The sequence below is a fragment of the Hevea brasiliensis genome, chromosome 16, assembly GCF_030052815.1.
Source record: "Hevea brasiliensis isolate MT/VB/25A 57/8 chromosome 16, ASM3005281v1, whole genome shotgun sequence".
Lineage (NCBI taxonomy): Eukaryota > Viridiplantae > Streptophyta > Magnoliopsida > Malpighiales > Euphorbiaceae > Hevea > Hevea brasiliensis.
The window spans coordinates 33,938,348-34,010,436 of record NC_079508.1 but is presented as its reverse complement, the minus strand read 5'-3'; positions in this window follow the sequence as shown (position 1 = coordinate 34,010,436).

Sequence of the window (72,089 nt, the reverse complement as noted above, 5' to 3'; positions counted from 1 at the left end):
GTGGCTCTTCTCACGGCAGTAGTAGTATTTTTTCTCTTTAAGGTCTACCTGTGATCTCGAGCTCGATCTACTATTCCTTCTTTAATTGTTTTCCATGTGGATTGTTTCTACCATGACTAGAACTAGCAATAAAAGCTCCACCTTTATTACTTCTATCTATCTTCTTAAACTTCTCATCATCCAAGATAACTGCGGTAACTTCCTCCACTTTTAAAATCTCCTTCCCAACTATTAGGACTGTCACTAAACTTTTATAAGATTATGGCAGAGAGGTTAAAAGTGTTTGCTGGTTTTTCAACCCTGTAAGTGCACAAATCGCTAACAAGTAATAAAGTACTGAGTGAAGTATTGTCCCATGAGAAATTTAGTTAGTAAGTACCAGACTACACAGTAGTTCTAACTATTTAGGCTACCGAGTATGAATGAATGAAGAGTATATTGAACTTTTTTTGGATGCTGAAAATAAACTTTGAATAAAACTTATCTATTGAAACAATTCCAGAATTAAGATTTCACACTGTAATCTTATTATGGATTTTAATCTCATTTATTCATTGAATTGAGGATCGTTACTTTGATGGAAATTAATCCTAGGATATCCTAGGTCCTCTTTCAAGGCACCTAAGGTGTGGTCCGATTAGAACCAAACTCTACTTTCATTGGTGATTAGTCTTAATAAAATCCTTTAAGATTTATGATTAATTTTGAAACTGTAACACCTCTCTCCTATCTATAGTGTAGCCGAGTAAGGCGTGCTACATTTGGTGCCGGAGCACCCTATCCTGTCTTATCTTGTACAATATTAATTTAATGTCTATTTAATTTTATTATCTCACTTGTAGAAAATTTTTTTTATCCCATTTCATTTTTATGGAGACCCAGACAAAGTCTCCTCTGTTCTATTAGGGCATGGTGGATTTTACTGTTGCTTGTTAAAACAATTTGTATTCCTTTTATAGATTCATTCATCATATCATTTCTCATGCTCATATAAATTTCAAGAAAATAAATAATATTTCATACATATAAAGTTTACATATACAATAATTTACAATTTATATACAATCTAAAATTATTTACATCATTTAATTACATACAATACCAAAATGTAAAATCTAATATGTACATGAGCCCTACCAAAATAACTGATGAGGTGACAACCCACACTATAGCAGATCTGATCCAAGTCCGGTTTAGGCACTACTACTGCTGCTGCTCTCTAGTACTTATGCGTGATAAGAACCAACGCGCTAAGCATATTGCTTAGTAGTGCATAAATTGAAATAAAAATATCGAAATAATTGAAATAATTATCCTCCGTATAACATTATAAAGAAATATACAATTATATGAATTTATAGTCTTTTACATTTTTATAAAGCTTTGGAAGCAATTAAGTTAATCAGGATCTTTTTATTCATGTATATTATATTCGGTCTTATATAATTTATATTAATGGTTCTCTCATGTACTTGTTTGAATTTAAAATTTTATTTCTCATAACTATGCCTATGTAACCTATGATAGACTATAAAGACTGGATATACGGGAGTATACTAGTTAGACATTCGCATGTCTACCCAGTATACAATGGTCATGTCAGGCACAAGGCTAGTGGGCAGGCATAAACTAGTAATAATGAAAATTGCCACTATGGCCATCGGGCAGGCATAAAGCTAGTAGAATAATCATCTTAGACGTATGTTGTCTGTCAATAATTATTCCTGTGGGAAGTACTGTAATATGTAGTCCCTAATTAGTATACCCATCGATCCAAGCTATATATGTCACACCTTATCCCTCTGTAAGGTATAACATGATCCCCTAGTGTACCTAATAAATTACTGACTCTGTCTACTGATACCCCATTAAATACACTACAAGGGATTTTAAAATAATTTTTTTACTTTTTGAAAGTGGTGAGCTTTTATAGCAAGTATTAAAAACATTTACTTAAAGTTTAAAGACCATTTAAAATTTTTGTCCATTTTTATTTTCACGTACATTTTGAAAAATTTTCGGCAGAGTGCCGTCTATATTTGGAAAAAATAGTTCTTCAAACACTCGTAAAAAAAACACTTTCAATAATTTATTTTATCAAAATCAACCACTACCACAACACAAATCAACATTATTTCTCCCAACTCCATAATTAAAAACAATTCTCAATTCAATTTTCTTCAAAAATAATATTAAATAACTTCATTCATATTCCACTAAAGAAAAATTAATTTACATTCATTACAAAACTCAAAAATAAGTTTTAACATTACAATAATTTGCATTTCATTACATACCAAAATAATATTATAAGAGTTTTTGTACAACTACTCAAATAATTTACATACATATAATTACATGCATACATCAAAATCTAATGTACAAGGGTATACTTGTAATATATCCTAAGTTAATCCCAATGAGTCTTCAAGGCTCAGCTACCGGCAATCTCACTCGGCTGCTCTATCATTACTTTCACTGGTGACAGCATACAAAGTTATCGCTGAGTGGTGAACTCAGTGGTGCACAACCATAATTTAAAACATGATATACAATACCTTACTAAAATTTTAGCAAAGAATTTGAAAATCTTGAAATTCAATCAAAATTTCAAAAATCAAAATATTCGTTACCAATAAAATAAATCATTTGTTAAAATGACTGTGCTCAAGAATTTCAATTTATCAAATCATAACAGAACATTTAAAGTAATTTCAGTAAATTTATGGAAACAAATCTTAATTCCAATAAAATCAATTATGCTTAAATCCCATTTGAAATCACAATTCTTACTATTCAAAACTCATTCTTGATCTCACTAACTATGCAAGACTAATCCCTAAGGGCCATCTTCGGGGCGATTTTAACTCCCTATGGTCGGGGAGGTCGAATCAGGATTCTAACTCCCTATAGTCAGCGAGGTCAAATCATCATGCACAGTATACAACACAATAATGAAACTTCCAAAAGGGCTAACAAAAAACTTAGATCTAACCTTTAATAAGAGGAGAATCTAAGCCTGTGCACATACCATGGTATTCAAAACAAAACAAAGCTAACTCAATTGTCTCCTTAACAAATGAGGGAGACGGGTAATAACATAGTCAAGCATCTATAGTGAGATATAAAACAATATCATAAATTTCTTTGTCCTTTTTGCTAGCATAAATCACAACACAAATCAATTCAAAGTCAATTCCGATATCCAATAATTTTTATGCTCATCACAATTCAAAACATAAATTTATAATTTTCCATGCAAATCCCATTTCATTAATAAATTTCTAAAACTGAACTCATTCAATTCATATCTAAAATAAAATCATAACTTAATCATTTTCCCATAACTAAACTCATTTATACTATAACACATTTTAATAATCATTGAAATAAATTTAATAATTGGTAAATATAATAAATAAAGAACATAAAATCATTTACTCTAATTAGATATGTAAAACATTAGCAATTTAAAACTAGTTGTGCACAAACCTCTTTTGTCAACTCAATTTATTCAAACTTTCGTTTCTCCATCGAAGACCCCTTTCCAACTGAAACACATAAATTTAAAGTGCTTCAGTAACCATTTCTAATACTTAAATTCCAACAATCACTTTGCAGACTTATCCTACCTATTACGGTTTATAAATTTTGGGTCTTTGATATTTTTGTGTATGGTGGCATTATTCATGGTACTATTCAAGTCAAATGTTGACTTTTCTATACTTAATAGGTTTATTAGTTCTAATTGTACCCATATACTACATTTTGGGTGTCAATTTTGTTGGCATTAATTTCCAATTCAATTTCTAAGTCTCCTAAGAGAAATTACAATTTTTTAGTTTTGGTCTCCTGTTTTCTACTGTTCCATTGGTCTGGTTACTGTAAGAATTTGGCTACATGTCATTCATCAAAGTTGTTCCTTATTGTCTTAGCTTTAATTCCCTTTTTGAATCACTCCATTTGGAGTTTTGTAGCCCAAGTTATGCCTATTTTTCTAAGGCTGGCCAGATTTGATGTTACCCAGAATTCTGGACATTTTCTGGATACTGGCAGTTTTAGTATGCTGACTGCAGGTGACATTTTTGATATGTTATGGTCAGAATTTGGGTTTATGCTCTTCATAAAAGTTGTAGTGCTATGTCTCAGTTTTCCAACGGTATAAAATTCAGGTCATTTGGACCTTCTTAGACCAAGTTATGACCATTAGAATAAGTACTGTTCATATGATCAGTTTTGTACAGTGGCAATGTGCTTAATCCGAGTTTGACCTAATTTTACACCACTTTGTGTTCAGTTTTAGGTCAAAGTTTCTTCACCAAAAATATTGCATTATGTGTCTAATTTCACCTTCAATTGGCCTTATACCAATTGAAGCAACAGAATATTAACCTAGCTGGACTCATTTGTCTAAAATTCAACACAATGACTCACTACAATTCCATAAATTTCTTTCATCCATTTGGCATCAATTCTTATCAATTGCACTTCATGTGACCTTAATTTACCATCACCATATCAATTGAGTAACCTATCATGAAAACCCTAACTTCACCCAAACCCTAATCTCTACTTTATAATTCACACAATTTCAAGCTATCTCACTTCAAAATTCATGCTTACTACATCACCACACCTTACAATTCATGTTCAATTCAAATAAACACCATCAAACCCTAATTCATCACATGTCGGCTGAATTCTATATAGTCCCTTAACTTATCATTTGTTTTACTTTTCAATAATTTCTTACTCAATTCAATTACCTAAGCATGAATATAAAGAAAAATTTGAGAACTATCACTAACCTTTTCTTGAATTTCCAATCTTCTATTTCTTTCACTTTCTTCCTTTCTTTCTTGTTCCAAGCTTCTCACCAAGGTCTAGTTAAGGGTGTTTAGTGGATAATTTATGAAATTTTAGGGTGAGGTTAGGAGTTTGAAAGCTTGAGTAAGCTTAGTTATGGAGGATTGTTGAGAGAGAGAGCCAAGAGAGAGAGAGACTACTACTTGGTGTTGAAGAAGACAATTACAATTTTTTTTCTTTTATTTATGAGTATTAATCCCTTAATTTGACTTAGTCAAATAATTAATTAAATTGATAATTATTTAGGAAATCATGCTTATGTCATGGGGGTGATGTCATAATTCTTATTTTAATTTCTTTTCTTTTCCTTTGTTTTTCCATAACTTCTTCAATTTAAATCTATACTTCAAAATTTTAATTTGTCACATTTTATTGGACAGTTAGGTCATGAGTCACCTCTAGGAGTGAATTGACCAATTTGCCCCTCGCCAGTCTGATCCGGTTTGCAAATAATTCGATATTTCTTCCGGATCCTTGACCTAATTATTTGACCTACTTAAAAATTCTTTTTCATGATTTTCTCTTTTTCACTGTGTTCGCAATAGTCCTAAGGACCGCGGCATCACATTTTCTGGTTTAGAATTCGGGTTACGATTGACCTCGTAGTCATTTCCCTAGAAGGTCACCCATCTCTATGACTCCTGGCTCATTTAACTTTTTATGCTTTGTTTTTCTTCTTTATACTTAACTATTTGGAAATTAGTAATTATTTGCGTTCAGGGCTTATCAATTTGTCTTAGATGTGATTTTAATCCTCTTAATTGTCCGGACCGATACTGGTCACTGGAACAGTAAAATATACCAAGCTATGCAAATAGGGGTGTTACAATTCTCTCCCCCTTAAAATAAATTTTGTCTCGAAATTTTACCTGATACCAGTCTCTGAACAGTTGTGGGTTCTGTCTCCTCATGTCCTCCTCTAGTTTCCAAGTAGCCTCCTGGCCCGAATGATAGTTCCACAGTACTTTAACCAATACTATTTACCAAATCATTGGTCCTCTGACCATTCTAGTCAATAATCTTGCTGATATTCGTAACATTTCTTTATTACATCTGAACTAACTATTCGAATTTTTAGTTCCACAACTCTTTTCTTTTATCTATCAATATTATATAACTTATTTTGCACTGATGTGCAATCATTACTTCCTTTTGTACTGTACTATAACCTTTCGGTATTCTAATTTTAGAGTTTTAAATCCCGAGTTAGGATTTTCAAACTCCTTTCCAATAAAAAAAACTTTATCTTATCATAACTATACCAAAATATATGCCGTTGGCAACTATTCTTATCTTGGTACACTATTTGATAGTACATAGCTCTACACAATAATCCTAAGTTGGTACTGTAATCTACAGCTTACAATACAAACATCAAGAACATTGCATAGTTACTACGATACAACCCAATAGATCAAACTTTCCTATATCTTTTCCTTTTCGAATTCACTGATATCCAGAACTTATTCTGATTACAATATTTATTGACAATTACTAATAGCAACATCTTTGCCCTCATCTATAGCAATTATATTACTATAATTTACTTTTAGGTCCTCTTTAAATAGGCTCACTAATTAACTTATAATTTATTGTATACTAATAATTACTTTTCGCTGACAAACTCATCCAAAACTAATGTCAATCACACTTATTATCGTAGTTTATATCCTAAAGGACTAGTTACTAATGCATCAAAATTTATTCCCATTCAAAAGAATAACAGCAGAACATATAATTCTAACACTAACATACAAATAAGTAGTGCTGGGGTTAAATAATAACTAATTATTTCCTCTAAAAATTAAAAACTTACCAGCAGCTACATCTGAAGTTTCTGCTATTTCTCTCTGGAGCATAATGGACACTTTGACTGAGGCGCTACTATGATTGGGTGGATTCGTTGTGCTTGGATTGCGAGGAGTACCAACTCTATTTCTAGCTTGGCCCTGATCAACTGTCTGTGAACTCTAGAGAGCATATCGAGGTGCTCTAGTACAATCTCTAACAAAGTGTCCATATTCACCACAATTGTAGCAGGCTCCAGTGGCCTTACGACACATACCCCCGTGTAACTTGCCACATACCTCACAAACACGGATAGGGTAGGAACTTCTAATTCTTTGCCATTGGGTTCTTAACTACTTTTGCCCTGAAGATCCGCCTCTGTCAGATCCATAACTACTAGGCTCTCCAGTGTTCTGCCTTTTTCCCAAATTACTATTAGAACTTTGGCCAGTCCATTCCCCACTTTTTCCTTTTTCATATAGCTCTTGCGGGGGTTGGGTTTGTGCTTGGGCTTGGGCTGACAGATGATCAGCCATTTGTTGAAAGAAAGTGGCTATTTGCTGGGCCATTTGTGCCGTAATTTATACCAGTGGAACTGGTACAGTCGGATTTTCAACACTTTGAGGAGCTGAGGCCTCCCCTTGTGCCTCAACTGTAACTGGTTGTTCTACTGGTTTATCTCCTTCCTCCATTTCTATTCACAAAATCTTCTTTTCTGGGATAACCTACACAAGGAGATTCTTTCTGTCAGTTAATATTTATGATGTAAATGTACTATATGTATCAAACATTTGACCAGTTGTAATTTTTGACAAAATATTTCAATTTCACAGTTCAAAATTTACTTTAAAACCATTGCTCTGATACCACTAAAACATGTCACACCTTACCCCTTTGTAAGGCATAACATGATCCTGTAGTATACCTAATGAATTATCGACTCCGTCTACCGATAACCCATTAAATACATTATAAGGGATTTTAAAACAATTTTCTCACTTTCTGAAAGTGGTGAGCTTTTATAGTAGGTATTAAAACCATTTACTTAAAGTTTAAAGACTAGTTAAAATTTTTGTCAATTTTTATTTTTACGCAAATTTTGGAAAACTTTCGGCAGAGTGCCATCTATATTTGGGAAAAACAGTTCTTCAAATACCTGTAAAAAAAATACTTCCAATAATTCATTTCATCAAAACCAACTATTACCACAACACAAATCAACCTCATTTCTCCCAACTCCATAATTTAAAACAATTCTCAATTCAATTGTCTTCAAAAATAATATTAAATAACTTCATTTATATTCCACTAAAGAAAAATTAATTTACATTCATTACAAAACTCAAAAATAAGTTTAAACTTTACAATAATTTGCATTTCATTACATACCAAAATAATATTATAAGAGTTTTTGTACAACTGCTCAAATAATTTACATACATATAATTACATGCATACATCAAAATCTAATGTACAAGGGTATACCTCTAATATACCCGAAGTTAATCCCAATGAGTCTTCAAGGCGCAGCTACCAGCAATCTCACTTGGCTGCTTTATCTTTACTTTCACCTGCGACAGCATACAAAGCTATCGCTGAGTGGTGAACTCAGCAGTGCATAACCATGATTTAAAACATGATATACAATACCTTACCAACATTTTAGCAAAGAATTTGAAAATATTGAAATTCAATCAAAATTTCAAAAATCAAAATATTCGTTGCCAATAAAATAAATCATTTGTTAAAATGACTGCACTCAAGAATTTCAATTTATCAAATCATACTGAATCTTTACAGTAATTTTAGTAAATTTATGGAAACAAATCTTAATTCCAATAAAATCAATTATGCATAAATCTCATTTGAAATCACAATTCTTACTATTTAAAACTCATTTTTTATCTCACTAACTATGCAAGACTAATCCGTAAGGGCCATCTTCGAGGCGATTCTAACTCCCTATGGTCGGGGAGATCGAATTATCGTGCACAGTACACAACACAATAATGAAACTTCCAAAAGGGGCAATAAAAAACTTAGATCTAACCTCTAATAAGAGGAGAATCTAAGCTTGTGCACATACCATGGTATTCAAAACAAAATAAAGCTAACTCCATTGTCTCCTCAATAAATAAGAGAGACAGGTAATAACCTAGTCAAGCATCTATAGTGAGATATAAAACAATATCATAAATTTCTTTGTCCTTTTTGCGAGCATAAATCACAACAGAATTCAATTCAAAGTCAATTCTAATATCTAATAATTTTTATGCTCACCACAATTCAAAGTATAAATTTGTATTTTTCCATGCAAATTCCATTTCATTAATAAATTTCTAAAACTGAACTCATTCAATTAATATCTAAAATAAAATCATAACTTATTTATTTTCCCACGACTAAACTCATTTATACTATAACGCATTTCAATAATCATTGAAATAAATTTAAGAATTGGTAAACATAATAAATAAAGAACATAAAATCATTTACTCTAATTAGATATGCAAAACATTAGCAATTTAAAACTAGTTGTGCACAAACCTCTTTTGTCAACTCAATTTACTGAAACTTTTATTTCTCCTTTGAAGACCCCTTTCCAACTGAAACACAGAAATTTAAAGTGCTTCAGTATCTATTTCTAATACTTAAATTCCAACAATCTCTTTGCAGACTTATCCTATCTATTACGGTTTATAAATTTCAGGTGTTTCACATTTTTGTGTACGGTGGCACTATTCATAGCACTATTCAAGTCAAAATGTTGACTTTTTTATACTTAATAGGTTTATTAGTTCTAATTGTACCCATATACTACATTTTGAGTGTCAATTTTGTTGGCATTGATTGCCAATTCAATTTCTAAGTCTCCTAAGAGAAATTACAATTTTTTAGTTTTGGTCCCCTATTTTCTATTATTCCATTGGTCTAGTTACTATAAAAATTTGGCTATGTTCCTTCGTCAAAGTTGTTCCTTATTGTCTTAGCTTTAATTTCCTTTTTGAATCACTCCATTTGGAGTTTTGTAGCCCAAGTTATGCCTATTTTTCTAAGGCTGGCCAGATTTGGTGTTACTCAGAATTTTGGGCATTTTCTGGATACTGGCAGTTTTGGTGTGCTGATTGTAGGTGACATTTTTGATATGTTATGGTCAGAATTTGGGTTTGTATTCTTCATAAAAGTTGTAGTGCTATGTCTCAGCTTTCTATCTGTATGAAATTCAGATCATTTGGACCTTCCTAGACCAAGTTATGACCATTAGAACAAGTACTGTTCATATGGTCAGTTTTGCACAGTGGCAATGTGCTTAATTTGGGTTTGACCTAATTTTACACCACTTTGTGTTCAGTTTTAGGTCAAAGTTTCTTCACCAAAAATGTTGCATTATGTGTTTAATTTCACCTCCAATTAGCCTTATACCAGTTGGAGCAACATAATTCACTTTATGGCCTATTAACCTAGCTGGACTCATTAGTCTAGAATTCAACACAATGACTCACTACAATTCCATAAATTTCTTTCATCCATTTGGCATCAATTCTTATCAATTGCACTTCACGTGACCTTAATTTACCATCACCATATCAATTGAGTAACCTATCATGAAAACCCTAACTTCACCCAAACCCTAATCTCTGCTTTATAATTCATACAATTTCAAGCTATCTCTCTTCACAATTCATGCTTACTACATCACCACACCTTACAATTAATGTTCAATTCAAATAAACACCATCAAACCCTAATTCATCACATGTCGGCTGAATTCTATATAGTCCCTTAACTTATCATTTGTTTTACTTTTTAATAATTTCTTACTCAATTCAATTACCTAAGCATGAATATAAAGAAAAATTTGAAGAACTATCACTAACCTTTTCTTGAATTTCTAATCTTCTATTCCTTTCACTTTCTCCCTTTCTTTCTTGTTCCAAGCTTCTCACCAAGGTCTAGTTAAGGGTGTTTAGTGGATAATTTATGAAATTTTAGGGTGACGTTAGGAGTTTGAAAGCTTGAGCAAGCTTGGTTATGGAGGATTGTTGAGAGAGAGGGATGGCTACTTGGTGTTGAAGAAGACAATTACAATTTTTTTTCTTTTATTTATGAGTATTTATCCCTTAATTTGACTTAGTCAAATAATTAATTAAATTGATAATTATTTAGGAAATCATGCTTATGTCGTGGGAGTGATGTCATAATTCTTATTTTAATTTCTTTTCTTTTCCTTTATTTTTCCATAACTTCTTCAATTTAAATCTATACTTCAAAATTTTAATTTCTCACATTTTATTGGACAGTTAGGTCATTAGTCACCTCTAGGGGTGAATTGACCAATTTGCCCCTCGCCGGTCTGATCCGGTTTGCAAATAATTTGATATTTCTTCCGGATCCCTGACCTAATTATTTGACCTACTTAAAAATTCTTTTTCTTGATTTTCTCTTTTCCACTGTATTCGCAATAGTCCTAAGGGCTGCAGCGTCACATTTTCCGGTTCAGAATTTGGGTTATGATTGACCTCGCAGTCATTTCCCGGGAAGGTCACCCATTGCTATAACTCCCGGCTCATTTAACTTTTTATGCTTTGTTTTTCTTCTTTATACTTAACAATTTGGTAATTACTAATTATTTACGTTCAGGGCTTATCTATTTGTCTTAGATGTGATTCTATTCCCCTTAATTTTCCGGACCAATACCGATCACCGGAACAGTAAAATATACCAGGCTATGCAAATAGGGGTGTTACAATATAAATGAGTCTAGGTGTACTCTGGGCAAAATAATATTATTTAATATTCATAGTTTCATTGATTCATGTCATTTTCATGCTTAGCAAGTTATTGTAATTTATTTCATCTCATATGCCAAATCATATTAGGAACCTTTCTCAAGGTCCAAGTTTAGTATCTTAGGTTCACCTAGCAAGTTGGCCAAGATGTGGCCCTTATTTGGCTACGCTTCCTTCATGGAAGTTGTTCCTCTATGTCTTATCTTTGTTTTTCCTTTTGAATCATATTATTTGAAGTCTTATAACTCAAGTTATGGTCAAATAACCATAACTGGTTTACTGTCTCTTTCAGGGTCCAGAATTAAGCAGATTCTAGAGTCTATCTTGGTCTAATTAATTGGACCTGTTACAGTCATTTTTATTCTTAAGGTTCTTCATAAAAGTTGTTACCCTATGTCTTATAGTCACTTATAAATTTTAATTACAATTTTTCAAGGTTTTTAGAATTAATTATAGCCAAATCACTGGCCTGGACTCATGTGCCCTGTGTCTTCAGGGTCCATGTTTAGGTCAGTAGCTTTGACTTTCATTTTAGGGTTCTTACATTCAAAATTTGAGAGAAGTCTCTAAATCAAAGTTGGAGCCCTGTTCCTTAGATTTCCAAAACAATTTGGCTCTTCCTAATTAGAGTTTCCTAGTGGGAGATATGACTTAAAGTATGTTCTGGGGTCAAGTATAGTTTGGTCAAACTCCAGGTTTTGATGTGCTAAACTTTTCTAACCATTTGACCTAGTTCCTTTGGGTTATGGGTTTTTATCAAAAGATCAATATTATATACCTATGTCCTATAAAAATTTTGCCATTGGTTTCATTACATTTGGATTTTTATAGACCAAGTTATGGCCATTTTTCCAAAACTGATCGGGTGGTCTATGTCCAAGAAATTCTGGGTAGAATTGATTCTGGTTAGTTTGGTGACCTAACTTAGGTCAATAATTTCATTTGGTTAGAGGCATTCTGGGCTTGGTGCTCTCAATGAAAGTTGTAGTCCTATGTCTAATCTTTCCAATGGTATAAAATTCAGGTCATTTGGACCTGTTTAGAGAGAGTTATGACCAAATACTGTTCATTTGGTCAATTTTCTGGACTCACGATTTGGTAGGCCGGATTGGGATAGTAATTAGGTCAAGATTTGGACAGAATTTAGGCATGGTTTCTCCATGAAAAATGGGGTAGTTTGAGTCTAGTTTCACCTCTAATTGGCCTCATGCCAATTGGAGCCACACAACTTCAGTTATAACTCAAAGAGTATACTGGACTCATAGGTTTGAATTTCCTGCATAAGAGAAGCACTCCCAATATTCATTCCTCCTTACTCCCAAACTACAATTTATCATTTATAACACTTCAAATGACAAACAAACAGTCTCAAAAATATCAATCTCTAGCCATAACACTAAGGTACCAAAATTAATTCAAACCTTAACTCAAAATTTCTCAACTCAAGAAATTTCTAGCTAATTTGATGTCTATCATCACCAACCACTTCAATAACACTTACAAACCAATTCAATTCATCAAAAATCAGCAAAACCATACTCAATTTAGGGCTGCCGAAATTTTAATTTCAAGTAAGTTCAAATATTATTTTGATTTCATGTCAATTTAACCTAAGTTAGCATGCTTATCTTGCTTAGAAAGGAAAAAGTATAGTTTAGTGCACTAACCTCTTTGAGATCAATTTAAGCTCCCCAAAACTTCAATGTTTCTTCTCTTTGTTACTCCCAATAGCTTTCCCAAGACTAAAAATGAAGTTTTTGTGAAGGGAGTATGAAGATTTATGGAGGAAATGAAGAGAAATAAAGCTTAAAAAAAAGAAACTATGGAGGTTGCTTTAGGGAAGTGGTTCGGCCACTATGGTTTAAAGAAGAAGATGATAGTTTTTTTTTTTATTTTAGTTCATTTTCCACTTATATAAATGTAATCTTATCCGTTCTTGTGTGTTTGTTTAATTCTTATTGGTCACTAATTTTTAATGATGTCATATGACATCATAAATATAAAGTAATTATTTTTATCCCTTTTCTTTTCTTTTCTTTTCCCATTTTTCCATTACATAATTCATAATTTAATTCATTTTATGTATTTTAATCTCTCTCATTTTAATTGACTTTTAGGTCAAAATTCAACTCTGGGTTGAAATGACCACAATGCCCTCAATTAGGCTCACCGGGTTATTTTTGGTTTGTACTGATAAATAAATTTTCCTGAATTTTTTTGGGCATTTCTAATGTCATTTAAACCTCAATAACTATTCATTGGAGTCCCAAAAATTATTTCCTTAGGGTTCCTCATGGGTCAGCAACTGTCTTCACAGTTGCTTCCCCGTATGGTCACCCATTGCTGTGACCCTGACTCGTTTAACTCATTTGCAATTCATTTCTTTTATTTTTTTCTTAATTTTTCTTGGTCTTTATTCAATCAATTTATGCCTCCTCACTCTAGTTTGACTGTAGTTCTAGACATCCTAACTGTCCGAACAGACGTTAGTCACTAGAATAGTAGAATGTACGAACTACCTAAAATGAGGGCGTTACAAAAACTCCACAAAGGTCATCAGCCTATCTAGGTCAGATTTCCTATGTTCAAAATCCTAATTTTCTAATATTAATCTTCACCTTTCAATCCTTCAATTAATAGTTATAATTAATACTAAGTGGGTACCAACACATAGTATGCATTAAGATCACAAGAAATTAAATCAAATAGCAAAACTCAAATCCAATAAATAAAACTCAGTATTCGTCCATAATAATACAAGCGTTACTCTCCCAATTCCAGAATCAATGATTTACTCACTCATGGTGAGTTTAACAAACATAATAGAAATAAAATAATAGAACATGAACGGTCTTAAAGAAATAGAACAAAAGAACCGATGAGGATTTTCAGCAGCCTTGAACTTGTGGAACTTCGGCTAGAGGCTTCCCTCTTGTACTGATGATTTACTCTCCAAGATGTCTGTGAAGGATGTGAATATGAAGGTGAGATTAGGTCTGGAATTAAGATTTCTCTCCTAAAACTTTAAAACTAAAAAAAACTAAAAACTTCAATAAATTTTCTAGTACAAGTAACTTCATCAATCAACATATAGCCCACATATACCTATTCATCAACACCATTAATCAACATTTACATACATGAAATTATCAATCTCCTAAATTCCTCAAGGCTGCCGAATTGAATAATTACACAAAGTCTTCAATAATTTGTTCAAACCCTAATTCAAATTGCCAACCTCAAACATACACATGCAATTAAATTCTAGTACATGTAATTACTTTAATCAACATCACTATTCATCATTTACATGTAAGAATTAATCAAATTTCCATACTTCTCAAGGCTGTCGAAACTTAACACTTCTCCTAACTTACCATTTCTTTTGATTTCAAGCATAATTCACTTCATCTTAACTTCAAATCAATTTTTAATGAAGGAAGGAAAAGGGTATAAGCACTAACCTCTTTGTTCACTTTCTTGAGCTTGTTAAAACTTCAAAATTTCTCCTTTTTTTTGCTGCCTATATACTTTCCAAGGTGTGAGGATCAACTTTAATGAAGTGAACCTTTGATTTTATGTTGAAAATAGAGAGATTGAGAGCTTGCATGAAAAATTTCCATAGAGGAAATATGAAAGGAGAATTCGGCCATGAATGAGAGAAAATGAAGATGATGAAGTTGTGAGTCAATGCATTTGTCTTCCAATGCATTTATATACCCCCACTATCAATTGTTTAATTATTATTATAATCAAAGTTTTAATATTTCAAATAATACCCCTCATTTTTCCTTTAATTACATTACATATAATTTCATGTTTTCATGGGATTTTCAGAATTTTAATATCACTTATTTTAATGGACGTTTAGATCAAAAGTCAACTCTAAGTACCAAATGACCAAAATACCCCTCTTCGGGTTATAGTCACACTTTTTTGGTAATACCGACTAAATCCATGATCTGATGGTTCCTTTAATTTTCATTTTCATCTGTACCGATTAACTAAATTTTCTTTGACATTTTTAATGTCATTTGTACCTCAGCAAACCTTTAATTAGATCCCGAAAATTATTTCGTAGGGTTCCTCATGGGTCTAGGGTCGTCAACTGTCTACGCAGTGACTTCCCGGTACGGTCACCCATTACTACAGCTCATTCAACCTAATTGTATTTCATGTCTTTTATTTTTCCTTAATTTTTCTTATATTTTCTTATCATGTATTCCATCATTTTATGTCTTTTCACTATCATTTAAGTGTAGTTTCAGGCATTCTAACTATCTGAACAGATGTTAGTCATCGGAATAGTAAAACATACGGACTACCTACGGTGAGGGCATTACAGTGAGAGGCTTAGGGCCACCAAATCCCTTAGCAAGCCTGAATTTACCTCTTTAACTATTTATAATGTCATTAATAAACATAAAACATTATGTGCATCTATGGTTATCACATTCTATCATTAAGATTCCATTTCACATATCACAGGTTTTGCCAAAGTCCTGTCGAATTTCAATAAACCATAATATAACATAAACATATTATCCATAGTGGGTCGAGCCCTCTTTTCCTTATCACGCATTATACATGTAAGTCCTTAAAGGACTTTTGCAGCTTATACAAAATGATAAGCACAGTTTGTCTATGGATTCCAAAATATATATGTTATCAAAATAATATCCACATATTACATATATCCAACCGAAATTGTTACCTCATGCTTTGTTAGACTCATTACCTTACTTTCTTGCTCTTCACTTAATCCTTCTCCTAAAGTGGTTAGACAAAAATAAGGAATAAGTAATAATATTTAGTGAGTAGAGAAACTACAAGGAGAATAGTAAAGAATGCATGATAAATACAATTATATATATGCATCATCCATAAGAGGTTTAACAACATGAACAATTCATAGTTATGTCATCAAAAGTCCCTCTCTGTACATTTCATAATCACATTCCAATATGACTGGCCCATTAAACGAGCTCCTCAAGACTTTCTCTTAAAATTCACATAACGGATAGCAGGGACTGTAATACCCTCCCTGTAGCAACTCCGTACATTCTACTGTCCCGGTGACCAGTGTCGATCCGGACAGCTAGAACATCTGGAAAAATATTTAAACTAAAGTGAGGAACCATAATTAACTCAAATATTAATAAGAAAAATTTAGGAAAAATTTTAGAAATAAAATATAACCAAGTTAAATGAGCCGGTGCCCTAGCGATGGGTAACCTAGTGAGAAGTTACGGTTCTCGCAACTAGGAGCCCTAGACCCAGGAAAAAATTCATAAAATAATTTTTGGGACTCCAGAGAAGGGTCATTGAGGTTCCTATGGCATTAGAATGCCAAGAAAATATTTAGAAAATTTTTTCAATCGGTACAGACAATTTTGACCCGTTAAGCCAAACGGAGGGCATTTTGGTCATTTCGGTCATTTCGCCTTCAGAGGCGATTTTTGGCCGACTTGTCCAGTTAAGTAAATAATTATTATAACATAAAATATGAATAAATATTGCTAAAAATTGAATTGAAAATGAGTAGAAAAGAAAAAGAAAAGAAAATGGAATAAATGAGAATTTTGACATCATTATGATGTCATTAAAACCCCAATGACCTATCATATTGTGACACATGTTCTTAACCCATTTAAAATCAATAAAATGGGCAGAAAATGAAAGAAAAACCCAGCTTCTTCTTCTTCCCAATTTCCATACGTGAACCATTTTTCTCCTCCATTAAAATTCCTTTCATTTTCTCTCTTCCAAACCTTGAATTCTCACCACTAAACCTTAAGTCACTTCATTAAAAATTATCCTTTCCTCTTGGGAAGGTTTTTGGCTGCCAAGAAAGCCAAAGAAAGTGAAGGAAAAATCTAAGTTGGGTCAAGAGAAAATTCTGCTCCATTCAAGGTTAGTGCCCTAAACCTTAAATTTCACTTCAAATTCATGTTTAAGAACTATATAGGTGATTAAATGACAAAGAAATTTGATGAAAGACATTGGTATGCTAACCCTAAATTTTGGCAGCCATGGTTAAGGTAATATGGTGAAAATTTTTGGGAAGCTAATGTGCAAGTATGGCTGCCCTTAAAGTGTAACTTATGAGTGAATTGATAAATGCAATGATTATGCATGGTTTTGAATTGTTGAGTTAGGGTTTGGGTTGAAGAATGAGATTTGATCTTGTGATAATGGAAGTAGGTTTTAATGGTCAATTAGTGACCATTTGGTTTGGTTTGAATAAAAAATGAAGTGAATTGGGTTGTGGGATTTGAGGTTGATGTGGCTGCCTTGTGTGACCTGCAAGTGTGGCTGTGAGTCCAGCCTGTTTGGACAGCCATAACTTGAATTGTAGAGGTTCAATTAGTATTTGGCCAATTGGACATGAAACTAGACACATAATTGCACAATTTTGGTGAAGAAACCATGCCCATAAGACCAAACCAAGTAGACCAAAAACTTGCCCCAATCCGGGTGTCCTGCAACCAGTTTCTGCAGAATGACCAAATGAACAGTGATTGTTCATTTGGTCATAACTCAGTGTAGAATGGTCCAATTGACCTGAAATTTTATCAGCAACTAGCTAAGATATAGATCAACAACTTTCATGAAGAAACCTACCCCAAATTATGACCATAACCTATCCAAAAAGGGAATTACAGTCACTGTTCACTGTACTGTAGATATGGTCAGCCCTGAAAATTTCCAATCCGGCCAGTTGTGGTTTTTGGACCATAACTTGAGCTACAAAACACTAAATGGAGTGATTGAAAAAAAAATTCAAGTAGATAAAATAAGGAACAACTTTCATGTTTATCAATTTCCGAAATTCCCACTGCAACAGCAACTAATGGAACAGTAAAGATAGGGTATGAAAACTGAAAATTCTTCTCCATTAATGTTAAGCTTAGAAATGGTATTGTTAACCAATACCAACAAATTTTGAATGTAAAATGTGGTATGTTGGGAGTGTTAAAACCAATGTACCTATTTTCTATGCAAAAGTCAACATTTTTGTTGACTAATGAAGGGAATAGTAACACCAAAACTTAAAATTCAAAAATTGAAAAATTCAAAAGTATCAAATGCCCTAGTATACCTAACAAGATTGGTTTGGATAGTTTGGCATGCCAATAGGGTTCAGTTAGCAGTATTGCACATGGCATTATTCCATTCTGTGATTTCATGGCTTTTAGGCCATTCTGACATTGTGTTGATATTTGGCCTTGTGCCTATTGTTATTATAGCTTATTAGCTGTTCTGTTGCACACCGGGAGATGCATATGTGACCGATGGTGTGACAGCCCGAGGTACTAGATACCCAGTGCCAGTTTACCCGTTTATCCAGTCCAGTCGTCCAGTATAGGTTACTTGGGCAACCAAAAATGAAAGTGGATAAATTTAACAAAATAATGAATATAACAAGTACAAAACAAGTAAGACATCGATACATTCACTGCATATTTATTTTCTGTTATTTCTTTTTATTTTATTATTGGCACCACTAAGCATTATTGCTTAGCGTATTGCTTTTGCCACGCGTAGGTTTTGGAGATACTGACCGAGAGCCCAGTAGACCACAGACTGGGTGAGACCTCCTGCAGCTCTGCATAGTATCCGTGTCACCTCACCATCTTCAGTGCATTGGTAGGACACTAGGTTTCATTTTGGTATTTTGTAACTAACTTTTATTTCCTTTTGTGTAATTGAAACTTATGTAATGTATTTTGATGTTCATGTAAATAATGAAAATTGTGGTTATGAATGGAAAATTTGAGTATTTATTTATTGCATATATATGAGTACCATGAGAAATGAATGATTGAGAAATGGAGATGTTGTTGAAAAAAGAAAATATTGAGATTTTGATATTGGAGTTTGAGAATGATGAATATGATTATTGGAAGTGTTTTTCACAGATTCTGAAGAACTGTTTTCTCTATTTTTAGCCGGTACTCTGCCGGATTTTCTATAAAATTTTCAGAACCTCAAATAAATTATAATTTCAATAAATGACTTAAATGAATTATATTTCACAAGTTATATTCAAAACTATGACAAAAATTAATTAAGATAAAATAGAGTGTTCCAAATTTTAGTGTGACATAGCTTACTCGGATATACTGTAGACGGGTAAGGGGTGTCACATTTAGTGGTATCAAAGCACGGTTTAGGCGTTTCTGGGCCTAGATTGAGTCCATACCATGCATTGCATTTGTAAGAGTCGAGGTGACACTAATGCAGATTTGTTTGTCTTTCTTATTTTGAATAGGATATGGACCCTACATCTCAGAGGGCAGTTGAGGAGGAAGTGGAGAGTCATGCTCCACCTGCAGCAGCTGAGACTGGGGGTAGGGGAGAACCTGCTCCGCTAGCTCAAGCAGAGCCTGCTCAGCCTCCACAGGCCGTGTTCCAACAAATGGCCGAATTCTTCAAACAAATAGCTGGAGTAATGCCGCCACCACCACCACCTCCACAACCGAAATCACATCTGGAAAAATTGAGAAAATTTAGAGCAGTGGACTTCTTTGGTAAGAGAGAAGATGATTCTGTTGCAGCCGAAAATTGGTTGAACAGAACAGGTAGAGTTTTAAAACAACTCCACTGCACTCCAGAGCAAAACCTAGAAGCTGCCATATCTCTGTTACAAGACGATGCATATGAATGGTTGGATACGGTGTCCAGTGAAGTACAGCCAGAAGTAATAACTTGTGACTTCTTCCTCTCAGAATTCAAGAAGAAATATGTGGGTATTGTATACCTGGAAGAGAGAAGAAAAGAGTTCATTAACTCGAGGCGAGACGGTGACATGGTAGAGTATGAAAAGGAATTTGTCAGATTAATCCGCTGTGGAAGGGAGATAGTCCCTAATGAGGCCGAAAGGTGTAAGAGATTTGAAGAGGGATTAAATGACAACATAAAGATCATGATCACTGCCTTGGGAATCACCGACATCACCAAGTTAGTTGAAGCTATAATAAAGGTTGAAAAGGTTATAATAAGTGAGCAGACCAGAAGAGAGAGACAGCAGAAGAGGGGCCCGGGTCAGTCTAGTTCATCTCCTGCACTTGGGAAGAAGTTCAAAGGTCCACCTGCACAGAGTTCAGGTCAACCACAAGGTCAGGGTCAGTCTCAGGGGCCTAGGCCACAGTTCATCCCTAGGAGAGGTCAGTCCACACCATCAGTGGGCAGCTCTCCAGGGATGGGGTTCAGGGGACCAGCCCCAGCATCTTCTGCATGTCCACATTGCCTGAGTGGCATAAGGGGGAGTGTTGGAGAGTGACTGGTGCCTGCTTAAGGTGTGGGTCGACAGAGCATCAGCTGAGGAACTGTCCATGCAGAACTACTACGGCTGCTCCAACACAAGCAGATAGACCTGCTCCTACACCACAAAGGGGTAGGAAATCTAGCAAATCTGACGCAGTGGGATCATCACAGAGGCCTGCATCTGAGCTAGTAGAGAGGCCTGAGGGCAGACCACCTGCCAGAGCCTATGCCATGAGAGCTCAGGAGGAGCAAGATGCCCCAGACGTCATCAGGGGTACGTTCTCCCTCTACAATACATCTGTTCATGCATTGGTGGATCCAGGATCCACTCATTCATACATCTACATCAACTTACCTATAGAAAGGGGGATACTAGTGGGGGAGAGTGACCAAGACATTCTGGTCACTAATCCATTGGGCCACAGTATAGTGGTGAACAAAGTGTACAAGGGTTGCCCGTGAAGGATTCAGGGGTATGAATTCTTGGCAAACTTGATTGAGTTGCCTTTCCATGAGTTTGACGTGATTTTGGGAATGGATTGGTTGTCACGTCATCAGGCAATGGTTGATTGTAAACTTAAGAGGATTTCTTTGAAAACTCCTGAGGGTAATGAGATTACAGTTATGGGGGAAAGGACAAATTTCTTCTCCAATGTAATCTCAGCCACAGTTGCAAGAAAACTGATGAGAAAAGGCTGTGAAGCCTACCTAGCACATGTGGTGGATACTAGGCAGGCTAAGCCAGATCTGTGTGACATACCCACAGTAAAAGACTTCCTACATGTGTTCCCTGAAGAATTGCCTGGTTTGCCACCAGAAAGGGAAGTTGAATTCGCTATTGAGATACTGCCGGGTACAGCACCAATCTCTATTGCTCCTTATAGGATGGCACCCACAGAATTGAAGGAACTGAAAATCCAGTTACAGGAGTTACTTGATAAGGGATTCATACGTCCCAGTGTGTCACCATGGGGAGCTCCAATGCTATTTGTGAAAAAGAAGGATGGGACTTTGAGGTTATGCATCGATTATCGGCAATTGAATAAAGTGACTGTGAAGAACAAATATCTATTGCCTAGAATTGATGATCTGTTTGATCAGTTGAAGGGAGCAGGAATATTTTCTAAAATTGATCTTAGATTAGGGTATCATCAGTTGAGGGTGAAGGATGCAGATGTTCCAAAGACTGCATTCAGGACCCGATATGGGCATTATGAGTTCCTAGTGATGCCCTTTGGCCTAACAAATGCACCAGCAGCATTCATGGACCTTATGAACCGTATCTCCCATCCATACCTAGATCAGTTTGTAGTGGTCTTTATTGATGATATTTTGGTGTATTCCAAGACCAGGGAAGAACATGATAAGCATTTAAGGATTGTTCTGCAAACCCTGAGAGAAAAGAAGCTGTATGCTAAGTTGTCCAAGTGTGACTTTTTGTAACACCCCCATTTGCATAGCCTCATATATTTCACTATCCCGGTGACTGGTGTTTGTCCGGACAATTAAGGGGATTATAACCATACTTAAGACAACTAAATAAGCCATAAACACAAATAATTAGTAATTGCCAATCAGTTAAGTATAAATAAGAAAAACAGAACATAAGAAGTTAAACGAGCTAAGAGTCACAACGATGGGTGACCGTCTCGGGAACGACTGCGAAGTCATTTTAAACTCAAATTTTGAACCGTAAAAAGTGACGCTGCGGTCCTTAGGACCCTCATAAACACAGTGGAAAAGAGAAAATCACGAAAAAGAACTGCTAAGCCAGTCAAATAATTAGGTCAGGGAGCCGGAAGAAATATTAGATTATTTGCAAACCGGGATGAACAGGCGAGGGGCAATTTGGTCAATTGACCCTGAGAGCTGACTCCTGACCTAACTGTCAAATAAAATTGGGAAAAAGAAAATTTCAGAATCGAGAATTAAATTGAAGAACTAATAGAAAAATATGAAAAAAAAGAAGAGAAAAATGAGAAAAGTAAATGGGTGATGACATCATGCATGACCTCATGCATGATGTCATAAAAGAATTAATTAAATTATTTATTAAATTAAATTTTGTGGTCTTCCATAAGCCAAGTTTATAAAATAAAAGAAAAGAAAAAAATAATTAAAAGTCATCTTTTTCATAAAAAAAAACGTGACTCTCTCTTTCCCTCTCCCAAAGCTCACTCTCAAACCTCCATTAGAGCTCTTAGCTCAAGCTTTATACACCCTAAATTAACCATTAGTTCCCCTAAAATTCTCCACTAAACCTCATCCTTGCATCTTGAAGAGTATAGAAAAGCAAGAAAAAGAAAGAAAATTGGTGAAAAGGGGAGTTAGAAATTGCTACACAAAGGTTGGTATTCTAACTCTTAATTTTCTGTTTTAAGTGCATGTTTAGTGACTTAAATAAATTTAGAAACTAAGGAAATGAAGAGAAATCAATTGTTGAAGGACTAAACTGAATTTCGGCCTGTTGAAGGGGAGTATGATTTTGTATGGTTTGATGGAGTTAAATGAGTTTAGAAGCTTTATTTAGTTGATTGATTAGGATTAAAACCATTAAATGTAGTTAAATACAATAATTTAGTAAGTTAGGGTTTTGGGACTTAGGGTTTAAGGAAATGAAGAGAAATCAATTGTTGAAGGACTAAACTGAATTTCGGCCTGTTGAAGGGGAGTATGATTTTGTATGGTTTGATGGAGTTAAATGAGTTTAGAAGCTTTATTTAGTTGATTGATTAGGATTAAAACCATTAAATGTAGTTAAATACAATAATTTAGTAAGTTAGGGTTTTGGGACTTAGGGTTTGTGAACCAAAAATGTAAGAAATGAGTAAATGGCATGTTTGACCTATTGTGAAATGAAAAATGGTCAATTGTGACCAAATGAGTTGTGTTTGAATTATTAGAAGTGAAGTCAAATTCGTAGGGTAAATGGTTATGCTGCTGGCAGCATGACCAAGCCAACTCTGAAGGACCAAAACGAAAATTTTACAAGTCCAATTGATATGCCACCAATTGGGGATGAAAATAGACATAAAATGACACAATTTTCATTAAGGAACCATGCCCAAAAACTGACCAAAACCTAGTGAACAAATTGACCAAAGTTGAGTAAGAGCAGTCTGCCACTGCACAAACTGACCAAATGAACAGTAACTGTTCATTTGGTCATAACTCGAGCTAGGCAGGTCAAAATGAGCTGAAATTTTACCAGTAATTAGATAAGATATAAATCTAAAACTTTCATGAAGAACACCAACCCAAATTATGCCATTAACCTAATCAAATTATTGAGCAAAATTGAGTTACTAAACCTGCAAAACTGCAGATTTCCATTTGAACAGTAAAGTTCCAATGGCTATAACTCTCTCTAGAAAACTCCGAATTAGGCGATTCTTGAACCGATGGAAACCTAAGACATAGTAGAACATTTCGTATGAAGGAAATTAGACCAAATTATGGACTTAACTTGATCAAATTACTGAACGAAGTTGGATCAAAAATCTGCCAGAACCAAAATAGCAGTATGAACAGTGCACGTGAACAGTAACTGTATTTTGGCCATAACTTGAGCTACAAAACTCCAATTGGGGTGATCCAAAAATGAGAATACACTTAAGACAATAAGGAACATTTTCTATGAAGGAAGGTTTGCCAAATTCTAACAGTAAAAGGACCAATGAAACAGTGCAACTTAGGACTCCAAAACCGAAAATTGGCAATTTTGCCTAAAAGACCTAAGCTTTGAGAAAATGACCAAAACCAACAAAGTTAATGACCAAAATATGGTATGTGGGTGAAGTTGGAGTTCCCATACCTATTAAGCCTTAAAAAGTCAATAATTTGACTTGAATAGTGTAGTGAATAGTAACCAAAAACAGAAAATTTCAAGAACATCGAATTTAGCATGTTAGAGCTAGGTAAAAGTGAAGTTAAATTTATTATTGGATTTATGCTAAGTTATGGTACTGAAACACTGCGAAATTATGTGTTTCAGTGGAAAAGAATACCAAGACAGAACCCGAGGAGTCGAGTCAAGGCCAATAGGCGACTCGTTTGAGGTTTGTGCACAACTAACACTTTTGTTACTTTTCAATTCCAAATTGATTTGAAATAAATTTATTGTATGATTTATGATTTTGTTGTGTTGAGAATTTTAACTTATTGAATGAAATTGTATAATTTGAATATAAATTTTCTTATGCATTTAAGGATTTATTGCATTGTTTTGAGGATTGTAAATTTTAGGTTTGATGTGTTGCCAACCTTGAGCATGAATTTATGATGATTAAATATGTTGATTTGTAAATACTTTGTTTGAAACCACAGTTGACATGACAAAATATGTTGTGAATTCTCATTAGCTTGTCTAGTGAGATAACTCCTCCATTTGATGGGGCGAGTTTCTTCCTCTCTGGCTTGCCAGTTGGGAAATGATGTGAATGAGTACTCATATATACTAGCTAGTCTTTGCTTCTCCCTTTTAGCCTCGGTTATTGAGAGTATGTGAAATGTCGTGGTGTACAACACGGCATCTATTCGAATTTTGGGTCATGGGTTCGACTGTGTGTATTGTTGTCAACGCCCTTTAAATTATGCATAATTTGATAAATTGTGATTAAAATAAATAATTTGTTAATGATTCAAAAATTTTTGCATTGTCTCGGAATTTAAAAGAAATGTAAATAAATAGTTACTATTTGATCAAAATGTTATTCGAATGAATAATTTACATGAATGAAAATATTAATTTCTGAAGGTTATGGATTTTGAAGAATTTAGAAATTTTAAAATTCTATTTGTTATGAATTGTCAAGCATAAATTGTATTAAGTTTTAAATTATTAGTTTGTGCACCACTGAGTTCACCACTCAGCGATAGCTTGTTATCTTTGTCATGCAGATATAGAAACTAGAGGAACAATGATTGAGTCACGAGGATAGGGGAGTTACCTGCTAGAAGTTATCGGGTATAATTTATACCCTGACTGTAAATATTTATTTTGGTGTATGTATTGCACGTAATTATATGGACATGTAAAATCAGTCTGGAGCAGCTTGTACAAAGTTTGTATAAAGTTGTAATATTTATTGTAGCTTGAAATTCTCTTAATGTAAATTTTGTAATGATGTATCTAAATTGTTTTGTTTCTAATGAAATATGAATGATATTGATTGACAGTATTTTGAGAATTATTGAACTTGTGAATTTGAGAAATTGATTGAGATTGAGTATGAAATTGAAGCAGTTGTTGAGAAAAATTTTTAGAAGTACTTTTTACAGGTATTTGAAGAACTGTTTTCTCAAAATACAAAGGGAACTCTGTCAAAATTTTTATAAAATTTGCGGAAAAAGAAAATGGGCTAAAATTTCAACTAGATTTAATTTAACTAAATGTTTTAAGTACTTATTAGAAAATGCTCACCACTGGTCAAAAAATAAGAAAATTATTTTAAAATCCCTTGTAAGGTACTTAATGAGTTATCGGTAGGTGAAGTTCGGTAGTTCATTAGGTATTCTACGGGATCATGTTATACCTTACAGAGGGGTAAGGTGTGACATGTTTTAGTGGTATCAGAGCAAAATTTTTGAGGTATGTTTGAACCTATGAATTTGTGTCTTTTCTTTGTTAAGTACAACTGCTCAATGTCCTTATTTGTTATATACAGTGCATTTACATCATAAATATGAACTAACGGGGAGAAATCTCCTTGTGTTGAGTGTACAGGAAAAAAAAATCTGTGAATAGATATGGACAAGAGCAATAAAATGGTAGAGCAATCTGATATAGCTAACGTACAAAGAGAAGCCCTAGTTTCACAGAGCGTTGGAGGTCCAACTGTACCAGTCCCTCCTATACAAATTACTGCACAAACGGCCCAGCAGACGGCCATGTTTTTTCAGCAAATGGCTGATAATCTGTCAGCCCAGGCCCAAGTACAAACCCAACCCCCTCAAGAGCAGAATGAAAAAGAGAAAAGTGAGAAACCCATCGGTCAAAGTTCGAGTAGTAATTTGGGAAAGAGAAAAGATTTTGAGGGACCCCGAGGTCCTAAGTATGATAGAGGTGGATCTTCAGGGCAGAAGCAATCAAGAACCATTCGTCAAAGAACCAGAAGTTCCTACCCTACCCGTTTCTGTGATGTTTGTGGGAAATTACACGGAGGTATATGCCATAGGGTCACTGGAGCCTGCTTCAATTGTGGTGGAATTGGACATTTCGCCCGAGATTGTACTAGCGCACGTCGAGTTATGCCACATACTACACCAAAGGAATCAGTCCAAGGTTCTGATTTTAGAGGCTCATTAATAGTCAGTAGGGGCAGAGGCAGAAGTAGAGACAACACTTCAGGTAATCCTCGCACAATGGACCAACTCGAGCAGAGGAATACACTAGAAAGAGGGAACGCCATGTATCGAGGGGAAGAAGCAGAGACTTCAGATGTAGTTGTCGGTATGTTCTTAACTTGTGAAAGGAATAATTATGTACTACTTGATTCCGGCTCTACTTGTTTATAGGCTAATGCTAAAATTATATGTTCTACTGTTATTCCCTTGCATGGAGATAAATTTTAATGTGTTAGTAATTAGTCTTTTAGGATAAGAATTGCGATAATAAGCATGATTGGAATTAATTTTGGAAAAGTTTCTAGTGAGGGACATCTCCTAGACCATAAATTATAAAGTTAATTAGTAAGCCTAATTAGGTAAGGCAAGAGGACCTAAAAGTAAATTGTAGTAATATATCTGCCCTAGATGGAAGTAAAGGTATTACTGTTGATAGATGTCAATAAGTACCATAATCAAAATAAATTTAAGATATTAGTGGATTTGAAAGAAATAAGACATAGGGAAGTTTGCTCTATTGGGATGTATCGTAGTAACTATGCAATATTCTTGATGTTTGTGCTGTAAGCTGCAGATTACAGTATTGACTTGAGATTTATTGTGTAGAGCTACGTACTACCCAATAGTACATAAGGATAAGAATAGTTATAAATAATTTTCGCTCTGGTACAAATATACCAGAATAGAGTTTTATTACTATAACTAAGTTTGAAAATCCTAATTCGGGATTTAAAACTCTATAATTAGAATATCAAAATATCATGGTTGCAAGGTAGTGAGAGTTAAAGACTCTGTTACCCTAGCATGAATTACAGTACATCAGGAATTGTTATGGGACTAGAGATTTTAGCATGATAAAAATTTAAAAATAACACCTATAGGACTAAGTCATCCAGTCTCCGATATGGGGTTTATAGTTGTTCTGGTATTGCAATGGATCTTTTGCTCAAAGTTTAGTAAGGAACAGTATTCTATTTGTGTAACGGTAAGACACAAAATATCATTTTGTTTCCCTAGAAGAGACAGGATGCTATGGATGACAATTATAACTTATAAAACAATTAAGAAATGATATTCTACTGATAACAGTAATTCGATAGGAACTAGTTGGTCAGGTATTCTTTAGGAAGAGCACAATTTTATTGTGCAGATTATAAGGATTAGATTAGAATTCAAGTGGAACTTTTGAATAGCATGGGAAATAGGAGAGTCCGATAGACTTCCTTTTTAAGATTAAAGAATTATTTATGGTTAAAAAGTAAAAAGTAATGATCACAGACCAGCGGAAAATAAGCTATAAAATATTGATAGATAAAAGAGTTATGGAAGTAAAAATTAGAATAGTTAGTGCGAATGTAATAAAGAAACATTATGAATATTAGTTAAAGTGTTGACTAGAATGGTCAGAGGACCAAATTAAGTAATATTGAAGTATAGTGGATTTATTAGGGACGATAAGAGGTACTAAATTATGACTCGACAGCCAAGTTAAGGAAGAAGATAAGATTGAGGAATAAAATAATTAAAGTTAAGTTGTGGAATGAAAAGAAACAAATAGAACAGTAAGAAATGAGAAAAACACTAGATGAGAATTTGCCACCAGGGCAAACAACTTACTTAAGACGCATAATGATATCCCGAACTATTTTATCAAGGAGGAAATAAGTTAAACAAAAGCAAACAAGATAGTGCAAAATGACACATAGGCCGTGGTCATAAATGGAGATGGTAAGATAATGGTTATGGACCTATGGCTAAGAAAGAGAAAAGCAGTTCATATATGACTAACAAGGTCATTTAAAAAAAAAAAACTACAAAAGAAAATAATTGCTAAAATAACAACAAGAAAAGATTAAAATATTCTAAACTAAACTAAAAGATACATCAAATGATCAAGAGATTTGATAAGAAAAGAGTAAAATTTAGTTCTCACCTATAGGATCGTACGAGGTCCTAAAAAGAGTGGATCCACTAGCACACAGATTTGTTTACCTCTAAAATTGAAATGAATTTGAATCTAACTTATGATAGAAGCTCATAAGAAATTTGGCACACGAGGTGAACAATCGATGAGTAAATAGTATTGGTTAAAGTGCTAAGGAACCATCATTCAGGCCAGGAAGCTATTTGAAAGCATGAATAAGATATGAGGAGACAGCACCCACAACTGTTTAGAGACTGATACCCGGTAAAATTTCGAGGACGAAATTATTTTAAGGGGGGGGGGGAGAATTGTAACACCCCCATTTGCATAGCCTGGTATATTTTACTATTTCGGTGACCGGTGTCGGTCTGGACAATTAAGGGGATTAGAACCATACTTAAGACAACTAAATAAGCCATAAACACAAATAATTAGTAATTGCCAATTAGTTAAGTATAAGTAAGAAAAACAGAACATAAGAAGTTAAATGAGCCGAGAGTCACAATGATGGGTGACCGTCTCGGGAACGACTGCGAAGTCGTTTTAAACTCAAATTTCGAACCGTAAAAAGTGACGCTGCGGTCCTTAGAACCCTTATGAACACAGTGGAAAAGAGAAAATCATGAAAAAGAACTGTTAAGCCAGTCAAATAATTAGGTCAGGGAGCCGGAAGAAATATTGGATTATTTACAAACCGGGATGAACCGGCGAGGGGCAATTTGGTCAATTGACCCTGAGAGCTGACTCCTGACCTAACTGTCAAATAAAATCGGGGAAAAGAAAATTTCAGAATCGAGAATTAAATTGAAGAACTAATAGAAAAATATGAAAAAAAAAAGAAGAGAAAAATGAGAAAAGTAAATGGGTGATGACATCATGCATGACCTCATGCATGATGTCATAAAAGAATTAATTAAATTATTTATTAAATTACATTTTGTGGTCTTCCATAAGCCAAGTTTATAAAATAAAAGAAAAGAAAAAAATAATTAAAAGTCATCTTTTTCATCAAAAAAAACGTGACTCTCTCTTTCACTCTCCCAAAGCTCACTCTCAAACCTCCATTAGAGCTCTTAGCTCAAGCTTTATACACCCTAAATTAACCATAAGTTCCCCTAAAATTCTCCACTAAACCTCATCCTTGCATCTTGAAGAGTATAGAGGAGTAAGAAAAAGAAAGAAAATTGGTGAAAAGGGGAGTTAGAAATTGCTACACAAAGGTTGGTATTCTAACTCTTAATTTTCTGTTTTAAGTGCATGTTTAGTGACTTAAATGAACTTAGAAACTAAGGAAATGAAGAGAAATCAATTGTTGAAGGACTAAACTGAATTTCGGCTGTGCAGGAGAGTATGATTTTGTATGGTTTGATGGAGTTAAATGAGTTTAGAAGCTTTATTTAGTTGATTGATTAGGATTAAAACCATTAAATGTAGTTAAATACAATAATTTAGTAAGTTAGGGTTTTGGGACTTAGGGTTTGTGAATAAAAAATGTAAGAAATGAGTAAATGGCATGTTTGACCTATTGTGAAGTGAAAAATGGTCAATTGTGACCAAATGAGTTGTGTTTGAATTATTAGAAGTGAAGTCAAATTCGTAGGGTAAATGGTCATGCTGCTGGCAGCATGACCAAGCTAACTTTGAAGGACCAAAATGGAAATTTTACAAGTCCAATTGATATGCCAACAATTGGGCATGAAAATAGACATAAAATGACACAATTTTCATTAAGGAACCATGCCCAAAAACTGACCAAAACCTAGTGAACAAATTGACCAAAATTGAGTAAGAGCAGTCTGCCACTACACAAGCTAACCAAAGGTCATACCTCGAGCTAGGCAGGTCAAAATGAGCTGAAATTTTACCAGTAATTAGATAAGATATAGATCTAAAACTTTCATGAAGAACACCAACCCAAATTATTCCATTAACCTAATCAAATTATTGAGCAAAGTTGAGTTACTGAACCTGCAAAACTGCAGATTTCCATTTGAACAGTAAAGTTACAATGGCTATAACTCTCTCTAGAAAACTCCGATTTAGGTGATTCTTGAACCAATGGAAACCTAAGACATAGTAGAACATTTCGTATGAAGGAAATTAGACCAAATTATGGACTTAACTTGATCCAATCACTGAACGAAGTTGGATCAAAAATCTGCCAGAACCAAAATAGCGGATGAGCGATTGCGTGAACAAGAATCGTATTTTGGCCATAACTTGAGCTACGAAACTCCAATTGGGGTGATCCAAAAATGAGAATATACTTAAGACAATAAGGAACATTTTCTATGAAGGAAGGTTTGCCAAATTCTAACAGTAAAAGGACCAATAAAACAGTGCAACTTAGGACTTCAAAACCAAAAATTGGCAATTTTGCCTAAAAGACCTAAGCTTTGAGAAAATGACCAAAACCAACAAAGTTAATGACCAAAATATGGTATGTGGGTGAAGTTGGAGTTCCCATGCCTATTAAGCCTTAAAAAGTCAATAATTTGACTTGAATAGTGTAGTGAATAGTAACCCGAAACACAAAATTTTAAGAACATCGAATTTAGCACATTAGAGCTAGGTAAAAGTGAAGTTAAATTTATTATTGGATTTATGCTAAGTTATGGTACTGAAACATTGTGAAATTGTGTGTTTCAGTGGAAAAGAATACCGACGTAACTCATGAGTCGAGTCAAGGCCAACAGGCGACTCGTTTGAGGTTTGTGCACAACTAACACTTTTGTTACTTTACAATTCCAGATTGATTTGAAATAAATTTATTGTATGATTTATGATTTTTTTGTATTGAGAATTTTAACTTATTGAATGAAATTGTATAATTTGAATATAAATTTTCTTATGCATTTAAGGATTTATTGCATTGTTTTGAAGATTGTAAATTTTAAGTTTGATGTGTTGCCAACCTTGAGCATGAATTTATGATGATTAAATATGTTGATTTGTAAATACTTTGTAAATAGAAATTGTTTTGAATATGATTTGAAACCACAGTTGACATGACAAAATATGTTGTGAATTCTCATTAGCTTGTCTAGTGAGATAACTCCTCAACTTGATGGGGCGAGTTTCTTCCTCTCTGGCTTGCCAGTTGGGGAATGATGTGAATGAGTACTCATATATACTAGCTAGTCTTTGTTTCTCCCTTTTAGCCTTGATTATTGGGAGTATGTGAAATGTCGTGGTGTACAACACGGCATCTATTCGAATTTTGGGTCATGGGTTCGACTGTGTGTATTGTTGGCAACGCCCTTTAAATTATGCATAATTTGATAAATTGTGATTAAAATAAATAATTTGTTAATGATTCAAAAATTTTTGCATTGTCTCAGAATTTAAAAGAAATGTAAATAAATAGTTACTATTAGATCAAAATGTTATTCGAATGAATAATTTGCATGAATGAAAATGTTGATTTCTGAAGGTCATGGATTTTGAAGAATTTAGAAATTTTAAAATTCTATTTGTTATGAATTGTCAAGCATAAATTATATTAAGTTTTAAATTATTAGTTTGTGCACCACTGAGTTCACCACTCAGCGATAGCTTGTTATGCTGTCGCAGATATAGAGACTAGAGGAACAACAGATTGAGCTGCTGAGGATAGGGGAGTTACCTGCTAGAAGTTATCGGGTATAATTTATACCCTGACTGTAAATATTCATTTTGATGTATGTATTGCACGTAATTGTATGGACATGTAAAATCAGTCTTGAGCAGCTTGTACAAAGTTTGTATAAAGTTGTAATATTTATTATAGCTTGAAATTCTCTTAATGTAAATTTTGTAATGATGTATCTAAATTGTTTTGTTTCTAATGAAATATGAATGATATTGATTGATAGTATTTTGAGAATTATTGAACTTGTGAATTTGAGAAATTGATTGAGATTGAGTACAAAATTGAAGCAGTTGTTGAGAAAAATTTTTAGAAGTGCTTTTTACAGGTATTTGAAGAACTGTTTTCTCAAAATACAGAGGGAACTCTGTCAAAATTTTTATAAAATTTGTGGAAAAAGAAAATGGGCTAAAATTTCCAACTAGATTTAATTTAACTAAATGTTTTAAGTACTTATTAGAAAATGCTCACCACTGGTCAAAAAATAAGAAAATTGTTTTAAAATCCCTTGTAGGGTACTTAATGAGTTATCGGTAGGTGAAGTTCGGTAGTTCATTAGGTATTCTACGGGATCATGTTATACCTTACAGAGGGATAAGGTGTGACACTTTTGGTTGAATGAGATTGCATTCCTTGGACACATAGTGTCAGCTGATGGGATTAGGGTGGATCCCAAGAAAATAGAAGCAGTGATGGAATGGAAGCCTCCCAGGAATACAACTGAGGTCAGAAGTTTCTTGGGGCTAGCTGGGTATTACATAAGATTTGTGAAGGGATTTTCCTTAATAGCTACTCCAATGACCAAGTTGTTACACAAGAATGTTAGATTTGACTGGAATGATAAGTGTCAGACCAGTTTTGAGATGTTGAAGGCTATGTTGACAGAGGCACCAGCAGTTAACACAAAGGTCGTGAAAGGACTTTATGGTCTACAGTGATGCCTCTCATAATGGGTTAGGGTGTGTATTGATGCAAGAGGGGAAGGTGGTCGCTTATACTTCTAGGCAGCTAAGGCCACATGAACAAAATTACCCTACCCATGATCTAGAGCTTGCAGCAATTATCTTCGCACTGAAGATATGGAGGCATTACTTGTATGGTGAAAAGTGCTACATTTACATAGACCACAAAAGCCTGAAATACTTGCCAACCCAGAAGGAGCTCAACCTTAGACAGAGACGATGGATTGAGTTCCTGAAGGACTATGATTGTGTAATTGACTACCATCCTGGGAAAGCATATGTAGTTGCTGATGCTCTGAGCAGAAAATCCATCACAGCTTTGAGATCATTGAATGCCCGTCTATCTTTGGTTCGAGATGGAGCTATTTTGGCTGAGTTACAAGTGAAGCCAAACCTGCTACAGTAGATTTTAGATGGGCAAAAGGCAGATGAAAAGTTAATGGCTATTATGAGCAAAATCTCAGAGGGAAAAGCAACTGACTATGAGGTGAAAGCAGATGGGTGTCTCTACTACAAAGGAAGAGTATGTGTACCAGATAATGGGGAATTGAAAGCCAGTATTCTGAAAGAGGCACATGCCAGTGTTTATGCTATGCACCTAGGAAGTACAAAGATGTATCATGATCTAAAGCTTCAGTATTGATGGCCTGGTATGAAGAAGGACATAGCTGACTATATGACTAAATGCTTGACATGTCAGCAGGTCAAGGTAAAACATCAAGTTCCATCAGGTTTGCTACAGCCTATACACATACCTGAATGGAAATGGGATCGGGTCACCATGGATTTTGTAAGTGGTCTACCTCTTACCCTGAAGAAACATGATGCAGTATGGGTGATAGTGGATAGATTGACGAAGTCAGCACACTTTCTGCCAGTTAGGACTGACTACTCACTGGAGAAGTTAACAGAATTGTATATTAGTGAGATAGTTAGACTGCATGGAATTCCACTTTCCATCATATCTGATCGAGACCCAAGGTTTACATCGAGATTTTGGAAGAAGTTGCATGAATCCTTGGGTACACAACTCCACTTTAGCACAGCTTTCCATCCTCAAACGGATGGGCAATCAGAAAGAGTAATCCAGGCAATCAATTGAAACCAATGGAATTGATATAAATATTGAATTAAAATGATAATAATAACATGAAATATATGCCAGGTCCTTGAGGATATGCTGAGGGGTTGTGTCATTGAGTTTGAGGGAAGTTGGGATAGATACCTCCCACTGGCAGAATTTGCATACAACAATAGCTACCAAGCTAGTATCCAAATGGCCCCGTATGAAGCAATGTATGGGAGAAAATGTAGAACTCGGTGTCTTTGGACTGAATTAGCGAAGACAAAGCGGTAGGGCTGACACTGTGAAACAAACTCAGGAGAAAGTAAAACTAATCAAAGCCAATCTGAAGGTTGCCTCAGACAGACAGAAATCTTATGCCGACTTGAAGAGAAAAGAAATAGAATATGCGGTTGGCGACAAAGTGTTCCTCAAGGTGTCACCGTGGAAGAAGGTATTGAGGTTTGGAAGAAAAGGTAAGTTAAGCCCTAGGTTCATTGGCCCATATGAAGTCATTGAACGTGTGGGTCCAGTGGCCTATAGGCTAGCTTTACCACCAGAGCTGGACAAGATCCACAATGTGTTCCACGTGTCTATGCTAAGAAGATACTGCTCAGATCCTTCACATGTCATCTCCATGGAAGAAATTGAAGTACAACCGGATTTGACATATGAAGAAGAACCCATACGAATCCTGGCTCTGGAAGTGAAAGAGTTGAGGAATAAGCAAATTCCACTGGTGAAAGTGCTTTGGAGGAACCACAACACCGAAGAGGCAACTTGGGAAAGTGAAGAGACGATAAGGCAACAGTTCCCTCAACTGTTTGCATCAGGTAAATTTCGAGGACAAAATTTAAATTAGAGGGGAAGAGTTGTAACACCCTCCCTGTAGCAACTCCGTACATTCTACTGTCCCGGTGACCAGTGTCAGTCCGGACAGCTAGAACGTCTGGAAAAATATTTAAACTAAAGTGAGGAACCATAATTAACTCAAATATTAATAAGAAAAATTTAGGAAAAATTTTAGAAATAAAATATAACCAAGTTAAATGAGCCAGTGCCCTAGCGATGGGTAACCTAGTGAGAAGTTGCGGTTCTTGCAACTAGGAGCCCTAGACCAGGGGAAAAATTCATAAAATAATTTTTGGAACTCCAGAGAAGGGTCATTGAGGTTCCTATGGCATTAGAATGCCAAGAAAATATTTAGAAAAATTTTTCAATCGGTACAGACAATTTTGACCCGTTAAGCAAAACGGAGGGCATTTTGGTCATTTCGCCTTCAGAGGCGATTTTTGGCCGACTTGTCCAGTTAAGTAAATAATTATTATAACATAAAATATGAATAAATATTGCTAAAAATTAAATTGAAAATGAGTAGAAAAGAAAAAGAAAAGAAAATGGAATAAATGAGAATTTTGACATCATTATGATGTCAATTAAACCCCGATGACCTATCATATCGTGACACATGTTCTTAACCCATTTAAAATCAATAAAATGGGCAGAAAATGAAAGAAAAACCCAGCTTCTTCTTCTTCCCAATTTCCATACGTGAACCATTTTTCTCCTCCATTAAAATTCCTTTCATTTTCTCTCTTCCAAACCTTGAATTCTCACCACTAAACCTTAAGTCTCTTCATTAAAAATTATCCTTTCCTCTTGGGAAGGTGTTTGGCTGCCAAGAAAGCCAAAGAAAGTGAAGGAAAAATCTAAGTTGGGTCAAGAGAAAATTCTGCTCCATTCAAGGTTAGTGCCTTAAACCTTAAATTTCACTTCAAATTCATATTTAAGAACTATATAGGTGATTAAATGACAAAGAAATTTGATGAAAGACATTGGTATGCTAACCCTAAATTTTGGCAGCCATGGTTAAGGTAATATGGTGAAAATTTTTGGGAAGCTAATGTGCAAGTATGGCTGCCCTTAAAGTGTAACTTATGAGTGAATTGATAAATGCAATGATTATGCATGGTTTTGAATTGTTGAGTTAGGGTTTGGGTTGAAGAATGAGATTTGATCTTGTGATAATGGAAGTAGGTTTTAATGGTCAATTAGTGACCATTTGGTTTGGTTTGAATAAAAAATGAAGTGAATTGGGTTGTGGGATTTGAGGTTGATGTGGCTGCCTTGTGTGACCTGCAGGTGTGGCTGTGAGTCCATCCTGTTTGGACAGCCATAACTTGAATTGTAGAGTTTCAATTGGTATTTGGCCAATTGGACATGAAATTAGACACATAATGGCACAATTTTGGTGAAGAAACCATGCCCATAAGACCAAACCAAGTAGACCAAAAACTTGCCCCAATCCGGGTGTCCTGCAACCAGTTTCTGCAGAATGACCAAATGAACAGTGATTGTTCATTTGGCCATAACTCAGTGTAGAATGGTCCAATTGACCTGAAATTTTACCAGCAACTAGCTAAGATATAGACCAACAACTTTCATGAGGAAACCTGCCCCAAATTATGACCAGAACCTATCCAACAAGGGAGTTGCAGTCACTATTCACTGCACTGTAGATATAGTCAGCCCTGAAAATTTCCAATCCGGCCAGTTGTGGTTTTTGGACCATAACTTGAGCTAAAAAACTCCAAATAGAGTGATTCAAAAAAAGAAATTCAATTAGATAAAATAAGGAACAACTTTCATGTTTATCATTTTCTCAAATTCCCACTGCAACAGCAACTAATGGAACAGTAAAAATAGGGTATGAAAACTGAAAATTCTGCTCCATTAATGTTAAGCTTAGAAATGGTATTGTTAACCAATACCAACAAATTTTGAATGTAAAATGTGGTATGTTGGGAGTGTTAAAACTAATGTACCTATTTTCTATGCAAAAGTCAACATTTTTGTTGACTAATGAAGGGAATAGTAACACCAAAACTTGAAATTCAAAAATTGAAAAATTCAAAAGTATCAAATGCCCTAGTATACCTAACAAGATTGGTTTGGATAGTTTGGCATGCCAATAGGGTTCAGTTAGCAGTATTGCACATGGCATTATGCCATTATGTGATTTCATGGCATTTAGCCATTCTGACATTGTGTTGATATTTGGCCTTGTGCCTATTGTTATTACAGCTTATTAGCTGTTTTGTTGCACACCGGTAGATGCATATGTGACCGATGGTGTGACGGCCCGAGGTACTAGATACCCAGTGCCAGTTTACCCGTTTATCCAGTCCAGTCGTCCAATATAGGTTACTTGGGCAACCAAAAATGAAAGTGGATAAATTTAACGAAATAATGAATATAACAAGTACAAAACAAGTAAGACATCGATACATTCACTGCATATTTATTTTCTGTTATTTCTTTTTATTTTATTATTGGCACCACTAAGCATTATTGCTTAGCGCGTTGCTTTTGCCACGCGTAGGTTCTGGAGATACTAACCGAGAGCCCAGTAGATCACAGACTGGGTGAGACCTCCTGTAGCTCTGCATAGTGTCGGTGTCACCTCACTATCTTCAGTGCATTAGTAGGACACTAGGTTTCTTTTTGGTATTTTGTAACTAACTTTTATTTCCTTTTGTGTAATTGAAACTTATGTAATGTATTTTGATGTTCATGTAAATAATGAAAATTGTGGTTATGAATGGAAAATTTGAGTATTTATTTATTGCATATATATGAGTACCATGAGAAATGAATGATTGAGAAATGGAGATGTTGTTGAAAAAAAAAAATATTGAGATTTTGATATTGGAGTTTGAGAATGATGAATATGATTATTGGAAGTGTTTTTCACAGGTTCTGAAGAACTGTTTTCTCTATTTTTAACCAGTACTCTGCCGGATTTTCTATAAAATTTTCGGAACCTCAAATAAATTATAATTTCAATAAATGACTTAAATGAACTATATTTCACAAGTTATATTCAAAACTATGACAAAAATTAATTAAGATAAAATAGAGTGTTCCGATACACCGTGTGACATAACTTACTCGGATATACTGTAGACGGGTAAGGGGTGTCATAGGGACACAAAATTCATATCTTATCTAGAGGCTTTATTTCTAGGACCTTAGTTTCTGGATGTCAAAGATAAATAATTACCTTACTCGATGTCCCTTTAACATTTATAACAAGGGGTTGTTTCATTCATTTTCTTCATAATATGATTAACAAGTCAATTCCTTACATCATAGCTATGATTCATAATTAGGGACCAACTGGTCATCCATAAACTACTAACATATGTTAATAAATATGCACAACCTTGTGATACATAATATATATTTTATATGATTAACCTAGCATGCAATTATCATGTAAAATACTTAATGATGCATAAATGCACATGTATTTCCAAAATGTTTCTTTAAAGAAAATATTTAATAGTTTCTACTCACCTTGTAAGACTTACTCCTAACTCAATTTATATTTCCTTCAAAATACCGTCTCTAAGTATTACTGTCTCTTAATAACCTATCTCTAGGTCTATAAAATATAACAGGGCTTTCATTAATATATAATAATAATAATAATAATAATAATAGTAAAAAATGTGAGAAACCATAAAGTTGCTAAGTTATAAGAAGTTCGCTAGCTAAAGTTTCCATGAACATACGTTACTATATACGTGACTGTTCATGTAGAATTCGGTTGTTGAATTCAGCCACTGAAACACACTTTGGCTGTCGAAGTTGGGTTTCAAAACCTAGGATTCTAACTTTGGTTTTGTGCCATTTTGCATTCTCATACCCAAAATAAGTTCCACTTACTTCTTTAAGCCAGCACATGCTAGTATGTCATAAAATAACTTGATTAAAGTCTATTTAATAGATCCTACCAATTTACCCTAAACCCTAACTTTTATCCTTTCTAACTAAAACTCTTTTTTATCCTTCTACCCTTACATAATGCATTTAAGAAAGTAGAATAGAATGTAGAGAGTATAAACACTTACTCAAAACTCCTAGGTTTACTGTAACACCCTCACTTTAGCAAGTCCATGCGTTCTACTGTTCTGATGATCAATGTCTGTCCAGACAGCTAGAATGACTAGAACTATATGTAAACTTACCTCTGGTTACCCATCGCTTGGGCACCGGCTCATTTGATTTAGTTGTATTTTATTTCTAAAATTTTTACTAAATTTTTCTTATTAATATTTGAGTTAATTATGGTCCCTCACTTTAGTTTAAATATTTTTCCGGACGTTCTAGCTGTTCGGACTGACACCGGTCACCGGAACAGTAGAATGTACGGAGTTGCTTCTGGGAGGGTGTTACAACTCTTCCCCTCTAATTTAAATTTCGTCCTCGAAATTTACTGGGTGTAGGTATCTAAGGTAATTCTTTTACCTTTCTATTGCTCCCCCTGTCTACTTCTTTTATATATATGGTACTATTTAGTTTTTTTTTTTTTTTTTTTTTTTTTTTTAAATCTATCATTATACACTTAGGCATATCAGAAGGGAATGATACTTTACCTTAAATTCACATTTGGGGCTTCTTGCTCCTCTCCAGCTTAGTGACATTTGGAAGTGGTGTTACTATTGTACTTGGTCCTTCCACGACCTCTGTTTGGGTCCGTGGTAAATTCCTCTTAGGACAATCATTCAGACGATGGTCTATGGCCCCACATCTAAAACAAGCTCCCGTCAATCCCCTACATTCACCTTTATGCCACTTGTTACAATGACCACATTTTCTTGCTAATCCTAGCGCACTCACTACTAGTGTTTCTGGTTGATCTCTTCTGGGTATAGGCCTAGGTCTAGATCTCCTACTTTGATCAGATGTCTGACTTGACTGTTCTCTCGGCCTCTTATTACTAGACTGTCCAAATCTCCTCTTTTGCTGATCATCACTCCTCTTTCGTTCCTCTTCATAAACACATCTAATATATTTCTTTCTGAACTCTATCAGAAAGAATTCCCAAGTTACGGCGGCTGGTGGCACTACCATGGTTACGACATCCACCATCGATATGCAGCTTCTTGTAACAACGAAACTGCACACTCCAAACTCTGTTCTGGTGTGCAATGGAGCTGCTGCAGGACTCTTTCAGTCCTTTCTAACCAATACTCAGCCGCTGAAGAATCGTCTTCCTTTTTACCATTAAAATCTACAGCTCCATACTTCCTAATTTTTCCTAGAGGTGATTTCTGCTGAGACAATGGTGGAACAACCCCAGTCATCTGTCGAAAGAATCCAGTCATCTGCTCAAACAAGGCCTGTTGGGGTTGTACAGGCACCTCTTGCACTGGTGGAGTAGGATCTCCCCGATTTCCAATATCACTCCCAGTCGGGATACGACTTACTACTTCTTCTTCTATTGCCCTCTGTGATTCTGAGTCCATACCTTAACCTAAAATAACCAAGAAAATAGATCTGCATTAGTGTCATCTCAACTCATATGAATGCAATGCATGTTATGCACACTATCTCATTCTATCTATCCATGCCTAGGAACGCCTAAACCGTGCTCTGATACCAATAAATGTAACACCCCTCACCCGACTACAGTGTAGCCGAGCAAGGTGTGCTACAATCAGTGCCGGAGCACCCTAACTTATCTTACTTTATTTTTTTAATAATTTTGAATTCGTTTAATTTAATATTAATTATTTTTTGACGGAGAAACCAGTGGAGTTTTCCCTATTTTATTATCGTTTGGCGTATTTCAATATTCACCTGTTTGAGGTTCAACAATATTTTAAAATAAAAAAAAATATCTCATCTATGCTAATCATAATTATCTCATCAATCATTCTCATAATTTTCTCATATTTCAAATCTCATCCATACATTTCAATTTCATGATCATTTCTATACTCATATCATCATTTGGAAAATCATTATGTAATTCAAATCTATACTCATTTGTACAAATTCATTCATGCTCCATTCCTATAGCAAAATTCTCAAATTTGCATTAATTTACATCATTTGCAATAATTAAATAAATCCTTAATTTACATGATATACAAATTAATTATAATTTGCTAATTTATATTACAACATAAGAAATAAATAATATACACAAAATACATGATATGCTTAGTGTGAGCCCTATCTACATGCATTGCTGAGGAGGTGACAACATTGAATGCTCTGCAGATCAGAACTCCAAAATCTCTGTTTAGTATTACTGGCTTAAACTTGATTACTGCGCGAGAAACAATTCCATCGCGCTAAGCATTCTTTGCTTAGTGGTGCAATAATATAACAAGGAAATAATATACAAATAAAGATAGAAATAAAACATAATTCAAATAATTAAGATTTATTTATACTTCACATGCAGTTTCTAAAATTTAATATGTTTTATCCTAATTTAGTCTTCTTTGAAAGTGTTTATTTTCTAATGTACAGTAATAATGTACAAAGAAAAATGATCGGAAAATAATAAATTTATGCTTATATTGTTATATAAGCACATTTGTAATATTTATTTATGTTATAATTTTCTTTGCTAATCTTTTAGCATTTTCTCTATACTTGCTAGGTTGTCTCAGATTATTTCATAATAAGTAAATTTTGATATCTGTCCAGTTCATTTCGATTCTTTCTAATAAATAACTATCCTAATTTATTTTAGGTCATCTTACTCATTTATTTTATTTAATTTCTAATATTTTTAATTGCTAATATTCTTAACTTATCTCAATAAATTTCACAGCCCAAGTAACCTATGACAGGCTGACTAAACTGGATAAGGGGTCGTTGGCACTGGACACCGCGGTGCCTCGGGCCGTCATACCATGGGACGCAGAACGTCAACCACGTATGCAGTCAGTATGGCTAAAAAGCCATGATAACACATAATGGGGTATAAAAGCCATGAATGTTGGCATAAAGCCATGGATGCGGGCATGAAGCCATGAATACAGGCATAAAGCCTTTCGCAGTACTGCTAAAACAATACCCTATTGGCATGCCAAACTATCCAATCTGACACACATGTCTAGGCAATACAAGGGCACATAATATCATTAAATATTAATATATTGTGTTTTATGACTTCATTATTTCATGATAAATTTCAATTATAATTCATACATTCATTTGATCATTTATATAATCACAATTCACATCAATTATCCTTTTATACCATTGTACTCAAAATACTTCTCCTCTCTACAATAATGAGAACTAATGTCTCATTCATACATTAATATGGTTCATTTATTCATCATTATGTTATTCATATTGATCACAATTCTAAACAATGGTTCACATGTACCATTGTATTCAAAACATTTTTTCCTTTCTCATTTATACATTCAAGAATCTACCTATGTAATTACAAATTTTATATTTCAAGTTGAGTTACTAATATTTTATGAATTCCATTTGTGATGGGCATATAAGCCCTAACTATCTATTCACATCAATTAGGTGACTTATTTTTCATGTTTCAAGTAATCCATGAATATTTTATGGATTTCAAATTTATGGCCTTAATTTCTTTTTTTTTTTTTTTTAACAATTTTGACTAAGATGCATAGTCCACATTTGTCATACAATTCTAAGCATTTAAGCTTAGAATTGGTTCTAGGTCTTCATCTTAATTTACTAATCATTTTGATTACTATTCACCTTACTAGTCAACCAAAATGTTGACATTTTTATACTTAATGGATATATTAATTCTAATTACACCAAGATCCCACATTTTGAGTTTTACATTTGCTAGTATTAATTGCCAATTACAATTTAAAGTCCCCTAGATGCATTTCTAAATTTTCAGTTTTTACTACCTAAGTTTACTATTCCATTGGACAATTTTAGAGTGGAAACTGGGCTAACCTTTCTCTCTTGATGGGAACCTAAATCACAAATGACACTTTTATCACATTTATTCATTCAACAATTTATTCATGTAAGTACATTTCATATTTCAAGTTTTGGTGTCACTATTCACTTTATTAGTCAACAAAAATATTGACTTTTGGATAGAAAATAGGTGCATTGGTTTTAACACTCCCAATGTACCACATTTTTCATTTAAAACTTGTTGGAATAAGTCACCAAATCCATTTCCAAGCCTAGCACTAAGGAGGCCGAAATTTCAGATTTTGTACCATAAATTTATTGTTCTATTAGGGACTGTTACAGTGGAAATTTGAGGAAATGGTAAACATGAAAGTTGTTCCTTATTTTGTCTAGTTGAATTTCTTTTTTTGAATCACTCCATTTGGAGTTTTGTAGCTCCAGATATGGTCCAAAAACCACAGTTGGCCAGATTTCAATTCTGCAGAATTTACCAAATCTACAGTACCATGAACAGTGACTACCACTACCTTGTTGGATAGGTTCTGGTCATAATTTGGGGTAGGTTTCTTCATGAAAGTTGTTTTTCTATGTCTTAACTTGTTTCTGTAAAAATTTTAGGTCAATTGACCATTTCTACAGTGAGTTATGGCTTACTGTTCATTTGGTCATTCTGCAGAATTGGCTTGCAGGGTACCCGGATTGGGGCTAACTTTTGGTCCACTTGCTTTGGTCTTTTGGGCATGTTTTCTTCAGCAAAAATGTGCCATTACAAGTCTAGTTTCATGTCCAATTGGCCAAACACCAATTGGACCTACACAGCCAAAGTTATGGCTGTCTAAGTGGGCTGGAATCACAGCCTCATTGCTGCTGTCACTAGGCAGCCTACCAACTTGGTTTGTGACACTTTAGTTCACTTCAAATTATGATTAACTTGCCTCAAATGGTCACTAATTGACCATTAGAATGTCCATTAATCACTTCATAAGCCAAGTCCAATTCTTCACTCCCAAAACCCTAATTTCCATTTCAATTCACCCATACACCTAGTTAAACACTTTCATTCATTATATATGTGTATATACACCTTAAACATAATCTCTAATTCATTCTAAGTCCATTAAAATCATCAAAAACACTCCATGATTGTTCCTTCCTTAGGGCTGCCGAAATTCATGGTGGACATACACATATATTTGGTTCATTTAATTCACAAATTTTTACCTATTTCAAGTCTCTAACATGGAAAATAAAGAGTTTAAGTTATATATGTGCACTAACCTCTTGTAGGGCAGATTTTTCCAAGCTCAAACTTCACTTTCTTTCCTTTTCTAGGCTGCCAAACACTTTTCCAAGATGAGTAGACAAGTTTTAGTGAAGGTGACTTAGGGTTTAGTAGTGGAATTTTATGGGAAATGGAAGTAATTAAAGGAAACATTCATGGAGGGTTATGGAGGAGAGGTTCACGTCTTGAGGAAGAAGAAGAAGAAGAGCAAAATTTTTTTTTTTGTCTTCTTTGACTCTTTTTAAGTGATTTAAGAAAGCTTGTTGAATGGTGATTGGTTGGGAGAAAGTAAATGACATCATGTGATGTCATTATCCTTAATTTCCACTATTTTTCTTTTCTTTTCTTTTCTACCACATTTCAATTTAATTTTTAGTAATATTTATTCATATTTTGAGTCATAATAATTATTTACTTAACTGGACAAGTCGGCCAAAAATTGCCTCTGAAGGCGAAATGACCAAAATGCCCTCCGTTTTGCTTAACGGGCCAAAATTGTCTGTACTGATTGAAAAATTTTTCTAAGTATTTTCTTGGCATCCTAATGTCATAAGAACCTCAATGAGCCTTCTCTGGAGTCCCAAAAATTATTTTATGAATTTTTCCCTGGGTCTAGGGCTCCTAGTTGCGAGAACCACAACTTACCTCTGGTTACCCATCGCTTGTGCACCGGCTCATTTGATTTAGTTGTATTTTATTTCTAAAATTTTTACTAAATTTTTCTTATTAATATTTGAGTTAATTATGGTCCCTCACTTTAGTTTAAATATTTTTCCGGACGTTCTAGCTGTCCGGACTGACACCGGTCACCGGAACAGTAGAATGTACGGAGTTGCTTCCGGGAGGGTGTTACAACTCTTCCCCTCTAATTTAAATTTCGTCCTCGAAATTTACTGGGTGTAGGTATCTAAGGTAATTCTTTTACCTTTCTATTGCTCCCTCTGTCTACTTCTTTTATATATATGGTACTATTTAGTTTTTTTTTTTTTTTTTAAATCTATCATTATACACTTAGGCATATCAGAAGGGAATGATACTTTACCTTAAATTCACATTTGGGGCTTCTTGCTCCTCTCCGGCTTAGTGACATTTGGAAGTGGTGTTACTATTGTACTTGGTCCTTCCACGACCTCTGTTTGGGTCCGTGGTAAATTCCTCTTAGGACAATCTTTTAGACGATGGTCTATGGCCCCACATCTAAAACAGGCTCCCGTCAATCCCCTACATTCACCTTTATGCCACTTGTTACAATGGCCACATTTTCTTGCTAATCCTGGCGCACTCACTACTAGTGTTTCTGGTTGATCTCTTCTGGGTATAGGCCTAGGTCTAGATCTCCTACTTTGATCAGATGTCTGACTTGACTGTTCTCTCGGCCTCTTATTACTAGACTGTCCAAATCTCCTCTTTTGCTGATCATCACTCCTCTTCCGTTCCTCTTCATAAACACAGCTAATATATTTCTTTCTGAACTCTATCAGAAAGAATTCCCAAGTTGAGGCGGCTGGTGGCACTACCTTGGTTACGACATCCCACCATCGATATGCAACTTCTTGTAACAACGAAACTGCACACTCCAAACTCTGTTCTGGTGTGCAATGGAGCTGCTGCAGGACTCTTTCAGTCCTTTCTAACCAATACTCAGCCGCTGAAGAATCGTCTTCCTTTTTACCATTGAAATCTACAGCTCCATACTTCCTAATTTTTCCTAGAGGTGATTTCTGCTGAGACAATGGTGGAACAACCCCAGTCATCTGTCGAAAGAATCCAGTCATCTGCTCAAACAAGGCCTGTTGGGGTTGTACAGGCACCTCTTGCACTGGTGGAGCAGGATCTCCCCAATTTCAAAAATCACTCCCAGTCGGGATACGGCTTACTACTTCTTCTTCTATTGCTCTCTGTGATTCTGAGTCCATACCTTAACCTAAAATAACCAAGAAAATAGATCTGCATTAGTGTCACCTCAACTCATATGAATGCAATGCATGTTATGCACACTATCTCATTCTATCTATCCATGCCTAGGAACGCCTAAACCGTGCTCTGATACCAATAAATGTAACACCCCTCACCCGACTATAGTGTAGCCGAGCAAGGCGTGCTACAATCAGTGCTGAAGCACCCTAACTTATCTTACTTTATTTTTTTAATAATTTTGAATTCGTTTAATTTAATATTAATTATTTTTCGACGAAGAAACCAGTGGAGTTTTTCCTATTTTATTATCGTTTGGCGTATTTCAATATTCACCTGTTTGAGGTTCAACAATATTTTAAAATAAAAAAAAAATCTCATCTATGCTAATCATAATTATCTCATCAATCATTCTCATAATTTTCTCATATTTCAAATCTCATCCATACATTTCAATTTCATGATCATTTCCATACTCATATCATCATTTGGAAAATCATTATGTAATTCAAATCTATACTCATTTGTACAAATTCATTCATGCTCCATTCTTATAGCAAAATTCTCAAATTTGCATTAATTTACATCATTTGCAATAATTAAATAAATCCTTAATTTACATGATATACAAATTAATTATAATTTGCTAATTTATATTACAACATAAGAAATAAATAACATACACAAAATACATAATATGCTTAGTGTGAGCCCTATCTACATGCATTGCTAAGGAGGTGACAACATTGAACGCTCTGCAGATCAGAACTCCAAAATCTCTGTTTAGTATTCGCTGGGCTTAAACTTCGGATTGCTAAGGAGGGTGTTACAGTTAACCAATTTGCTGGTCATATCCGGATATCCAAACACTAAACCCAGAAAAATGACCAAATGAATATGTTCATTTGGCCATAACTCTCTTTAGACAGGTCCAAATGACCTTAATCTTATACCATTGGAAAGCTTAAACATAGTACTATAACTTTCATTGAGAACACCAAGCCCAGAAATGCCTCTAACCTAATAAAATTATTGACTTAAATTAGGACACCAAACTGACCTGAACTATTCTGCCCAGAATTTTTTAGACATATACTACCCGACCAGTTTTGGAAAAATTGCTATAACTTGGTCTATAAAAATTTAAATGCAATGAAACTAATGGCAAAAGTTTTATAAGAAATAGATCTACAATATTGGTCTTTTGACCAAAACCCAGAACCCAAAGGAACTAAGTCAAATGGTTTGAAGAAATTAACACAATAAAACTTGGAGTTTGACCAAATCACCTCAAAAGCCCATCTTCCCTTTACAAAAATTTGTCATCACCACTAGAGCAAGACTTGAGTAGTAAAAAGAAGTGAAAATAAAGGAGTTTGTCAAGCTTGGATTGACACACAATAAGGTTAGTGCTATCTCTCTCTCTTTTCTTGTTTTCATATTAGGATAAAAAAAAAAAAATCAACTAGAAATTGTGGAAAAAGAAGAAAAATATGCATGATAGGACCACTTCAAATTTTGGCAGCCAAGAGAGTGTGAGGGTTTTGATGATTTACTTATAATTAAATTTGTGTATTGATGTCAAATGATGTGTATATAAGGATTAGAGTTGGGGATTTTAGGAGTTGCATGAGATTGAGACTTTGATTAACTAGGGTTTGTGATAAATTGAGGGTTATTGTATTTTAATATTAGGTGGAGTTCTAATAGTCAATTAGTGACCATTTGACTGAGTATAATGAGGAATTGAAGTGAATTGTAGCTTTGGATGTGAGGTTTGGTGTGCTGCCTTGAGTACCCTGTAGGTCTAGATGTGAGTCCAGCATGTTTGGGCAGCTATAACTTTGTTTGTGTAGGTTCAATTGGTGCAAGGCCAAAGGAACCCTGTCCAGAAACTAAACTTAGGATGTCTAAAAATTGACCAAATCTGGATAACTTACAATCTACCTAGACAAAATGACCAAATGAACAGTGTTCATTCATTTGGTCATAACTCAGTGTAGAAAGGTCCAATTGACCTAAAATTTATATCAATGGAAAGCTGAGGCAATTTAGAACAACTTTCATGTAGAGCACAAACTCAAATTCTATACTTAACTAAATGAAATTGCTAGCCAAAATTGGATTACTAAATCTGGCAGAACCAAAAACTACCCAGAAATTCTGGGTAAAGGCAATCCGACCAGTTATGGTGAAATAGCCATAACTTGAGCTAGAAGACTCCAAATGGGGTGATTCAAAAAGTGAAATGTAACTAGACACAATAAAGAACAACTTTGATTGAGAAAACTTGGCCAAATTCTCATTGTAGAATGGCCTAATGGAATAGTGAACTCTACCACCCAAAACTAAAATTTTTGATTTATTTTCCATTGGTTAGAAGCAATGATTGGCAACTAATGCCAACACTTTTGGGAACTAAAATGTGGTAAATCTATGTGATTAAAACTCATGTAACTATTAGATATGAGAAAGTCAATATTTTGACTTAAATGACCAAATAAATTGTAACCTTATATGTTAAGTACAAATATTCAAGAAATAACTTTGTAATATGCCCTAGTAGGCCTAATGTGATTGGTTTGGATAGGTTGGCATGCCAATAGGGTTCTGATAGCAGTACTGCATATGATGTATGGCTCCATGCCATTCTATGATATGATAGCCTATGGCTATAATGATTATGATGTTATACTTGGCTTTATGCCTTATTGCTTTTATGGCTCATTAGCTATTTTGTTTGCACACCGGGAGACACATTGTGATCGATGGTGTGACAGCCTGAGGTACTTGGTACCCAGTGCTAGTTTAGCCATTTATCCATTCCGGTCAATTTGTATAGGTTACTTGGGCATAAAAAAGTATAAATGTAATTGAATTGATTATTAAAGGAAGTAAGGAAATTAAATATCAAGATAAAGAACAAGAATGATTACAATAAAAAAAGGCTCAAAATTATCAAGAAAACGATTAATAAAATGCTAGAAAGAGTTAATATCATAAGAATATTAACAACTGAAAATATTAGCAATTAAATAAATGAGTAAGAATATTTAATTATTATGAAAGAATTGAGTGCTTTTGAAGAGGAATAAATTAGAACAAAGGATAGTTAATACTAGAAGTATTATATGAAATTAGATTAAATTCCAGAGTATCCAAATTTTGATCCATTTCTTTTTTTATTGTATATTATTTTCTTGTTATATTATTGCACCACTAAGCAGCAATGCTTAGCTCGATGGATTTGTTTCCTCGCCCAGGTACTAAAGGTAAAGCCCAACGAATATTAAACAGAGATTTTGGAGTTCTGATCTGCAGAAGTGTCTGAAGTATTCAAGGTTGTCACCTCCTCAGCAATGCATGTAGATAGGGCCCATATAAGTTATTTTTTGTATTTTGTATATTATGTAAATTATGAACTTGTGTAATTAGTTTATAAATCATGTAAATTTATGTTATTTGAAAATTTTTATATATGAATTTAGTATGAATGGAAATGTATGAAAATGATTATAAAATTGAAATATATGAATGAGATTTGAAATATGAGAAAATTATGAGAATGATTGATGAGATAATTATGATTAGCATGGATAAGATTTTATTTTGAAAATATTGTTGAATTTCAAACAAATGAATATTGAAATACGCCAAACGATAATAAAATAATGGAAACTCCGCTGGTTTCTCCATAGAAAGATAATTGATATTAAAAGATAATAACTTGAAAATGATTAAAGAAATAAAGTAAGTTATGGTGCTCCGGCACCGAATGTAGCATGTCTTACTCGGCTACACTGTAATCGGGTGAGGGGTGTCACATTTACTTAGAACAATGATCTCTCTTTAGCTCTTCCTCAAACCCAAGTTGAAGAAAGGAAAAGAAGAAGGTTTCGTGCACTTAATAAGGCTAAAAAAAGCCTTTGGATGTGGAAATCACTTGGGAATGGAAAATTTGGGAGGAAAGAAGAGAAAAGGAAGTGAGAAGGCTCCTTTGATAGTATTTGGTCAGGTATTATGGAGCTAGTAGGGAAAAATGAGACAAGGTGGGGTTTCTTCCCCTTATTATATAAAAGAAACCTCGACGGTCGAAGTTGCCTATCATAGCAACTTCTCTCTTGGCCTTCTCCTTTTCATTTTTATTGTTAGCCTTATTTCTCTCCCCTTTTTAAGACATGGCTGTTGTATGGTTAACCCCTGCAAGTTCATGAATCATGAATAAGTAATAAAGTGATAAATAAAGTATCGTTCCCATGAGGAATTTGTGAGTATCGAACTAAATAGTAGATTTTAACTATTTAGACTACCAAATATAATGATGATAAAAATTAAAACTAAAATTAACTAAAATTAATGAGAGTAATGAAAGATAAGTAATAAAATAAACTTAAGAAAGCAATTAAGAAAAAAAAATTCCAGAATTAGGGGTTCACACATCATCATGTTACAAATCTAATTTCTCTTATTCAATAAATTAGAAAATTATTACTTTGATGGAAATTAATCCTAAGATATCTTAAATCCTCTCTTAAAGCACCTAAGGTGTATTGTAATTAACATGAGCCCTACTTTCATGGTGATTAATTTTAATTAAAACCCTTTAAGTTCTTTGATTAATTATGGAACTCCATAGAGAATTTCAGCCTATCTCTAATTTCATCATATCTTTATATCAAAAACTTTTAGGTTTAAAATCCTGATTTTTTAATATTAATCTTTACCTTTCAGTCCTACAATTAATAAATCATATTATGACTAAGTGGGTACCAACATATAGTATGCATTAAGAGCACAGAAGATTGAATCAAAGAATAAAATCTAAAATTTATTTGATAAAATTAATGTAGATCCATAACAAAAATTGAATGTGTTACATCCCTAATCCTAGAATTAAGAAACTACTTACTCATAGTGAGTTTAACGATCAATATAAAAATAATGAAAATGAGCATAAACAGTTGAAGAAATAAACCTAAGGAACCTAGAACAAAGATTTAAAGCTTTGAACTTTTGAAACTTTAACTGTGAATCCCTTCGTTGAGCCTTGGTGTGAATCTCTCCAAATTGCTAGAGAACTAGGGTTGTAATGTTAAATGGCTTCCCTTGGCTTGTTTCTATCTTTTGTATTTATATCTTGTGTCAAAAAGCCTCGTTATAGAGTCCTAAAAGCTTTAAAAGTCTGTTCGAGTCATGCGAAATAAAGTCAGAGTCAAGTGGGTAACTTCTTTAGTGCATTTTACATGAGGCATGTGGTACTACACGGGGCAGGTGGTGTAATACTCTGGGCTACCTCGAAACTTCAATTTTAAGGTGTAACAGAAAGTTACATGGGGGTCAGGTAGGTACATAAGTCCTAGTACATGAGCCGTGTAATTTGGTTCCTATAGCAGCAAGTTGCACAGGCCATGCTTCTCGGTATATGGGCCGTGTACTTTGTACAGCAGTCCAATTTGAGTTTTCTTACTTCCAAAATTGTTTAATTATCTTCTAGGCCTTAAAAGTGTACCAAAACACCTGATAAAGCACAAAAATTAATAAATTAAGCCAAGACAACAAAAAATACCAAGTAAAGAAGTTCACTAAAAACTATGCAATGAATAACCTAAATGTAATGAAATGCAACTTTGAAGTGCCTTAAAGTGCCTATATAATACAAGTGTATTTGTAACACCCTCACTTTAGGTAGTCTGTACATTTTACTATTTCGACAACTAACGTCTGTTCGGACAGCCAGAATATTTGGAATTACATTTAAACTAGAGTGAGAAAGCATAAATTGATGGAATAAATATTAAGAAAATATGAGAAAAATTAAGAGAAAATAAAAGAAATGAAATGCAACTAGGTTAAATGAGTGACATTAAAATTTTGAAAAAAATCCCATGAAAACATGAAGCTATATGTAAAGTAATTAAAGGAACATAAAGGGAATTATTAGAAATGTTAAAATTTTATTTATTATAATTAATAAATAAATTTTTAGTGGGGTATATACAGACATAAGGTGACAAAAACTCAACCACTCAAACTCATTTTCTTCCTAAACTCTCACCATGGTCGAACCCTGATCCCTTTCTTTCTCCATGGATTTTCTTCTTCCAAGCTTTGAATCCCTTCCATTTTCACCATAATTTTCATAAGTCCCTTTATTAAAATTTATCCCCACACCTTGGAAAGTCTATTGGTAGCCAAGAAAGAAAAGATTGGTGAAGTTTTGACAACTTAAAGAAGTGTTCATTAAAGGTTAGTGCATGATTCATCTTACCTCTCTTCTTTTATCATGCTAAGCATGTTGAAATGAGTTGGTATGATAAGAAATTTGAAGAAAATGATGAGTATTTGATAATCCTAGAATTCGACAGCCTTGGGAAACATGAGAGTTTGATAACTTCATGCATGTAAATGGTGATTTGTGATGTTGATGAATAAGTAGATGTGAGTTATATGTTGAGTGATGAAGTTACATGTACTAGAAATTTAATTGCATGTGTATGTTTGATATTGATAATTTGAGTTAGGGTTTTGACCTAACTATTAGAGATGAGCTGATGATGAGCTGATGATGTTTAGAAGTGCCATGAATGCCAATTTGTAGTTTGGAAGTTGAAGGAAATGAAATTTAGAAGTGTAAATTTCTTTGCAGGGTTGGGACTTTATAATCTAGTGTATGTTTTGAGCCATGACTGAATTTGTGTTACTCCAACTGGTATAAGGCCAATTGGAGATGAAATTAGATCCAAAATTCTCCATTTTTCATGAAGAAACCATGCCCAAATTCTATCCATAACTTGACCTAATTACTGTCCAAATCCGGCTGACCATACAATGAACCCAGAAAAATGACCAAATGAACAGTACAGATTCATTTGATCATAACTCCCTCTAGACAGGTCCAAATGACCTGAATTTTATACTATTGGAAATCTTAGACATAGGACTACAACTTTCATGAAGGACATAGAGCCCAAAAATGTCTCTAGCTAAACAAATTGTTGGCCCAAGTTAAGTCACAAAACTATCTAGAACCATATTGCCCAGAAATTGCTAGACATAGGCTTACTTGACCAGTTTTGGCAAAAAGGCCATAACTTGGTCTACAAAAATCCAAATGCAATGAAATTAGTGGCAAAATTTTCAAAAGACATCAATCAACAATATTGGTATCTTGACTAAAACCTAGAATCAAGGGAACTAGGTCAATTGGCTAGGTCAATTTAGTATGCAAATTATGGAAATTTGCCTAAGTGACCACTTGACCCCAGGATAGTCTTTTAGTCATATCGCCCACTAGGAAACTCCAATTGGGATGAGCCATATTGTTCTAAAAACCTAAGGGATAGGGCTACAACTTTGGTTTTGACACTTTCCACAAATTATGAATGTAAGAACCCCAAAAGTTAAGTCAAAACCACTGACCTGAACTGGAATCCTATTGGAATAGGGTACATGAGTCTAAGCCAGTTATTTAGCTATAATTAATTCTGAAAAATTTGAAAATTTGCAATTCAAAATTTTGAGTGACCATAAGACATAGGGAAACAACTTCTATGAAGAATACTAAGCCTAAAAGTAACTGTAACATATTCAATTAAATTGGTAAAGTGTAACTCCAAAATCTGCCTAGCTAAGGATTCAGAATTTGGAAATGAACAAGTTATGATTATTTGACCATAACTTAAGTTCTAGAAATCCAAATGACATGATTCAAAAAGGGACAACAAAGACAAGAAATAGAGGAATAACTTTCATGAAGGAAGTATGGCCAAACAGTGGCCACAAATTGATCAAATAGATAGGAAATATTAAGATATTAAAACTGAACTTAAAGAAAGGTTCATAAGACAAATTATTTTATGGTTGGGTTTTAACCTTAATATGTTGCTAAACACTAAATTACATGAAATAGGTATGTGGGACCCACTTTCCCACTATAAATTGATATGAAATTTCTAATAAGAAATTAATAATACTTAATTGCCCAAAGTAAACCTAGGTTTATGTATATAGCTTGGATCTATTGGTATACCAATTAGGGACAACAGATAGCAGTACTGCCTACATGAATAATTATTGATCAACAAAATATGTCTGATATGATTATTCTATAGGCTATATGTCTGCCAGTTGGCCATTTTACCTAATTTTATTTCTGGCTTTAAAAGCCTGCCCGCTGGCCTTGTGCCTAACATGACAATTGCATACAGGGTAGACATATGGATGTCTAACTAGTATACTCCTATGTATCCAGCCTTTATAGTCTGTTATAGGTTACTTGGGCATTGATATGATTTTAAAAAGACTGAAAATGAAATAAATGCACAGATAAGATCCTAATAAATAAATTGATCCCAAAGTAAAATAAATCTGTAAAGACTTAGAATTTATGAAATTTTCCTAGAATTATTATTTTTAATTATTTAGTTACTTTTCTTTAAAGTTATGCACCACTAAGTAATTCACTTAGCGCATTGGTTTTTCATCGCGTAGGTACTGCAGACTAGACACAGCCGCAGCGTAGCCACAGCAGTAGTTCCCTGACAGAGCTTTGACCAAATTTGCCAGTGGCTGCTTGTCACACCCTACCCCTCTGTAAGGCATAACATGATCCCATAGTATACCTAATGAATTACCAACTCCGTCTACTGATAACCCATTAAATACACTACAAGGGATTTTAAAAACTTTTCTTACTTCTTTTACAGTGGTGAGCACTATTTACAGGTGTTAAAAACCTTTTTGAACTGAAGTGATAGAACTAACACATTTGAATTATTTGGAATTTCTGTAAAAATTTTGGCAGAGTGCCATCTATATTTTGGATAAAATAGCTCTTCAGAAAAACCTGTAAAAATGCACTTTAATATATATTTCCAAATCTCAACTCCAACATGTTTCTCAACACAACATATTTCTCAACTCAAATTCATAGTAATTTTTTTCAAATACTGAGATACAAGAAATATAATACAATTTTTACAAGTCAAAATAACTCATAATTTATTTTACAACTTTAATGTACAATTTTATTTTATAACTGCTCAAAACCAAGAACAATATATACATACAGTGAACATACATTACAGTACAAAATGCAAAATGTGGTATACTCAATATACCCGATGATCTCTTAATGTAGTACTAGCAGCCTAGTCTGCTGCCCTGTCAGTCTGTCTACCTGCGACAGCAATGAAAAGCTATCGCTGAGTAAAATTTACTCAGTGGTGCACAATAACAATTTGAAATGCGATATATAAATCTTTTATTGGCAGTTCACAAATCAAATGATTCACAATTCCATTTCACAATTTACAAAATTCATCTAACACAAATTTGATCAAGTAATTGAATAATACCGTTTTGCAAATCAATAACACAATTCGATCAAATAACTGAATAATACAATGTTGCCAATCGATAACATAATTTAGGCCATGACACAATTTTTTCCACACATGCCGTGTTGTACACCACGACAAGACACACTCACCCCAATAATCGAAATCAATGAGGAGGAAGCTAGCTGAATAATGAGTACTCATCCACACTCACCTCAGACTGGGAAGTAAATGAGGGAGGAACGTAATCACACTCACCCCAGACTGATAAGTCAAAGAGGGAGGAATATATCACACTCACCCCATAAATGGAGGAGGAACATAGTAACAGTGTCATGCCAAGTGTGAATCAAAACAATTTCAAATCATAATATTTCATACAAACCATAAATCACATTTTATCTCAAAATTTCCATTTACAAAGTTGGCAACACAATAATTTCTAAATAAGATTCTCAAAGCCAAAATAATAAAAAACTATTCATAACTCATTTCTCCAAATAAATTTGCTAGTAAAAGAGGTGAATATAAAAGTATTGTGCATGGACACAATTTAAAACAATAACATACAAATAATCGTAATTTATTTCAATTGAAAAATTCAAAAGAAATACTTATTGTGCACAAATACAATTTAAAACAATACAAATAATCATAATTTATTCCAATTAAAAAATTTAAAAGAATTAATTATTGTGCACAAACCTCTGATATATGCCTCTTGGCTCTGACTCAGTGTTTCCTTCCCTTTCCCTGAGTCTTTGCTAACTGAGAAACACAATTTGAAGTGTTTCAGTACTTAATTAAACTGTCTCTAACGGTAATGCTTGATAAGTAATTCACTGAATTCTATTATTTACTTAGTCAACCTAATATATTGACCCTCGGTGCATTCTAGGTAATTTAGGTTTTAATGTTACTAATGTGTCACATTCGATAGTCTTTTAAGGTTGGTATATGTTACCAAACTCATTTCCATGTATATTGCGTTTTCTTGCAATTTGCTAGATTCCAGGATACTAGTTTGACCTAGCCGGACGACCTAGTTTCCTCAGTTTTCAGGTTTCGGTCAAAACTAAAAACTTGTAGATCTATGTCTTATGGAACGCGGGGCAAAATTTCAAGTCATTCCGAGTTATGTAGACCAAGTTATGGTCATTTTACTATTGCTGGTCAAATTGCACCAAAATTGGTCACTTTAGGTCACTTTAGGTCATTTTAGGTTCGGCCAGTTTTTGGATCCGAACTTGTGCAAGCTGTTTGACTTACTTATGGTCATTTCTGGGCTTTGGTGTCTTCATAATACTTGTAGATATGGGTCTTAACTATTCATGGTTAAAATTTCAGATCAATTGGACCTGCTTTGAGTGAGTTATGGCCTAAACACTAACTGCTGCCCAAATGGTCAATTTTCATACCTCAATTGCACTTAATCCGGATTTGGTCATTTTTCAAGCTACCTTGCAAGCAGAATTTTGGCAAGCTTCCTTCATGAAAGTTGGCACATTTTGTGCCTACTTTCACCTCCAATTGGTCTCATACCAATTGGAGCCACACACTTAAAGTTATAGGCCTAAAACTGAAACTGCCTTATTGCAATTCTTGCATACATATCAAACATCACTTTTAACACTTACCAAACTCAACCTTCAAGCCAATTCTGGTTGTATCATGACCTAAACATAATTCATAACACATTATAGGTCATTTTGGCAACTTACAATTGCATTCAATGTGCACCAACAAGTGCAGAATTTTTCAAACCTAATTTATAACAATTCAATCACCAATTTACACTCATTTACATGTCCCACTTCACACCACCATACACACACTCAAACTGCCATAACAACCAACACATTTTAACATCATTATTCCATAAACCAAGCATGAATTCCAGCATTCTTCAAGAGTTAGCAAACTGCCACAATGGTACACTTACATTCCATTACTTTCCAAGCTTTAAATCTCATTTTACATTTACATACACTAAGTATACATCACCCAAACAATTTCCTACACAATATACATTTAATCAATCATTTAATTCACCATTTACAAGCACAATTAAACTGCCTTCAAGGTGCTTCCATGGCTGCCAAAAGTGCACATTCCCATTCAACATCAAAACTCAAAAATTTCTCCATAAATCAAACACCCATAACATGCTTACAAACTTTAACAAAGCAATATTCAAAAACTCAAACTTACCTATTTGGAAATTCTTCAAAACCTCATCAAAACTTCTTGAAATTACTATCAAACTCTTCCTTGTGATGTGGGGATAAACTTTAATGAAGACAAGTGTGGGAAAAGATGGCTTGATCATGGAGTTGTAATGGTTTGAAGGTGGGTGGCCATGGGAGAGGTTTGAGAGTTTTTCATGCGGCAATGGGACTTTTCAATTGAAGAAGATGAATTGCAGATTTGTTAGTGGATTTACACCTGCCCATTTAGTGTTTAATTTAATCCATAGTGGTCCACTCACCTTAATTAAACTATTTTATATGTTTTAAATGATAATTACTCCATTTACACTCCATTTTTGCTATTTACATTAGGTACCACTAAATTAATTTTTCATTATATTTTCCAAGTGTAATATTATTTATTTTTAATGGACATTTAGGTCAAAAGACAACTCGGGATGTCAAATGACCACAATGCCCCTGTTCGGGTTACATTCCCGATTTTTCGGTAACTCCGAGTTTTGTCCATTTTTTGATTTCTCACTTTTCTTTGTACTAATTAATTAATTTTTCTTTGATATTTCTAATGATATTTATACTTCAATTGATGTCTCTATAAGTCAAAAAAAAAAAATGTTTTCTAGAGTTCCCCGCAGTCCAGGGCTAGTCAACGGTCCACGTCATGACTTCCCGGTGCGGTCACCCATCGCTAGGGTTCTCGGCTCGCTTAACTTGGTTGCATTTCTTTGCTATTATTTTTTCTTTATTTTTCTTGTATTTTCTTTTCTTGTATTTCATTATTTTATGTCTCCTCACTCATAACGAATTGTAGTTCTAGGCATCCTAGCTGTCCGGACAACACTGGTCACCGGAACAGTAGAACGCACTACCGATCTTAGGGGTGTTACAATTCTCCGCCCCTTAAAATAAATTTCGTCCACGAAATTTTACCCAATAGCCATCTTACAATAGTCATACATTTATTTTCTCCTTTCTATATGATGGTATGATCTTCTTTTCCTCAAATTTGTATAAGACTTTAACAATCTAATACAACGTTTAATTTGTTTGTATAACACCAATCTCTTCTTACTATTGTGCTATCTAATATTTCAGTTCATGTTCTTTCTTAAATGACCCTTGAGGTCATGTTAGAATGATTTATCTAGTCATTGGTCCTCTGACCATTCTAGTCAATAGTCTTCCTCAAATTCGTTATATTTTTTTTTTTATATCTGAACCAACTGTTCAAATTTTTACTTCCATAACTCTTTTTATCTGTCATTATTCTATAACTTAATTCCTTTTGTGCTGAACTGTAACCTTTCGATATTATAACTTTTAAGTTTTAGATCCCTAAGTAGGATTTTCAAACTTATTTTTAACAATTAAATTCTGTCCTGGCATAACTATATCAAAACAGATGCCGTTGGCAACTATTCTCATCTAGGTGTGCTATCGGGTAGTACGTAGTTCTACACAATAATCTCAAGTTAGTACTGTAATCTGCAGCTTACAGTATAAACATCAAGAACATTGCATAGTTACTACGATACATCCCAATAGATCAAATTTTTCTATATTTTATCCTTTTCGAATTTACTGATATTCGAATCTTATTCTAATTACAATATCCATTAGCAATTTCTAACAATAACCTCCTTGCCCTCATCTAGAGCAATTCCATTACTGCATCTTACTTTTACGTCCTCTTGCCTTCCATTAAGTAGGCTCGCCAATTAGCTTTATAATTTATGGTGTGTTAGAAAATACTTTTCGCCGATAAACTCTTTCAAAACTAATTTCACTTATTATCACAATCCTTATCTTAAAGGACTAATCACTAATGCATCAAAATTTATTCCCCTGTAAAGGAATAACAATAGAATATATAGTTCTAACACTAACATAAAAGTATGCAAACTCCAGGTCAAACAATACATATATATATCTTAATTGCTGATTGAGAAAGTACCAGCAATAATGTCAAAAGTCTCAGCCTCTTCTCTCTGCCATATAGTGTATACTCCAGCTGAAGCATCACCTTGTTCTGGCTGATTCACAGTACTTTGACTTCTAGGTGTACTGCCCCTACCTCTACCTCTACCTCTACCTCTACTAACTGATGGTGAACTCTTTGGGGTAGAAACTTGGGTTGATCCTTTTGGTGTAGTAAATGATCCAGAACGACCTGGATTTTCACAATCCCTAGCAAAATGACCAGTCTCTCCACAGTTAAAACATGCTCCTACGGCTCTATAACATACCCCACTATGTGGTTTACCACAAGTTTCACAAAGTCGATCTGACAGCGCATTCCTGGGTTTCTGTTGAGTTTGCTAATCGGATCGAAGTGGTTTCTGTCCAAAAGATCTATCTCTACCGGACTTCTTACTATCTCTATTGTATCCCCCAAAGTTTTTCCTCTTTCTAGTAAGACCACTATAACTCTGTTCTACTGACTTTCCCTCTTTTTCTGTCTTCTCTGATTTCTTTTTCTCAGAAGCTGCTTCAGATTCAATTCTTTCTAATTCTAGCGCTTGAGAAATAAGTTCAGAGAAGTTGTTATGTTTGAATTCGACCACTTGTAATCTGATATTAGGCTTCAAGCCGGTTTCAAACCTCTTACATCTCTCCCTACTGGTAGAAAGTAGACTTACTGCATAATGGCTCAGGCAGAAAAATTCCCTTTTATATTCAGCCACCGATCTACTCCCCTGTTTCAGACTTAGGAACTCTTGCAGTTTCTGATCTACATAAGCATCAGGGACATATTTTTATCTGAATTCCCTGAGAAAGTCACTCCAGGTTAGCACTGCAGGTTCTACCAGACTGTGGGGAATGGTTTTCCACCAGTCATAAGCATCCCCCTGTAGCAAAGACACTGAGTATTCAAATCTGAGCTCCTCCGTGCAATGCAGTTTCTTGAATACCCTATTCATCCTCTCTAACCATTGTTCAGTCTCTAGAGGATCTACTGTCCCCTTGAACTCTGTAGCCCCATATTTCATCAATTTATCATACTTCCTAGCACTGGTTGTACCACTGGTGTCTGTATTGGGACTTGAGTAGGCACATTACCAGCCATGTGTTGGACATTGCAGCCATCTGTTTGGCCCAGTGAGCGAGGAATCGTGGTGCTGCGGGTGGTCTTCTGAACCACTGACATTATGTAAGGCTGGGGCATCCCCTTGCACCTCAGCCTCTATAGATTGATCGACTGAACGATCACCCTCTTCCATAGTCAATGCGAGGATCTTAGACCTCTTGGACAATTAATACAAGGAGATTTCCTCCCGTTAGTGCATATTTATAATGTAATGTACTGTATGTATCAAACAATGATATTGAGCAGTTGTACTATGAAGAAAGAATATTCAAATAACATGTGAAAACAGAATTTAAAAACTTTGCTCTGATACCATTAAAACATGTCACACCCTACCCCTCTGTAAGGCATAACATGATCCCATAGTATACCTAATGAATTACCAACTCCGTCTACTGATAACCCATTAAATACACTAAAAGGGATTTTAAAAACTTTTCTTACTTTTTTTACAGTGGTGAGCACTATTTACAGGTGTTAAAAACCTTTTTGAACTGAAGTGATAGAATTAACACATTTGAATTATTTGGAATTTCTGTAAAAATTTTGGCAGAGTGCCATCTATATTTTGGATAAAATAGCTCTTCAGAAAAACCTGTAAAAATGCACTTCAATATATATTTCCAAATCTCAACTCCAACATGTTTCTCAACACAACATATTTCTCAACTCAAATTCATAGTAATTTTTTTCAAATACTGAGATACAAGAAATATAATACAATTTTTACAAGTCAAAATAACTCATAATTTATTTTACAACTTTAATGTACAATTTTATTTTACAACTGCTCAAAACCAAGAACAATATATACATACAGTGAACATACATTACAGTACAAAATGCAAAATGTGGTATACTCAATATACCCGATGATCTCTCAATGTAGTACTAGCAGCCTAGTCTGCACGCTGTCGATCTGTCTACTGCGATAAAGAATGAAAGCTATCGCTGAGTAAAATTTACTCAGTGGTGCACAATAACTATTTGAAATGCGATATATAAATCTTTTATTGGCAGTTCACAAATCAAATGATTCACAATTCCATTTCACAATTTACAAAATTCATCTAACACAAATTTGATCAAGTAATTGAATAATACCGTTTTGCAAATCAATAACACAATTTGATCAAATAACTGAATAATACAATGTTGCCAATCGATAAAATAATTTAGGCCATGACACAATTTTTTCCACACATACCGTGTTGTACACCACGACAAGACACACTCACCCCAATAATCGAAATCAATGAGGGAGGAAGCTAGCTGAATAATGAGTACTCATCCACACTCACCTCAGACTGGGAAGTCAATGAGGGAGGAACATAATCACACTCACCCCAGACTGATAAGTCAAAGAGGAAGAATATATCACACTCACCCCATAAATGGAGGAGGAACATAGTAACAGTGTCATGCCAAGTGTGAATCAAAACAATTTCAAATCATAATATTTCATACAAACCATAAATCACATTTTATCTCAAAATTTCCATTTACAAAGTTGGCAACACAATAACTTCTAAATAAGATTCTCAAAGCCAAAATAATAAAAAAACTATTCATAACTCATTTCTCCAAATAAATTTGCTAGTAAAAGAGGTGAATATAAAAGTATTGTGCATGGACACAATTTGAAACAATAACATACAAATAATCGTAATTTATTTCAATTGAAAAATTCAAAAGAAATACTTATTGTGCACAAATACAATTTAAAACAATACAAATAATCATAATTTATTCCAATTGAAAAATTTAAAAGAATTAATTATTGTGCACAAACCTCTGATATATGCCTCTTGGCTCTGACTCAGTGTTTCCTCCCCTTTCCCTGAGTCTTTGCTAACTGAGAAACACAATTTGAAGTATTTTAGTACTTAATTAAACTGTCTCTAACGGTAATGCTTGATAAGTAATTCACTGAATTCTATTATTTACTTAGTCAACCTTATATGTCGACCCTCGGTGCATTCTAGGTAATTTAGGTTTTAATGTTACTAATATGTCACATTCGATAGTCTTTTAAGGTTGGTATATGTTACCAAACTCATTTCCATATATATTGCGTTTTCTTGCAATTTGCTAGATTCCAGGATACTAGTTTGACCTAGCCGGACGACCTAGTTCCCTCAGTTTTCAGGTTTCGGTCAAAACTAAAAACTTATAGATCTATGTCTTATGGAACGCGGGGCAAAATTTCAGGTCATTCCGAGTTATGTAGACCAAGTTATGGTCATTTTACTATTGCTGGTCAAATTGCACCAAAATTGGTCACTTTAGGTCACTTTAGGTCACTTTAGGTTCGGCCAGTTTTGGACTCGAACTTGTGCAAGCTGTTTGACTTACTTATGGTCATTTCTGGGCTTTGGTGTCTTCATAAGACTTGTAGATATGGGTCTTACCTATTCATGGTTAAAATTTCAGATCAATTTGACCTGTTTTGAGTGAGTTATGGCCTAAACACTAACTTCTGCCCAAATGGTCAATTTTCATACCTCAATTGCACTTAATCCGGATTTGGTCATTTTTCAAGCTACCTTGCAAGCAGAATTTTGGAAAGCTTCCTTCATAAAAGTTGGCACATTTTGTGCCTAGTTTCACCTCCAATTGGTCTCATACCAATTGGTGCCACACACTTAAAGTTATAGGCCTAAAACTGAAACTGCCTTATTGCAATTCTTGCATACATATCAAACATAACACTTACCAAACTCAACCTTCAAGCCAATTCTGGTTGTATCATGACCTAAACATAATTCATAACACATTATAGGTCATTTTGGCAACTTACAATTGCATTCAATGTGCACCAACAAGTGCAGAATTTTTCAAACCTAATTTACAACAATTCAATCACCAATTTACACTCATTTACATGTCCCACTTCACACCACCATACACACACTCAAACTACTATAACAACCAACACATTTTAACATCATTATTCCATAAACTAAGCATGAATTCCAGCATTCTTCAAGAGTTAGCAAACTACTACAATGGTACACTTACATTCCATTACTTTCCAAGCTTTAAATCTCATTTTACATTTACATACACTAAGTATACATCACCTAAACAATTTCCTACACAATATACATTTAATCAATCATTTAATTCACCATTTACAAGCACAATTAAACTACCTTCAAGGTGCTTCTATGGCTGCCAAAAGTGCACATTCCCATTCAACATCAAAACTCAAAAATTTCTCCATAAATCAAACACCCATAACATGCTTACAAACTTTAACAAAGCAATATTCAAAAACTCAAACTTACCTATTTGGAAATTCTTCAAAACCTCATCAAAACTTCTTGAAATTACTATCAAACTCTTCCTTGTGATGTGGGGATAAAATTTAATGAAGACAAGTGTGGGAAAAGATGGCTTGATCATGGAGTTGTAATGGTTTGAAGGTGGGTGGCCGTGGGAGAGGTTTGAGAGTTTTTCATGCGGCAATGGGACTTTTCAATTGAAGAAGATGAATTGCAGATTTGTTAGTGGATTTACACCTGCCCATTTAGTGTTTAATTTAATCCATAGTGGTCCACTCACCTTAATTAAACTATTTTATATGTTTTAAATGATAATTACTCCATTTACACTCCATTTTTGCTATTTACATTAGGTACCACTAAATTAATTTTTCATTATATTTTCCAAGTGTAATATTATTTATTTTTAATGGACATTTAGGTCAAAAGACAACTCGGGATTTCAAATGACCACAATGCCCTTGTTCGGGTTACATTCCCGATTTTTTGGTAACACCGAGTTTTGTCCGTTTTTCGATTTCTCACTTTTCTTTGTACTAATTAATTAATTTTTCTTTGATATTTCTAATGATATTTATACTTCAATTGATGTCTCTATAAGTCAAAAAAAATGTTTTTCAGGGTTCCCCGCAGTCCAGGGCTAGTCAATGGTCCACGCCATGACTTCCCGGTGCGGTCACCCATCGCTAGGGTTCTCGGCTCGCTTAACTTGGTTGCATTTCTTTGCTATTACTTTTCCTTTATTTTTCTTGTATTTTCTTTTCTTGTATTTCATTATTTTATGTCTCCTCACTCATAACGAAATGTAGTTCTAGGCATCCTAGCTGTCCGGACAACACTGGTCACAGGAACAGTAGAACGCACTACCGATCTTAGGGGTGTTACACTGCTAGTCACCTCAGCAGTATTTATTTTGGTAGGGCCCGTGTTATTAGATTTTGCATTTTGTTTATTGTACAGAAGTACATACAGTATAACTCATTTTGAACATTGCAAATAAATTGTAATTATATTTTGGGATTGTAGATAATAATTTGTAAATTTTTGTATATGAATTTCCATATGAATGAAATAAATAGCATTTTTCTTGAAATTATATGAGAATTTGTGAATGACATGATGTATAAGGAAATGACTCGAATATGATTATGTTGATAGGTAAATATTGGAACCCGCCAGATGCTAATAAAATAGAGGAGGCTCTTCCCGGGTCTCCACAGAAATAATTAGTGATAAAAAAAAAAATTTACCACATGTTTTCTATGAAGTTTAAAATTAACAATGAACAGAACAAGATAAGATAGCGTATTTTTGGCACCGAATATGGCATGCTTTACTCGGCTACACTGTAGACGGGTGAAGGGCGTCACATTTAGTGGTATCAGAGCAATGGTTTAGACTGTCCTAGTCCTAGATAGATAAAAAGAAATAGTTTGCATAACATGCATGGGGCTTTAATTAGAGTCAAGGTGACACTAATGCAGATATGTTCTTTGTCTATTTTATAGGATCAATAGCAATTGATCCTTCAGAGCATGGGCCTCCTAGACCAATCGAGGAGAAGGTAGAGAGTCATGCACCTGCACCTGCACCTAGTAGGGAGCGAAGCAGCAGAGCTGAGCCATCTTTGGGTGCTGCGGGTAGAGCACTGAAAGAGTGGAAGCATGAAAATTGTTCATTAGAGCATTGAACTTCAAAAAATTTCTTATAGGGTTTCATGCATCATGCCACATCCATTATGTGCCTAATTAATTTCAATGCTCAATTGCATATTAAAACACTTTTAATATGTATTACGATCTATGTTTGCCACTCAAGTTTGTGAATTAACAAATTAATTCATTTAAACCCTAGTTTAAAAGAGAAGTTAGAGCACTAACCTTTTTGATGCAATATGGATGTGATTAGCGCCTTTAGGAAGCACCTAGGATCCCAAGTGTTGTCCCTCTAGCTTGTCCACACCAAGATCACCAATGGGCAGCCTCCAATTTTCTTCTCAAGCCTTTGCTAACCAATTATAAATTGGGTTCTTACCTTTAGAGAGGTTGTATGTGTGTATAGAATACTACAAACAATTTCTAGCAATTTTAATTCAAAGGAATTTGGGCAATTCTCTTTGAATTGATGAGAAAAGATGAAGAAGAGAGGGAGAGGAAGAGATGTTGTCACACTTGAGAGGCTAGGCTGAAAAATTATTTTGTTTCTTCCTTTCTTTTCCCTTTTATAATTACGTCATCACTTAAAACCCTTGCCACATGTCATCACCACATTGCATCTAAATTTTAGTTGACTTAATCACATTAAGCCAAGTGTAAAAGCTAGACTTAATCTTCACTTTGATCACCTTGCATGATAGGAAGATAAATGGAAAACTTATACGATGCTATGTGTCACCATCTTATGGTGCCACATGTTACCTTGTGAAATGACCAAATTTCCCTTATGTTGTAATTTTGAGTTCTCAACTCAAAATCATTATTTTTTCTCTTCTAATCAATTTATATCAAATATAAATTAATTAATTAATCTCCATTAATTAATTTCTCACAATTAAATTCATATTTAAACACTTTAAATATAAATTTAACTTGTACTATACATCCAATAACCTAGATTTGGTTTCAAGCTATGCTAGGAACTTTGCAATCTTATTGCAAACTAAACTTATTTAATTAATCAATTAAACTCTTTAATTAATCAAATAAATCATATTTAACTTGGTGATTAACTTGTGTATGTGTGTGACTTACTAGGCTCTTCACTAATTGGCAATGAGATATGATATTAACTCTTAATATCATTAGAACTCTTTCTTAACATAAATAATTTCTCTAAATCATTTTAGGCATCTCATAGACCATGGTTGACACCTAGCATAGCATGCCATGGCCACCCAATCAGTAACAAGGAATACCTTTGAATGAACCTATAATCATATGTTACCATGCACTAAAATCTCTCTGTTACAAAATCCCAATTCGAGCTGGAGTCATGGTTTATGTCAAACCCCATTTGCTAGGAACATTATATTCTCTTTTAATTCCAGTTCTTGATTAATTAGATTTTCTTGTCAGAGACTCTTTTCTAACTAAATCTGTCTGTCCTGACCAGGAAATTGAAACATCAAGAATAATTAAATGAACATAGGACTTTATCCCTATTTACTTAGGGTAACAGATTCCATCTTGATCAACACCTACCTCTATATATAACCAGTAGGAGCCAACACATGCCCAAATACCCATACACAGTACAAGTATGAAAGCAGTATCAAACTCAAACCACCTATATACAAGATAATTGTGTTATCTTAGGTCTAAAGATTATAAGCACTAATATGATATATGATAATGCATTGACAAGAGTAAACTCCATGTGCTTGTCATATGCGTCACTGGTTTGGCCTACTTATCATGTATAAGTGCCTATCATATTTGTTATATGGCATAAGACTCACCATTCCATCTTATTTATATCTCATATAAATACCTTGGGAATAACATGATTACAATCTTTCTGGATAAGTCATGTCCTTATTGTGAAGTATCATCGATTGTGAACTAATTTATGATACTTTGTACTAGAAATATTGTCACTCATATTCTTAACAACTTAATAATAGAATTTCTAACCAATCAAAGTCGTTCTCTTCCACACCTTATGAGATATGGCATGAAAGAAAACCAAGTCTTAAGCATGTTAAGATTTGGGGTTGTCTAGCTTACATTAAAAAGCTGAAGACTGATAAATTAGAAACAAAATCAGAAAGGTGTCGATTTGTTGGATATTCAAAAGAAAGTTTTGGATATTATTTTTATTTGCCTACATCGCAAAAGGTTGTGGTAAGCAGAGATGCCATATTTCTTGAACAATAGTTTATTCAAGAAGGTGGCAAAGGAAGGTAAATAGAGTTAGAATTGGAGAATTCTGACCAATCAACAAATCAGATGGATATAGATCCATCTAGTCTACTTGAGCCTATAGATGAAATATCTACAATAATTCCTCGCAGATCAACCAAAATATCTCACCCACTAGAGAGATATGGATTTCTTCATGAAGAGGAACAAAAGTTGTTTGCTCATGAAGAAATAAATCATAGAGATGATCCTTTTACCTATGAATAAGCTATATCAGATATAGATTCTTCTAAATGGATTGAAGCTATGAAATTCGAAATAGATTCCATGTATAAGAACCAAGTTTGGGATCTTGTTGACCCACCTGAAGGTATTGTACCTATAGGAAATAAATGGGCTTTCAAGATGAAAATTGGTTTTGATGGAAAGGTAGAGACCTATAAAGCAAGGCTAGTTGTGAAAGGGTTTCGCCAAAGGCAAGGAATCGACTATGAGGAGACTTTCTTGCCTATTGCCATGCTTATATCAATTAGGATTTTATTAGCAATAGCTGCATATTATGATTATGAGATTTGACAGATGGATGTCGAAACAGCTTTTCTCAATGGAAACATTGATGAAAACATTTTCATGGAACAACCTAGGGGTTTTGAATCCCGAGATAGTTCTAAGGTGTGCGAGCTAAAACGATCCATTTATGGGTTAAAACAAGCTTTGAGGAGTTAGAACATCCATTTTGATGAAGCCATCAAATCATTTGGTTTTATCAAAAATGTGGATGAGCCATGTGTATATAAGAAGGTTAGTGAGAGTGCTATCACTTTCCTTGTCTTATATGTAGTGACATATTATTAATAGGCAATGACATAGGTATGTTGACAACTGTCTAGGTATGATTGTCAAATACATTCTACATGAAAGACTTAGGGGAAGCAACCTATATTCTTGAAATTCACATCTATAGAGATAGAGCAAAAAGAATAATTGGTTTATCCCAAAGTCTTTACTTAGAAAAGGTGTTAAAGAGGTTTAACATGCTTGATTCTAAGAGAGGATTGTTAATAGTAAGACATGATATCCATATTTCTAAAGAGATGTCTCCAAGGACACCTGAAGAAAGAGATAAAATGGCCAGGATTCCATATGCTTCGGCTATTGGAAGTTTAATGTATGCAATATTGTGTACTAAGCCGGATATCGCATATGCTGTTAGTTTGACTAGCAGGTTTCAATCTAATCTAGGTTTGAAACACTGGATAGCTGTCAAGAATATCCTTAAGTACTTGAGAAGAACTAAGGATTTATTCTTGATTTATGGAGGTGGCGACCTACAATTAGATGGTTATACTGATTCTGATTTTTAATCAGATATTGTTGATAGAAAGTCTACCTTTGGATTTGTGTTTATTTGTAATGAAGGTGCAGTTAGTTGGAAGAGTTTCAAACAGAGTACGACTGCTGATTCCACTACAGAGGCCTAGTATATTGCTGCATCAGATGCTACAATAGAGATTGTTTGGATAAAGAATTTTATGACAGAACTCACAGTAGTTCCTTCCATTAAGTCAACAGTTCCTCTCTATTGTGACAACAATGGAGTGGTCATACAGGCTAAGGAACCCCGGTCTCACCAGAAATTCAAACACATAGAAAGGCGCTATCACATTATTAGAAAGATAGTTGGGCGAGGTGATGTAGCCATGCATAACATAGGAGCAGCTGAAAATTTAGCTGATCCATTCACAAAGCCTATGTCACAAGCTTAGTTAGACCGACATATTGAAAAGATGGGTCTAAGATATTGTAATGAATAGCTTTAGTGATAGTGGGAGATTGTTAGTAGTATGCCCTAGAGCATATCATTTTATATGTATCTTGTACATATTTTTATTAATAAAAGGCAATTTCACTTTTCTGTTTACATAATCCATTTACGTGTAATTGAAAAGGTCCATTGATATTTTGTTAGAAATTCTATTATTAAGTTGTTAAGAATATGAGTGACAGTATTTCTAGCATAAAGTATCATAAATTGGTTCATAATCGAGGATACTTCACAAAGGATATGACTTATCTAGAAAGATTATAATCATGTTTATTCCCAAAGTATTAATATGAGATATAAATAAGTTGGAGTGGTTATTCTCATGCCACATAACAAACATGATAGGCACTTATACACGATAAGTAAGCCGAACCTGTGACGCTTATGACAAGCACATGGAGTTTACTCTTATCAATGCATTGTCATAAATCATATCAGTGCATATAATATTTAGAACTGAGATAACACAGTTATCTTGTATATAGGTGGTTTGAGTTTGATACTACTTTCATACTTGTACTGTGTATGGGTATATGGGCATGTGTTGGCTCCTACTAGTTATATATGGAGATAGGTGTTGATCAAGATGGAATCCGTTACCCTAGGTAAATAGGGATAAAATCCTATATTAATTTAATTATTCTTAATGATTCAAGTTCCTGGCCAGGACAAATAGATTTAGTCAAAAAAGAGTTTCTGACAAGAAAATCTAATTAATCAAGAATTGGAATTAAAAGAAAATATAATATTCATAGCAAATGGAGTTTGACATTAACCATGACTGTCACACCTTACCCCTCCGTAAAGCATAACATGTTCCCATAATATACATAATGAATTATCGAACTTCGCCTACTGATAACCCATTAAATACACTACAAGGGACTTTAAACAATTTCCTATGTCTTTTTACAGTAGTGAGCACTTTTGACAGGTTTTAAAACCTTTACTCAAAGTTAAATTACACAATAAATCTGCAATATCAATAGATTCTATAAAAACTTTAGCAAAGTGTTGTCTATATTTTGAGCAAAACAGTTCTTCAAAAACCTGTAAAAAGCACTTCCAATATATTTGTTTCATTCCCAAACTCCAATATGGCTCAACACAAATAAATTTTCTCGACATAAGTCAAACTCAATTCAACATCAATTTTTAGTAGTTCCAAAAATAGAATGCAAAATGACTGAGTAGTTCAAAAGCTGAGATAAGAGAAGTATATTACAACATTTTTACAAGTCAAAATAATTTATAATTTTAGTTTACAACTGCTCAATGTCACACCTTACCCCTCTGTAAGGTATAACATGATCCCGTAGAATACCTAATGAACTACCGAACTTCATCTACCGATAACTCATTAAGTACCCTACAAGGGATTTTAAAACAATTTTCTTATTTTTGACAAATGGTGAGCATTTTCTAATAAGTACTTAAAACATTTAGTTAAATTAAATCTAGTTGGAAATTTTAGCCCATTTTCTTTTTCGGCAAATTTTATAAAAATTTTGACAGAGTTCCCTCTGTATTTTGAGAAACAGTTCTTCAAATACCTGTAAAAAGCACTTCTAAAAATTTTTCTCAACAACTGCCTCAATTTCATACTCAATCTCAATCAATTTCTCAAATTCACAAGTTCAATAATTCTCAAAATACTGTCAATCAATATCATTCATATTTCATTAGAAACAAAACAATTTAGATACATCATTACAAGAAATTTACATTAAGAAAATCCAAACTAAAATTTATTACAACTTTATACAAACTTTATACAAGCTGCTCAAGACCGATTTTACATGTCCATACAATTACGTGCAATACATACATTAAAATGAATATTTACAGTCAGGGTATAAATTATACCCGATAACTTTTAGCAGGTAACTCCCCTGTCTTCAGCAGCTCAATCTACT